The sequence below is a fragment of the Vitis riparia genome, unplaced genomic scaffold (genome assembly GCF_004353265.1).
Source record: "Vitis riparia cultivar Riparia Gloire de Montpellier isolate 1030 unplaced genomic scaffold, EGFV_Vit.rip_1.0 scaffold303_pilon_pilon, whole genome shotgun sequence".
Lineage (NCBI taxonomy): Eukaryota > Viridiplantae > Streptophyta > Magnoliopsida > Vitales > Vitaceae > Vitis > Vitis riparia.
The window spans coordinates 461,436-533,524 of NW_023269666.1; the positions used below are offsets into that span (position 1 = coordinate 461,436).

Sequence of the window (72,089 nt, forward strand, 5' to 3'; positions counted from 1 at the left end):
ACTTTAAAAACATTATACCATATATATATAATAAATTTACGTTATTAGATTTATTTTTAAAAAAATAAACTAAAATATTGCAAATAAAACAACAAAATTTTACACGTATAAAAAGAAGTAAGTTAATCAGTAACGACGACTTGAAGTTTAAGCTTAATAGATGGTGACTACAATTTTGCTCATTTGAAAAAAAATAAAAAATAAAAATTCAAAACCATAGTTACCAACTATGGTTTTGTGACATGGATGCTTACATTATTGAAATGTATTGGATTGGGAAATATTTTACTACTCAACTTAGTTTATGAATTTTTTTTTTTTAAATGGATTATTTTTGTTCAAAACTCTGTATGTATATGCTGAACACTAAATTCCTACATCCCAATATTCTTTTTAACTGTTTTCAATTGTATACAAGTGTATATATATGCATGCCTCTATATGTTTATATATACATATATGATATTTATTTATTTGTTTAGTTATTTAATGCCTAAAAGGGCATCTAACCCTCATAGACGGGTAGTACACAAAGAACATCCATAGAAAAGGAGAAGGAGAGACAAAACAACAAGGAAATGTACCCTATCTTCAAATATAGCTGTAATGTTGCAAACTAGGAAGGTCTTATGAATGTTCAGATGGAACAAAACTAGTTTCTGATAGGTGATATTTGTGTAATAAACTCCCATTTTCATTATTATAGCTAAAATTTCTTTTAAGATCTTGGAAGAATGAGTACCCTTAGTTTTCCCCCTAGCATGAAATGAAGCACCTGCATCGTCATATCTCTTGGCTTTCATAACCAATCCTTACTATTAAACCTAGAGATCTATGAATCAGAGCCTCGTTATTGAGTGTTTCTAACAGGAGAATAATGGTGTATTTCTGGAATTATCTTCTGAATCTGCTATCCTGCAAATCTAAATGTAACCTTGATGCATTGCAATTAGTACTTATATTGTTTTTGATGATAAAACAGAGAAATTTGTGTCTTTAGTCCAGATGTATGCAATTTTGGTAACTGAGCTTAACTAGGAACTTGTAGGCACGAGAAATATGTGACCCAGTACAGGGCCATTTTTGTTGTTAACTGCAATATCAAGAGTGAACAAGTGTTGCCGCAAAGAAGCATAAAACCAAAAAGGGGCAAAAGAGGAAGGGAGTCTGATAAGAGTGAACCTGTTTCTGTTGATGGTGAAACATTCAAGCCAGTACACTGTGGAGTTTGCTCAACGAAGTTGGAGCCATTGACGAAGATGAGGTTTATCATTTCTTCAATATTCTTCCAAGTGAGTCTTGATGTGCTCAGTTTCACTCACAGTTCTCAGGATGGATTATGTAGTTCACTTTTTGTTCTAGAGTTTCTGGATATCTGTGTCACATGCAATTTGTACAACAATTAGATGCCTTTCACCCTAGAGTTCAATGAAATGCCTTTTGACATGGTAGCTTACTTTTTAGTTTAAAGATGTATACTATGTGTATACAGATTTAGTTTGTTATAATATTAGTACACTGACATCACAAGTTTTCTTAGCATGTTATATGAATATATAGACAGCATAACTTCTGTTAATACACTATTCTGGGTTTGAGTTATATCAATTCAGTACCACGGTGATCTGAGTTTCGTTCTATGTGATGGCTTGGCTATAAGATAGAAACTTTGATAACACAAGAGCTAGTCTGTAATCTCTCTCTATCTCTCATCATTTTGGCTCATGTTGGCTTGGTTCGACATTTGCTTCAGCAGCTAGTTGTAAAAAACTCAAAATAGCTAGGTGTGCTGGCAATAGTTGTTAAAAATAAAATAATCAATTTTAAATTAAATCCAAAAAAATAATAAAATAATCAATTTGAAAATAGCAGGGATTTCAAATAAATTTGAGTCCTTAAATGTTCCATTTTGACTCGCACACACTCACACACTCACATAGAGATGTGATAGTTCACTGATGTGCCCGCGTCCATACTTGAAAATTAAGGCATTTTGGTCTCTCCAGATGAATAGAATGGAAAAAAGCAGAATTGGACACTTCACACTCTTCTTGTGTGATGAGTGTAGTGAATGTAGGAGATATTGTGATTCAAAACTTTAACACTACATATGCATGTTTGAGTGACGACAAACTGAAAAGCCAAACCTAATAGCAACTCATGGGTGGAAAATTGTACAACTCACTCAAATATTTCCTGCCATTTCTTGTGTTTTTTTCTTTCTTCCTCTATAGAGTATGATGCAATTTTTTGCTTATCTAGAATGAGCAACCTAAGCTGATTGCTTTTGTATTAATTTTATTTTGATTACAGGCATGTGGGGCCTCTTTTGGAAAGAGAAAAAAAATTTCAGAACTCTGAAAATTATAAAATAAATCTGGTTTTTAAGTTTTCAGACTATCTAAACAATACTAATATATTAAGCATAGTTTTAACAGGCTTTTGCCTTAGGGCTCACCTCATGGAAAGGCTCAAACTTGTGGCTTAAGTTACTTAATGTTCACCTCCAGGGTTCGAGTTTATCATTAGATTATTTTCTTATAAATGTTCATCTTCCAACATAAATGAATCAGTTGTTGAATATGAGTCCTTTTGTACTTTAAGATTTGGAATTCTCAAGAACTTCATAGTAGTATCATATTTGTTAAGCTTATATAGGTTTGATGTTGAAGAAACACTGTTACCAAATGTAAGTTCGATGCTGAAATTGGTGCGGAATTGAAGGACATTTATGTTTTTAAATAGCTCTATCTACACTTCTCATGTATCGTTTTTATTTTCTATATTTTTAATTTTTTTTCTGAACTCAATAAAGATTATGATAATGATACTGATGTCAAATGCCTAAGGTGTACTCATTACCTTATGATAGATAAAATGCTCTGAACCTTGTATGCTTTGTTGTAGTTTTGGTTGTTGAAAGAGAGGAATGCCAGGTTAGATATTTTTGAAGAGATTGGTATAAAGTAATGTGTAATGGCTGAGAGAGGTTGTTTCAGCTAATTATTTTGTGAAGGAAAACTCCCTTCAACCCTAAGTCTTTCTCCTTTATATAATTGTCCAGATAAACATCATGAACTCATTACATAAAACCCCCTAATATGCCATCACTTCATTTTCTGTGACTAATCTGGTTTGCCAAACCAGCCCCTTCCCAAGTCTCTGTCTTTTGTGGAAACTCAGTTACTCCAAGACATGCTGCTCCAAATCACTAAACGATGATTTGGCAGCTTCTGTTCCCCATTCCCATGTGACCATAGCAGCATGCATTCATGCTCTGGAGAAGGTCCAGGAAAGACTAGTTGGTAGGAAACAAGCTAATCAATTGTTTTTAGCTGGTTATCAGTCCAGAAAGGACAAAAAAATAGTTTAGCGAGTATAGGACCAGCCTTATCCAAGGGTTTGCACAGCTGAAAACTTGGTTGTGTGGCTTAACTTGCAACAAGCTAGGATGAAGTTGGTAAGCAATGCCTGTCCTCCGATCAGTTTTGGTCTGGGGCATTGTTTCTAAGCACAGAAGTGCAGGGACCTGAGAATGATTCCTAGCTAATCTAACCTTGCTTGCTAACTGCTCAGGTGGGTTAAAAAAATCTTGAAAGAAGACAACTGCCTTCAGGTCCAAGTTGTTGAAGCATTCTTACTGTGGGACTCCCTACCTTTCAGTTTTATATTTAGGTTAGTAACTGGTCCATATGTGCTGATGCTCGACAAAACTGAAGAGGAAGTCCTCTTAAAGGTTGGTGATACAGAAAACGGAACAAATAATGATGCTTTAGAGTGTATTTGGGTGTGATTTTAGAAATATTAGAAACACTTTCTAATACTTGAAACATACTTTTCTTACAAAAATTGGATGTCTGACAAATTTTCAAACATTTGTTTTATTTATACCTAAACACTAACTGATTTTTTATAGTAGTGTTTCTCGTATAAATGCTTTTATGATAATCTCTCTTAAACCAGTCTAAAATGCGTTCAAAGCGTAAGATTTTCTTGTGGTTGGCCCTTCATGATAGACACTCTTATCCATGTGCTAAGATGAACAAGAAACATGAGTGATGTTAATTCCAACTAAAATGTTTGATTCATATAGGATTCACTTTCCAGATGCCTGAATCCTCAGGAGTGCTTTGCTTCATTCATTTTGACCTCACGTACCCAAGAATTGGGACTCAGAATGGGAAATTCGTTCCATTTCTCATTCATTACTATGTTAGAATTAGTTATTAGAAATAAATAAACGAATAAAATATCTAATTAACCTCCATTCTCATTTCCACTCTTTCTTGTTTCTGCATACCAAACACACCCTTGTAACTTCCTCTTATCTGAATGGGTAAAAGCTGATTTGAATTAGCAAATTGGCCGCCCACTTCTTATGGTCCCTGCTGAGAATTTACCAGGTGCTTGAGTCAAGGATGTTGACATTGGGGTGTTGGTGCCCAAGAATCATTGCTAAAATTTAGGCCATAAGGCAAAACTTCAAAGCTGGCATGAGATGCTGAGATGATTAATTTCATAATTGCAATGGACTTGAGGTATGCCTTCTCACTTCTTAGTAGAAAATTCTTCCTTCTTAGAAATGATTGGAAGTTGGTGGAAGAAGGGTGGATATGGTTTGGGGAAAGGGAAACAGCTGAGGAAACAGGTATCTCAAAATATTTGATTTGCTTGATTAAAGGGATTTGATTTCTCAATGTTGACTCTTGCTTCCTTCATCCATGAAACTTGATAATAAGGGAATACATTATCATTCTTATTTATATTTTAATTTTCATTAGAAGTGCAGGGAGATTTGATGAGTTGGATGTCACAAACTATGAAATTCCACCATTTTTCAAACTCTCCTGTGTTGAATTGAATAATCAACTTAGATGGTTACTTTAGCGGTGAGCAGGGCCTGCCTGCCAAATTTTTTATGCTTACCCAAAGTTGTAGTAGCAGGTTAAGCTATATTTGATTCAATGGAGTACTGCTGTTCAACCAAGAGGGTGAAAAATTGAAAGGCCTGACAAGATTGAAACAATGTAAAAGGGGAGTTTCTAGGCATAGAGATAGAGAGTTTTGAGTTAGCTTGTATTGATGTTCATGCAACAATTCCTAATAAAGAAAATTAGAGAAAAACAAAAAAAAACACATAGATTTAATGTGGTTCGACAAATTGTCTACATCCACGGGAACAGGAAAGAAAGACTTTCACTATATCTCAATTAGGGTTACATAAAATGACATTTATATTAAACCTCAAGTATTGAAATTCCAAAAATACTCATGAACCATACAACTCCACTCCACTCTGGTATTTGCCCATTTTCTCCATATGTCTTTCACTCAATATGAACCACATATTATAACAGCTTGCAACTCAACTTACATGCTTTTTATGGTGGAAAAAATCTCAAGATCACAAGGTTTTCAGATATAGTTGTCTAAAAACAATTTTTAAGAATAATTATTATAAATATTTTTCAGCTATTTTTAAGAACTAAATTTTATTTAGGGATTTAAAAATAGAAAACAGCCTTTTCGATTTATTCTCCATTATGATACTACGCGCTTGTTAACACGCAAAAAATTTAAAAATATTGTTGATATTTTTAAAATAGAAGAAAATATATATGAGGAATTAACTTAGTTTAAAGAATTAAAAAATAATGTGAGATAAGGTCTAGTTTTTTTTCGTGAAGTTGTAAATTATTTTTTAGAATGGTTTTTATGACAAATATTTTATGGAAAGTTTTTTTAAAAAAAAAAAAATCTTCTAAAAATAAATTATTTTATAAAATAATTTGAGATATTTTAGAGTATTTTATAAAAATATTATAAGAAATAATTAAAAAATTCAAGAATGTATTATACATAAATACATAATATTTTTACCAAAAAAAAAAGTCTAAAATATTATTTTTTTATGTTTATATTTCTAAATATGATTTTATTTAGAAATAGTTAACAACAAGATTTTTTGGAACACTTACAAAAATAATAAGAGTGTTTTTGGTAATGTTTCCATTCGAAGTATTTTTTTTAACAAAAGTGGTTTTTGAGGAAGAGATTGTCAAATATTTTTAGAAAATAATATAAATGATTTTTTAATATTATTAAAGATTTTTCAAATTTTTAAAAGTGTTTTCTAAATTTTGTCAAATACTTAATATTTTTTTCAAAAACAATTTTTAGGTTAAAAATGTCTTTCAAAAATACAAAACCGTTCTTAGATCCACTGTCCACGTTCCAAAAACACATTGAATTTGTTGTTGGAAGATTGTGAAAAATAACTACCCATCCGTTTAGATTGACTCATCAAGTAAAAGAAATTTTGGGCCAAGTAAACTCCTCCATGGGCTACTCATAATGGGGTCCAAGCCCACTTAACCCAAATCCAACATCCACCATCCACCATCCAAAATGACCTCCTCTCTCACTTCACTACACCATTTCAGTTTCAGCCAAATTTCTGTGATTACTGATTAGTCTCGTTTATGTAAAACTATGATCTGGGTGACATGTCACACTCCCATTCACCCTGTGGTTTGTGGTGTCTCAGTTTTTAAACAAAATTTGGGCCAAGGAAACCCACCATGCATGGGCCACCAAGATGAGGTTGAAGCCCACATAAGCCCAAATCAAAGTAAATGGAGAAGGTCTCCAATTGGTGGGTGTGGTTGATGGGGTCAGAGTTGGAATAGTGTTGAAGGTGATGAGGGGGTCTGGTCCCTATCATTAATAACTACAAAAACTGGTTAGATGGGCTCCAGCTGTTTGAAATGTTGACAATTTATGGCTTCAGCTATGTAGTATGTACAATCCTCCATGGCTCCATCACCAACTTGCATTTCTGTTTTGTGGCTGTGGCCCCCTCTCATTACCTCTCATCCCCTCATAATTCTCCTTTTTTTTTTTTCTTTTTTTTTTCTTTTTTGTAGAATTTAACTGCAACTGATCTCACCATTTTCTTTTCTTTTCTTTTCTCTTCTTGACCTGTAAAACTGTTTGTTCTCCCTCTTGGAAAAGGGTAAATAAAAAGGCCAAAAGCCCAGTTGCTTTCTAGGTGAAATGCAGTCGCTCTGTGTGGTCTTGCTGTTTGGATAGGGAGAAAAAACCAAGGAAAACTGAGTAGCATGTCATTGATTGTGTGCCTTGGTGGTGAAGCAAGTCAATGCATGTGCATGTGAGTCAATGAGGTCACCATCATTTGGAAATTTATATCTGATCAAAATTTTTGACGATGAAAAGTAGACATGCAGACTTTTTAGGTAGGAGATTTATTTTTGCTTTTCACCGGTAAATTACAAAAAAGCATTCCCCTTCACCAACTTTTTTTTCTTTTTTCTTACCTAATTGACTAGAATAGAAAACGTTTCAACTAAAAATTATCTATTAATATCAATTAATATAACCAAATTAAACATATTGATAATATGTTGATTAATATCAATATGTTATTTTTTATTGAATAAAAAATATTAAATATTTTTATTTTTTCTATTCAATTAAAAAATAAACACCACAGTCTAATTATTAAATATATTGTTTTATTTAGATTTTTCATTAAAATAGATGGACAAATCTTCCAGACATCTATCTTTTATATTAACTTTAAATCTAATTTTTATTTTTTTCATTTTTTTCTTCCATTTAGTTTATTCTTTATTTTCTTTTCCTTACATTTTTTATCAAATTTTCTAAAATTAAACACGGGATTTGCTATACTACCCTTACTCTTCTTTTCTTATTATCATTTGCAAAATCTCCTGTATTTCAACACATCAAACACTAATGATATGTTCGACGATAACCTTTTTTTGAATGATTCTCAAAAAATAGTTTTCAAGTGGATCTTTATTTTTCTAAAACAAAAATTTATTTGAAAATTTAAAATATCAACACATCAAGCACTAAAGACATGTTTGAGAGTACAACCTTTCTTTAAAATGATACTCAAAAAATAGTTTTGAAGTGGATATTTATTTTTCTAAAATAAAATTTTATTTGAAAATTTGAAATATCAACCCATCAAGCACTAAAGACATGTTTGAAAATGTTTTTTAAAATGGTTCTCCAAATATCTTGTTTTCAATATATTCTTTATTTTTAAAAAACAAAAGTTTGTTTAGAAATTTGAAATGTTATCCTTTTATTTTTCTTATTTTTTTATTTCTTAAAAATAACTCTCTGGTGCTTCATGTTCCATCATTTTCTACAATTGTATAATTATTTCTTAAAATAATTTCCCAAAAAAATGTAAAAATAATTAAAAACATATTCTCAAATCTTGTTATGGAAAGAACTAACAACCAATCATATTTTCATGTTTTGTTTTCTAAAAAAAACCATATATATATATATATATATATATATATATATATACACTCTTGGGTATGGTTCGGAACACATCCTAACATTCTAACTCTTGCATTATCCGACTGTTTTTCTATGTAACTAATCATAATCTAAATTGCATTTGTTTGGACTTCAAATTTTTATTTCATAAATTAATAACTAAAATATTTAATATTATAATTATTTATAAAATATTTTAAAATAATATTATTTTATACCGTTATAATTATTAGTTTAATAATAATTATATAGTTTCTTATCCTAATTTAAGATAATTATTCTAACTAATCATTATATAATTATATATTTAGAAAATAATTAAAATTCTAATATACTCATAGAATAATAATGTATATGGATGTTATAATAATATGATTCACATCCAATAATCACGTAGTTAATTTATATTTTATGGTACTACAATTATTATTATTATTATTATTATTATTATTATTATTATTATTATTATTATTATTACTTAAGAGTTAGGACCACAACTTGGATGAGTTGATCCAATTGATGACTAATTTAAACCCAACTCGAATTAAGAAACAATCAATTCAAACTCAACTCAATTCGATTTTTAATCTGAAGCATTCAACTTTTAATTTGAGGCACTCAACTCAAACCCAATTCAATCTTATTTTTTAAAATTTGGGTTGAATTTGGGTTATTAAAGTTAAGTTCTGGTTTTATAATTTAAAATTTATCTATAATTATTTATAAAAAAAAACTTTTTTCTGTTTTATGTGAAAATTTAAATAGTAAATAGAAAAAAGTTTTAAGATAGTAAAAAAAAAAAAAAAACATAAATTTACATATTTTTCTTAAAACAATGCAAAAGGTATAACATAATTTGATTTTTTCTTAAAAATATTTTGAAAATGAATATCATTATATAAGTATTATAAATATTATAAAAATATAAATTAAGCTTAGGTTGTCTGAATTTTGACTCGAGTGCAACCCAAATTCAACTTGAACTTGGGTTAAAAAAACATAATCTAAACGTAACCCAAATTCAATCCAAGTACTGAAAATAATTATTCAAGTCCATCCAAACATCAAATTGAGTCGGGGAAACAACCTGTCCAAGTTAAACCCAAGTACCATTACTATTATTATTATTATTATTATTTAAAAGTATAATATTCAAAATGAGGAAGGTTAACAAATAAGTAAATAAATAAAGTGGAGAAAACTCTAGAGTAAAAAATGATCCAAAAGAACACAATGGCTCATGGAGTTGAAACTCCGAAAATGTGTGTAGGTGGAGCAACACAAGACATGTGCAATGTGTGCAATTATTGAAGATGTGGGTCACTCCCCAAAAATAATTAAATTAAATTCAAACTAAATAAATAAATAATAACAGCTCTAATATTAATGAATTTGTTTATTTAAAAATAAAAAAAATAAAAAAAGGAAAGGCCGTGTCAATGTGACCCTCAAAATCTTGTCCTACAAATTCTGTTGGGTATTACGGTCCGGTTCGTACGAGTAGTTATTATAGTGGCAGTTTTGTCATTATCTAAATGTTTGTTGGGGAGGTTCTTTTACAGCGGTACATGTGGAAGGGCATAAAAGTAAATTAATCATAAAAAGCTAACGTACCAATTCTGCGCCTGCCTCCCAATCTCCAGTACTGAAAAGGGCATGAAAAAAATTAATTTTTGAATCATCGGATGAAAAAAATAAACAACGGTCAAGCTACGTACCAACGTATATAAAACAAAAGGAACCAAATATACATAATAATACAATCCCATTGATTTTAATTTTTTTAATAGATATCTCTTCCACATTGTTATCGGATCTAAATAATTAATATCAAATTGTTTATTACAATCCATACTTTTACGGATCATGATTCATATTGATAGGTCATATTCGTATTATGTTGTGTTATAACATCAATATTCAATCAAATAGATAAATCTAAGTATGACAAAGTTAATGATCCAACATATTAAAAATATTAATACAATTCAATTATTAAATAGATAAGACGATATGATGTATACAACATGTTTAATTATTTGATTGTGCTAAAACTATAAATAGAAATACGATTTGATTATTAAATAGATGATATAATACGACATGTATAAAATTTTTAATACTCCAAAGTTTATTATCTATTTTCAATGGCTTAAATTCAAAGTGCTTTCAACTCTAATTCGATACTTCTATTTTGCGATGATGTTTAAAATAGTAGTTGTTCGTGGAATTATGTTATTTTTAAATGTTGCTAATTTTGACAAATTATTATTATTATTATTTTTTACAAAGAAATTTGTTCAAGTTGATGGTACAATTTTGGTTCAAGTTATCTTCCAATCATAAACTTTTGGGGGGAATTTTGAAAAACTAATGTATTTAAGGTTTATTTTAAAATTTGGGGGTGTTTGATAAAACTTAATGCTTATTCGTTAATAAGTTAAATTAACTTTATGTTAAATTATAATTAAGTTGTTAACTTAAAACTTATTACTTAATTTTTAATTTAATATTGTTTAATAAAATTAACTTAAAAGTTATTATAAATCATCAAATTAATATATTTAATTTCATAAATTATAATTAAGGTAAAGGAGATTGAGTAAGAGTAGAGGTCATAAAATAATAAAAGAGATTGTAGAGATAAATAAGACAAATGAGATAAAAAGGTAAAATGAAATGTGAACTTAAAAATAAGTTAATTATTTTTACTTCTTACTTAAATTTATTTTTAACTATAACTCATACCATTAAGTTTTTTTACCTAACATATTTAATTTATTTAATGACTTAAATTAAGTTATTAAGTTAGTTTACCAAACACTCACTTAGCATAAATATAGTAAGTCACGGATAGTTTCAAATTTCATTGATTAGCACCTCTTTAAATATATTTTACATATAAATTTATTTTGTAGAGGACTATTCTCTAAAAAAAAATAAAATAAAAAATTATGAACCAAATAAATTTATAAAATTGTTAACAAATGAAATTTAAAACCAATGATTGTTAATTGTATTTACATCAAATATTAATAGGCTTAATTAAAATTAACCCATTTATTTAATAATTAAATAATTAAATAATTAAATAATTTTATAATGTGCTTGTTAATTATGCTAAAATAATTTATTCTTGTCAATCAAATTAAGCGAAATGCATTACAAATTATGAATTTAAATTTTATTTACATATCAATAGAAACTTTTTATCCGTACAATTTTTTAAGAAGATGAATTTCTATGAAAGTTAAAATTGCACTTTTTGTTGGGAATGTAGGAATAAAAAGACTCATTTGTAATATATTTTTTGTTTTTGGCTTAATTGAAAGTTAAATTCGTAGTCAAAGTTATGTCGTAAACCAAAAATAAAAAATAAATAAAAACACACAGTTTTGTATTATAAAAATTTTATAACATAAAGTATCTTACCACGTAACTTAAAATAGAAATTTGATGAGGAAGTGACATTTTTCTGTCTTTAATACTAGAATATTTTTTAGGCCATTAGTCAAACAAGTAAAGAATTGTAGTTAAATAAGAGCTTTAAACTTCCTATAAGTCAATATAAGTATGATGGAAATAAGAATGAAATATAAGTACGATGGAAATAAGAATGAAAATGCATTAGTGAGTTCAAATTATTTATTAAAAATGAACGAGTGTTCGATGTCAAAAGTCATTGAGTATTCGATGTCAAAAGTCAATTTTCAGTGCAAATTTAGTAATTATTCTTAAATAAATAAATATAAATATATAAATAAATATAAATATATATTAGAATATTCTATTTTTTTGGCCTTGAATCTCATAGGGTGTATGTTTATCCATCCATAGGCCCTCTAAATCTAATACAGTGAAAAACAATTAATACAAAAACCATTATAAAATATAAACCTAGGGATTAGAAGTTTGATACCTACTATACGGATGTACCCAAATTGAATCCTTGTTAGGATAAAGGCCTTAAAAGCATGACATGATATATTTGGAATTTATTATTTATTTAATTATATTTCAAGTTCAGTTTTATTTATCTTTATTTAATGATACACTTTTATTTATCTTTATTTAGATTAAGTGACCTAAGCCCATGATGAGATTAAGTCACTTAAGCTTAGTAAAAAGCCTATAAATACCCCTCTTAGAGCTTAAGGCTTTAATCTTGCATTCTTTCAGTCTAGAGAGAACCCTAACCTTCAATATTGAGATCTACACCATCTCAGTGCCTAAACTCAAAAAGGAGTTATCAGGTAGAAGACTATTGCATTTACAAGATTTGTTGCAGCTTTGGAGTATTCTACACCAACAGGAATCAATTCGAGAACATTCGGATCGTAGGTATGTGAGTATTTTTTGGATTTATGGTATTATTATTGATTTTGAAAGTCATATATTTCCGCTGTGATAGATCTAGAGAAGCCCTAGGATAGGATTTCATGCACCCTAATGATCTAAGGCTTGAGAATGTAGTAATCCAGGTTTCCTAACAATCCCATCCAATGAAGATGTCGAAATCGTGGTAGCCGTTGTGGAACTTGTCTACCCAAAGGTATTCCACTCAATTTCTCCTTCCATGAATCCTAACACAAGAGAAGGGTGAACCTCTCTCTCCCATGTAGGGTTTCTCTCTAGAGACTCTAAAATATGATAAACAAAAAGTCTAAAACCCTAACACCTAAAGGGTATATATAAGGCTCCTTGTAGGCTTGGGTCATCTAATTCAACTCACTTGCATCTTAATTAATAAATTAGCCTTATTGGGCTCTAATTAATTAACTAGTCTAATATAGAGAAATAAGTCATAAGATTTAGTGCAATCTTGCTTTAACATTTATGCACGCTCATGAACCAGAAACTCAAATCCCTAAAAAAAAAACATGTCACCATGAACTAGGAGGTCAAGTGGGACCATTAGAACTCATAGGAATATATTAACTCCCTCATAATCCAAATATGAAGTTAATTCAAAACTCCACTAAATAAAATCAATTGTACTCCAGTATCTTATGAACTTACAACAAACTAAAGTTCGGGTCTGTGACATATTATTCATTGCATGCAGACTCCCCACAAATTGGTGTCCATAATTTAACATAGTAGTGCTATCAACCCATCAAGATTAGCTCTCCAATCCTTGAGTCATAAATTCTCTTATTATATAATCAACTGAGATACTCTTATTGATTTTAGCATAGACTCAACATCCTTTCAAAGTTGAGAGTCCATACAATATAATAGTTTAGTGAATCATGACAATCCGATTGTTTTACACCATGATTCACTAATGCAACTGGTTATATCCCATATGCAATTGGTCATTCACACTAATGTACTCATCATAAGAAACACATCTTAACAATTAAGAAAAGTCATTCATCCAATTAGGGGTGCATTACAACTTCTACTGGATTGTTCAAATTTGTGAACTGAACATGAACTATTTAACGCATAATTTGTATCTTTTGTCCAACTTCTAATGCACTCAAATCATGTACAATGTAAATAATAAAAGTCTAAATGCTCAAATTTATATCAATGTAAGCGATAGATAGAAAAGTGGAAGCTCATGTCTAACTTTGTTACATTATATCTTATTTTTAAGGACTCATTTGTAACAAACTCCTACTTGTCCTAGAAGCATACTAGGATTGTGTAAAGAATTTGCTCCATAGTCACAACACTTTTTCTAAAAAAATGTTTTTTTAGAACTTTTTTTTTTTTATGTTTTCATTTGATTTCTTTAGGATGTTTTGAACAATAATTTAAAAATAAGAATATTTCAAAAACTTTTGCATTATAACTAATATATAAAACAATTGTCCTATTTGAATTCTCAAATAGAATATTATTCTTGAAAACAATTAAGAACTATTTTTTAAATTATTCTTAAAAAATTATTTTTTTTACGAATCATTTTTAAAAATATTCTCAAATAGACCTTTAGTTTTTTGCTCACATTTCTTTTGCCTACTCCACATAATATAGTAAAAATAAAGGCCATGACATTTTAAAATTGATATTTTTCGAAATCAAACTTGATTGTTGAAATTTAATTATGGAGATTGATTTTAAGGTTTTTGAAGATTCATAAACTTAAAGTGTCAGTGAGTCAAAAGGGAAAATGGAACGAGAATAAAAAGGGATGAATGAAAATAAAGACAAAAAGATAAATAAATAAAATGTAATTTAGACTTAATAAATTTTTTTGGCATATTTCTTATAGTTTATTTCTCTATTTTCAAATTCTATATAAAATATAAAAAAAATTTAAATATATAAATTATAAATTATAAATTTCTTTCGTTATACTTAATTTTCTTTTTGGAAAATTTTATAACGAATCAAATAAAAGATTCTTAGGTTTTTTTTTTTTTTCTAATTTTTTTTCCCTTTCCTTGTAATTTATATCATCTAAATGGACGACGGAATTTTGTATTCTAATAGGCTAAATAAAAAATCAATCCATCATCAAGCAAAAAGGTATTTCATTTTTATTTTGCAATTATTTTTCAAACCCCTTCTATCTTCATCTTAGACTCATTCTATTAGATGCAAGATAACACTAGCATCCAAAAAAACCATATATATATATATATATATATATATATATATATATATAAGAAAGAGGATTATGAGTTTAGGGATGAGTAAGTTCAAAACGATGTTACCCTCATCCTAACCCGTTCCGCTTATTTAAAATAATTCTCATCCCTATTCAATTACAAAAATCAAATGGTGTGAGGTAGGGTGGGCGGGTAGGTATGCAAATTTCTCATTCTCGACTTGCTCCTTTCTCAATTTATTTTTAAAATTTTATAAATAATTAAAATATTATAATTTTTTATAACTTATTTTATTGAAAAGTAATTTTTTATTATTTTATACATATTAAAAATAAATAAAAATAAAAATAAAAAAATTTAATTTTGTATATAATGAGGGGAGACAAGGCAATATTCGAACCCGTATAGGATTTAAAAATAAATAAATCTCAAACCTATCCTCAACTCATTTATTTAAATGTTAAACGCATCTCATTAAGGATGCAACAGAATAGAATGGACACCTGAAAAACCATACCCCATTGTGATGCTATATGAGCCGATAACCAAAATTTAAGAATAAAAGTTAGGTTAAAGATTCCTAAATCTTCCAATGAAACATTTGCATGATTTAAGGCATGATTTGGTTCTCTAACCTCCACATTTGGATATGTCCCCTTCCTATATGCACACCCATTCTTGTTCTACTTCCATATGTTGGGTATTGTTTGTTTTGATTTGCCTCTTGTGTTCCAACTGCCCCTTCTTTTTTTTGTTCTTTTATAATCTTACATACGAAGCAAGCATGAATAGGAAAAATACCCACATGATACAAATAGGAGTCCATTTGGGTGATTGACATATAAAATGATTATCCACTTATAAAATAATTAAGAATAAGATCATGATCTAAGTATTATAAAGGGGGTGGCCAAGGAATGTCCCCATCATCCAATTTAAAATAATATAAACATAAGTACATCAAATCTTGAGCTCTATTTTCAATGACCACCCATTGACTAAATAATTGGTGAGGTATATGACTAGGACTATAGTAGTGGTTACAACAATAATTGAGTAATTACTAATTAGGACCAAAGCTCTACGCATGAGTCGCGTTGTTAGAAGTTAGAACATGGAATATGTGCCCCGTGTGCTTTTTGATTTTCGCGTCCGCGTTGCGACACCCAAGTGGGCCTAATGATTAGAATCTTCCATGTTCTTTTCTTTCTTTCTTTCTTTTTCATTTTTTAAGTATTTATAAAAATAAAAATCGATTAAAATATACAATAATGATCACATTTATGAATTTAATATTTTTATTGAAAAATAATTTATTTTTTATATAAATACTTTTAATTATTTTAAATATTTACATATAGATTTAAAAGAAATAATTGTTTTTATACAGAAAAAAAATGAGGATATTTTAATCAAAATGTGATAAAAAAATATAAAGGATTAAATTTCGTTTTTCAATTACCTTTTTAATCAAATTATTGTAAAAGTAAGTTAGACAGTATTTTAAAATGTTTTCAAAAATAATTCATAAAAAAAAAAAGAATTTGGCAACCGTTAAAAAAAATTCACTACTTTTGTAAATAAAATTTTGTTTGCAAAATTCAATATAAAAGTCCATTTTTTTCTATTTATTTTGAATAAAAATATTGCATAAAAAGTTTTCAAAATATTATTCTTATTTTTAATTGTACATATTTAGGTATGATGAGTACAAGTTTTTGTAAGAAGCAAAAACATCTAGAATTCGCTTTAAAAATATTTTTTTATTTTTAAAAAAATTATTTTTTATTAAAAATTTGTTGAACATGATTTTTTCTTCTAAAAAACATAAAATGGTTTTGAAAAATAATTTTCAAATAGCTCCTAAAATTTATAATAGGTTATATGACTCATGAGGGGCTATGTAGGAAGGCCTCCCGTGAAGAAACAACTTCAATGTTTATTATAATATCAAAAATATGCTTTCTTATATGTCTCATGAGATATGATGAATGGTTGAATAGTTAGACAATTGATATTTATATTATATATTTTTTAATGAAAACTAAAAAAAACATAGTGATTGTAATTTTAAAATCTATGATAATTCAAAAACTATGTCCAAATTTACGATCAATCGAGAGCTATCAAATAAAAAATTATTATAAAAACGATTCAAATGCAATTACATTATATTGAACACGTGACTCATCTTACACATGTATAATTTTAATTTGTCTTTTAAATATACAAATGCACATTTAAATAACGTAAATGATTGATTTTAATTAAAACTCTTATAAATCACTATACATTCGGAAAAGAAAATCGACTAAAAAACTATGCTCAATCAAAGATCATGAATAATCATGAACCAAACAAGCATGGATAGAGAAATATTAATTAATTACCTTAATAAATTTTGGTAATTAGTGTTTGGTTAATTATGATTAATCTTAATCATAAGTCACATGTAGTTTGAAATGGAAGGCCGACATAAAGACATGATTGAAGAAGGTGAAATGAAATCTTTGGAACTGGTATGAGCGTACAAACGGTGTACCAAAGAGGTAGTAGGACCCACATTTTTTTATTTTTTTTTATTTTTAACTCTTAGAATGGAGGATTTGATTGGGTTCACAGTGTCCGTACAAAACACCACATTCCTTTTAGTTGGTTAAGGTGTACTTTTGCCTTGAATGAATATCAATTGAATATACTTCTCTTTTTCTTTTTCTTTTTTTTTTTCCTAAATTATAAAAATTATCAATTGAATATTCCTATGATTGTGTTCATCACTTGAGTTTTTTCATTTATTGCTAATAAAAAAAGGTCTTAATAAAAGTATTTATTTGATATTTGGACTTGATTTATGGGACATTTTTGTAATTTTCTATCATTTAAAAATGATTATAATTTTTTTATTTTTGTTTATTCATCTTTATTTGAAATCAATCCTCATTATTAGTTGTAATTAATTTTCAATTATTCAAAAATACAAATTTTGGAAGTATGATATGTTAAGGCATTATGATTTTTTTTTTTAGTATCTGCAAGGGTTGATATGTAATCAAGTTATGTCACCTTTTCATAATTTTTATTTTTAAAAAAATAATATGAATTAATTAAAATCAAATATATGAAATAATCAAATTAAAATGATTTATTTTTGCCAAACATTATACATAATTAGTTTGCATTAAGCATACAACTTGGGTGGATCGGTTAGGTTTATAACTAACTCAAATCCAACCCAAATTAAAAATAATCAACCTGAACTCTAACCCGAGATACTCAATCCAAACCCAACTCAACCTCGTTTTTTTAAACTCAGGTTGAGTTCGGATTGCTCAAATTAGATTCGGATTGGTTGGATTAGACTTGAATTGATCGGGTTGCATAATTTAAAGATATTATTTTAATGTATTTATATGAAATTTAAATATTAAATAGGATAAATTTTCAAGATGGCAACAAATTAAAGAATTAACATAAATTGAATTTATATATTTTCTAAAAATAATGGAAAACATACTATATGATATAATTTGATTTTTTATCTTAAAAATAGAAAAAGAAAATGAATATTATGGTATATGATGAGATGCATTATAAATATTATAAAAATATTAAATCGGGTTCGGATTAGGTTTAGACTGCCCAAATCTTAGCCCGAGCCCAATCTAAATTGAGTTCAAGTTGAAAAAAATATAACTCAAGTTCAACCCGAGTATTGAAAATGATTGTTTAAATTCACCCAAAAGCTAGATTGAGGTCAGGTTGGATCGAGTTGGTCCGTCCAAGTTTCATCCATAGTTTCCATGTACAAGATTATGAACATTTCAAATTTTTTCTTTTAAGTCACTTTATTTTAATTCCCTTATTTATTTATTTATCACTAGTAATATTTATATTTAATTTTTTTGAAAAAACTATAAATTATATTAACATTAAAAAAACTAAGAATTTTTTCCCTCCTTTATATTAATCCATTATTTAATAGCATAAATGAAAAATGAACAATATTAGCCCTATAATTTTAGTTTGATTGAAAACCAAACATGCTTGTTAAAATAATTAACTATAAAGTTAAATTAGACTAAAGTGAAAAATAAAATTATATATAATCTCCTACTTTTTTTGGAAAAAAATAATTTTTTCTCTTCTTATTTGAATAAAAAATTAAATTTATTATAATATTATTACTAAGAAATTACAGAGTAGTTTCTATGTCCTTCCAATGGTAACAACAACAATATAAGACAATCAAAATATTGAAACCCAAAGAGAAAATCCAAAATAATATTATTTCCAATGAAGTGTTACCCCATCATACTCAATCATTTAATTTTAATATATTTTTTTGTATTGTTTTTATTTTCATAGTAGTATTTTTTAGGTTTTTTATTAATAATTTAATATATTTTCAAAATTATTGTGAAAATTTTCTCCATTTCAAATTTAAAAATTAATCATTGATTAATCAAAGAATAAGAGACCTAAAATTTTTAAAAACATGTACATAACTTTATATAAATTTAGATATAAGATTTAAAAAAGTAATTATGAATATCCAAATAAGACAAATCAATATCTTTGTTTCAAACATATCCATCTCCTAAAAAGTTCAATTATTAGGTAAAGAAGATTTTGATAAAACTTAATATTTATTATTTAATGACTTAAGTTGACTTTAAATTAAATTATACTTAAGTTATTAACTTAAAACTTATTAGTTAGTTCTTACTTTAAGTCTTAAGGTTATTTAATAAAATTAACTTATAACTTATTTTAAATCATCACATTAACATATTTATTGTTATAAATTATAACTAATGCAAAGGAAGTTGAGTAACAGTGGAAGTTGTGGAGTAGCAAAGGAGATTATGAAGGTAATTATGACAAATAGGGTAAAAAGGTAAAATAAAATATGGACTTAAAAATAAATTAATTATTTTTTACTTATTATTTTAAATTGTTTTTTTACTTTTAAGTTATAGTATTAAGTTATTTTATCAAACATTGACTTAGATGATGTTTGTTCTTTTACTTAATTCTAAATAGAATTTAAAATGAAACCGTGTTTTCTTAAGTATTAAGTTGTTTGTTTTTATAATATTTTATTTTTATTAAATATTAAAAAAAATCAACATATTATTTTTTTCATTGAGAAGAAGTCAAATATTTTTTTTTTTCTATTTAGTAAAAAATGTATAATAAGTCATGAAAAATGTAGAAAAATAAATAATGTAAAGTCTGAAAACAAATTACTTTTAGAAAAAAAGTTAAAAAAAATACTCTCTTAAATTAAATTATTAAGTTGGTCTACCAAACACAATATTGTGATTAAAATTAATAACTTAGTGCGATAATGTTAGTCATGTTATAAAAAATTTAGTTCAAATTTAGTTTTTGTTTGAATCATACAAAGCATAGGTTCCATAAGAAAAGAAAGAAGTATTTGATTTCTTTCTAGTTACTAGGAGAATAATGAAGAAAACTCAAATTATGAAAATTAATTATTTAAAAATGTACGTGTTTTAAATTATATATTATTTATATAAAAAAATTATACAAAAGAGAAAAGAAGAAAAATAAATAAATTTAACATTTCTATAAAAAATAATAATTCAAATTAAACATATTTTTATTTTTTCCCCTTTTTTCTTTCTTTTCATTTTTCTATTTTACTTTCCTTTCCACGGAAAGGAACACATTGGATTTAAGGGGAAAAAAGAAAAGAAAAGAAAAGAAAATAACATAAAATGAATATTTTGCAAAGAAAATGGGAGGGAAAAAATAATTTTTATTCTCACTATTAATAATTCTTAAATAGAAAACGAAGAATAAAAATTTGTTTAATTTTTTTACTCATACTTATTATATAAAACAAAAACTTCAAAAATACATAAGGTCTGTTTGATCATATTTTCTGAATCTTATTTTTAAAAATTGTTTTTAAATTAAAGAACAAAAGATAATTTTTAAAACCAAGTTTAAGAAAACATAGTCAAACGAAATCTTTGTTTAAAAAAAAAAGTTAGGTGAAAACAACTTCTACTTGTTTTCTAAAATTTGTTCTCTATTTTATTTTATTTTTAAAAATTATTTTCAAAAAATGACTAAACAATGTTACGAATTTTTTTAAAACAGTTTTTTGTTTTTAAAAATAGTTTTTAAAAACAAGTTTAAAAAAATATGGTCAAACGAACCTATATTTTTTTAAAACTCGGTGAAAATAACTTTTACTTGTTCTTTAAAAATTGTTATATATTTCACTTTATTTTTAAAAATTATTCTTAGAGAACAACATTCAAAGAATGTTATGAATTTTTAAAAATAGTTTTTTGTTTTTAAAAAAGGAAGACTGCTTTTAAGTCACAAAAGTAGACTATAAATTATTCTATAAAATGTATTGAAAATTCTCTTCACATTTCTTTCATCACAATTAAACCTCAAAAATTATGACATTTTTTATCTTCTCAAAAATCAAATTTCAAGAAAAAAATTTGTTTTGCACCAAATTTTAATAAAATGAAAGACAAGAAAAAGATGATGACAAAAAAGAAAAAAAAGTGAGAAATGATTTTTCTATATTGTCTTGATTCCTGGAAAAATACATAAAAAAAAAAAAAAAAAAACCAAATGAGAACTTAAAGGATAATATTATGTTTTTTTTAAGAATAAATTCTTTTAAAAAAATGTTTTTAGTCTAAAATTTACCAAATTTATTTTACAATTTTAAAACTATTTTCTATCTAAAAAATTTAAAATTATTTTTTGAAAATAGTTACTAGTTTTATAAATAAGTACTTATTTACTATATATATAATTATTTATTTAAATCATATTTTTAATCTAAAAACATGTTTGAAACATTATGATAAAGAAATGAACCAAGTGGTCTGATTTTGATTCTTTTCATGTAATTCATTTTCATTTCCCTTTTGTTTTGTTCTCAAATTACCAAAGAGTTATTTTGATTAAAATGTTGATTGAAAACTCGGATTTGGAAATTTAACTTTTTATCATTCTTTTTTGGTCATATTTTGATATATATATATATATGTTGTAAAAATAACATTTATTTTTAAATTATATATACATATTTCAAATGATAAATAGTATTTATGTCAAAAATAATTTATTTTTCAAGTAAAAACTGAGAAGAGTTTGATTTACTTATTTTATCCGTTTTAATCAATTAATTTATTATCAACCTGTGTTTGACACATAAGAATAAAAAATAATAACAGATAATTTATTTTATTTTTCATTATTTATTATATTCTAATTTTGAATTCTTAGTTTCATCCGAACACTATAAATGAAATCACCAAATTCATTTTCATTCAATAAAAAATATGAATAAAAACAAAATATTCATTTTTATCTTCAATCCCATTTACCAAACACCCTGTAGAATTTTGATTTATTTCCTCCTTTTCATATTATAACTCGTCTTTATTTTTGTTTTTACTCTCATTTCTAATTTTACTCATCAAACGCACCCCAAGAGAGAAGGAAATATTATTGGGAAAGTGGTATAAAATCATCCAATATACATATACTTGAAAAAGGAGCTCAACAATAAGAAATCTTCAAGGAAACTTCGTTTTAATAAGACGAAAATCAATCAAATACAAAAAATGAAAGTGGGAATGAGTCATGCGATTTCTCTCTCTCTCTCTCTTCATACCTGCTTATCATTGCTTCTCTAGAAACTTATAACCAATATATTCTGTTATCTACAAAAATCTATGCCATTCATACAAAATGTATTATGTATAACTTATACGAACGTCTCCCTCTCCTATATTCCTTTCAATATTACTCCATTTTTAATGGATTTTCTTAACTTTTGCTTCTTTTAATATCTTCAATATGTTAATATATGACTCAATCTTTAATTGAATTTATTTTTCATTCAGAAATAAAATAAAAGGAAAAATTGGAAAAAAAGAAAAAGAAAAACCAATGAAAATATATATATATAAAGTGAGTATATATATATTTTTAAATAATATTTTAAATCTATTTAACTCTTTAATGATTTGAAAATGCACAATTTTTTAATTTGACTCTTAAGGCATAATGCATTTTTTGCATATGTAGTTTTAGGTTCTGTTTGTGATGATATTTGACCTATCTGATTAGAAGTTGAAGAAAAAATTGAAGTAAATTAAAGTTGTCACAATTATTTTGAGATTAAATTTAAAAAATTATATTTTTACAAATGCTTTTATTAAAGTTGAGGATAATTTTGGTATTGATACAAATTTTAATAAAAAAATTTACTTCAGCATCGAGTTTGAGAAAAATATAAGTATTTCTATTACTTAAAAAAATGAAGCATATGATGGACAACGGTTTTTAAGAATATTTTTTGTTTTCTATAACAAAAAACTAGGAACATATATTTGGTAATAAAAAATTGTTTTTTATTTTTCGTTTTTAAGAATAGAAAACATGATATTTTCAAAAAATATCTTTTAATGGTTTTATGTTGTTTTTACTTATTTTCTAATGATTGTTTTGAAAAATAATTATATAAATATATAAAATAATTAAAAATAAAATAGTAGACATAAAAATTACTTTTAAAACATATTTTAAAATATTATAAACATATTAAAAATATTTTAAGTTTCCAAACAAAGTTTTGTTCTACAAAACATAAAAATAACTATTTTTAAAAACTATTTTTTAAAATAGTTATCAAAATAGATGCTAAGAGTTTTATTCTAATAGTTTTTAAACAATTGACTTTCAAATACCGCTTTTAGTGTTTTAGAGACTTTTCAAAGTAGAATTTTAATAAATTATAGATTTTTGTATCAAGTTTATTTTTGAATTTAATAAGCTTTGAATAATATTTTTGCATTGATATTAAGATTTTACTCACGCTTTAAATGGAAAACCAGAGGTATATTTGAAACTGCTCTTGAAAATGATTTCTATTTTAAAAAGTAGATTGTTTTTTAAAATATATTTGAAATATTTTTTGATGGTTTTTCTAATAGAGTATGTGTAGTCAAAACCGTGGATTAAACTCTTGTTTAAAAGGAAAATGAAAACAAAATGAAAAGAATAAAATAAAAATCTTAGAAATGATTTGATAATGTTCTAAAAAACTGTTTTTAAAAATAATTTTGAAAACAATAATATTTTGCTTACAAGCTCAAATACAAAAAATAATTTTTTTTCAGACTTAGTCTTCATAAGTTGGTACATACTTATGTGTAAGGCAAAAAATTTTAAAGTGCTCTCTATATTTTCGATTATTACTCATTATATTTTTAAAAAGAATCTATAATTTATTCTAAAAAAAATTATATATTTTAAAAAAGGAATTCTTAGAAACCTATTTTCTATCAAAAAGTTTGCTAAACATGATTTTTAGTAAGAATATTATTTTTTGTTCTTTATTGGTTTTCTATCAAGAGTTTGTTAATGAAAATAAAGTTTTTGATTTTTTATAATGAAAATAAAGAAATTTGCTTCCCATATTAGTTTATAAAGTATCTGTTCAAATACATTTCTTAATTATTTTTTTTAGAAATCTCTATATAAAAGTAAAATATTTTGCATAAAAAAATATAAATTTACCTTATATTTTTAAGAAAATTTAAATTTAAGGTTATCTCATTTTTTAAACAAATTTTAAAATAATTACATTTTTAAATAATTTTTAAAACAATTACTTTTCTAATTTAAAATTTCAAAAGTTGTTATACCTTATATAAAATTTACTATTATTTTAGAAAACAAAAATAGTATAAATTGATATTAAGATGTTGTTTGGTTATACTTTGTTTTTTATTTTTACAAAACAAAAAATAGTGTTGACTTTTTATAAGAAATGAAGAAACTCTTAGACTATGTTTGGATGATGAGATATTTACTAAACACCAATAACACGAAAATTAGAATTACTAGTCTTGATTCTATAAACATTAGCAGTCATCGTCATTTCATGAAGTAAATTAATTATTGATATTCACTCATTCGATCTATATTTCATTCATAAAAACTATTACCATCACAACTAACATCTAATTGATAATTTCTTTCTTCTAATTGTACATTTGAAAGAGAGGGTTTTGAATAATAATGTTCTCTACTCGCAAAATTATTAGATATTGCATTAACCGTTGAGGGGGTGTAATATTGAATCCGGAGACATTTTGAATTGTTCTATTCTTGATTTATCTTTTGTTATAATTTGAATTTGATTATTATTTTGATTAATACCATTAATATTAAGTTTATCTAATTTAAGTTATATTTCTTTTAACACTGTTTCAATTGGAGTAGAGAGTTGTATGTTTGATTTTGCAGCATTTATAGGAGTAATGAAAGGTTGGTTCGGGGACTTTGCAAAATATGATGATGATGATAAAGTTGAGAAAAAGGTCAAAGAAAATTTCATTTTTTAAAATAGAAAATATTATAATACAACATCATTTTTATTTTAAACATTAAAAAATAATATATATTTTATTTTATTTTTTTATTCACATTACAAAGTAAATATAAACATAATATAAAAATATCACATTAAATTTAAAAACAACCCCCAACCAAACATAACCTTAATGCTTTACATTAAAAAGATAAAATTTTAAAAAAATTGAGGTATTAGAAAATCTTTATCACCTCAAAATCAAAAAAATTTAAAAATAACTTTTGAGAACATAAATTAAATTACATTTTTTTTTGTATAAAATATTTTATATACTAATTATTATAATAGTTTTCTTTTTAAGAAAAATAGAAAATGTATCCAAAAAATCAACATTTATTTTATTTTGAATAAATAAAAAAATACATGTATATGTATGCGGAAGGAATGACAGTAGCAATAGTTTTGAGTTAGAGTTTGGGGGGCATAGTGTGTAGAATAAAAAGGGGGCAAAAACACGTAATTAAACAGTTGGCCAGGTGTCAATTTCCACCACTCTCTTACTCACTCACTCTCACTTCTTTATATCCTCCTCTCCTTCCCCTTCACGCGCCTCTCCCCTCCCCTCCTCCTCACGCTCCAATGCATTTCACGTTTTTCCCTCCCTTTCTTTCATCATCACCCTTCTCCGGTCTATAGTTTTTTTTTTAAAAAACAATTATCTACTAATTTAAATATCGGGATGATTTTTGTATTTATTTAAAATGGTATTATTTTATTTTTGAAAAAATAAAATAAAAAATTCCTACAAATAATTACTTTAAAAATGATCAGAAATGTAATAAAAAAAAAAAACTTTTTAGTAAATAGAGTAAAAAACAAGGAAATGAAGCACCTAACAAAGGATCCTATTAAGTTAGGGATGATGACGTGGCAAAGGGGATTGGGTAAAGGGGAGTAATTGGACCCAGCTGGAGATGAGCTGAGCCTTCAATTCGAGTACGGAGGGAGGGAGGGCCCACACTGACAACCCCACTTTAAATTCCAGAGTGGACCACAATGAAGCGCGTGAGGGAGCGCGTGGGAAGGAGGGCGGAGAGTGGCCGTGAGCTGTGGGTTTGGGGAGGGGGGCCGCCACCATGTGCCCTCCTCCTGTCTCCACCAGCTCCTGCCGCTCAATGATTAGAGCTCTTCTCTACAAACTTTCTCTCTCTACCAGCTTCATTGCTCATTCTCTCTCTAAACATCTTGTTACCGCAACACCAGCTCATACTCGGAGTCATACTACCAACAAAACAAAAACACCAAACACCGGGCAAAGGGCAAAGGAAGAGAACCAGTTGGTGGAAGAAGAAATTTTTTTTTTGAGGGAATTTCAAAACATATGTCTACCTCAGATGGAGCGGCTAACGGCGTTACTAACGGCGCTATTGTTGACTCCCAGAGGCAGCAGCAGCCCGGTAACGGGGCCTTGGCGGTAAAGAAGCCGCCGGCCAAGGACCGCCACAGCAAGTCGACGGCCGGGGCAGGCGTATCCGGATGCCGATCATCTGCGCCGCCAGGGTTTTCCAGTTGACGCGGGAGCTGGGGCACAAATCTGATGGTCAAACTATCGAGTGGCTGCTGCGGCAGGCGAGCCGTCGATCATAGCGGCCACAGGGACGGGACCACTCCTGCGAGTTTTTCGAGCGTTTCTGTCTCTGTTCGCGGCGGCGGCTCGACGAGCTCGGCGGCACTGGACCAGAAGCCGTCGCAGCCGCTGCTCAGCCCGACGCCGTTTATTCTCGGGAAGCGTCTACGGGGCGACGACGACGTCGACGGCGGGGCCAAAGATGAGGTGGTCGCTGCCGCGGCTGCTGCCGCCGCCGCCGGTGGTTTCTGGGCGGTTCCGGCGAGACCTGATTTCGGGCAGGTGTGGAGCTTCGCCGCGGCCGCAGCTGCTGCACCGCCAGAGATGGTGGTGCAGGCGCCGACGATGGCATCGCAGCCGACGATCTCCGGGAGGTTCATGCAGCAGCCGATGGGAGAGGCGTCGGCGGCTAGAGTTGGGATTATCTTCCGATCGCGCAGGGACATCTGAATTTGCTGGCGTCGTTGTCTGGAGCTCCGGCATCGTCGGGGAGGAGAGACGACGATCCACGTTGATCTTCAATAGGTGTTGATATTTATGTATGTTGTTCTTTTTGTGTGTGTGGAGATGAGAATTTTAGTGAAGCTAGGGTTAGGGGTTTTAGGGTTTGGTTGTTTTTTTGAAGGGGAGGAAAAAAAAAATTTAGGGTTTGTCCTAATTTGAATTATTACTATGATTATATGACTAGGTTATGAACGAATGGGATTCAATTAGCTTTGTTTCATCTGCATTCTCCCCTGTTGAAGATTAGGGTTTTAGCGGTCTACTGTCTAGGTTTTTGGGGTTTTGTTGGAGAGAGAAGAGAGATTGAGAATTGGGGTTCTGATCAATCCCATGATGAAAGGTTCTGCTGGTTCCTCTGCATTCAGATGGTTTACTGCAATTAGTGGCTTGGATTTGACATTGTCAGAAGTTTTCCTGAAAAGAAAAGTGGATAAATTCTTGGTACTTCTATAAGCAAACGCTGGGGTTGAAGACTACCTTTGGGTTGGATATGAATATGAAGAATTTGTTGAATTATGATGGGTTCTGCACGTCCTATTTTGAATAATTGGGTGCAGTTGCAATGATTGAAACGGTTGAAATTCAGAGGCATTATGTGCCATCTAGCTTGGATCAATCTGGGGAAATTCGGTCTCCTTCAAATTGGATGGCACTCTCATGCTTGCGAAGGGTGGTCAAATGGGCAACTTGCTAGAGCAGAATTGCAGTGGTAATGAGATGATATGCGGCTATGGCAGGGGTTGTTTCTTCCTCACTCTTTGGCTTTCACCCTTTACTTTGTTCTTGCTAGGCGATCTCAAAGGAGACTGGTGTGTGTAAGGGAAAAAAAAATGCTCTGGTTCCTCTCTGTAAGACCTCTGTTTTGAATCTTCATTGTATTCTTAGCCATTTCTTAGATTTATCAGCGTGCAAATAATGTGTTTTCCTTGTATGTATGTGGATTGTTTACGGGTGCCTGTGGTGTGAATAAAAACCCATCTGTTTCTTTCATTTCCCCTTTTCTTTGCTTTGCCATTTTTGTTTTGCTCAATGTTGAATTGACTGCTTATTCTGCTTAATTTTGAGTTTGCATATGTGCCCCATTTCTTTCTATCTCCAATTGGTTTGTTCCCTTGATTTCTTATGTGTTTTTTTCTTCACAGATTTGAGATCAAGTAGTTGACATGAAACCGAGAAATAGGTGAAACTCCATAAGCTGATTCTACTTGGCTGGATCACCCAGATAAGTGGTTTGAAAACTGGAATGCTTTCCATTCTGTTTGGTTTCATGGAAACTCATTCTTGTAGAGCCTTATTCTTCCTTGTGGGGCTTTCGGGTTTGCATTAAAATGACTTCTCCTCCACCTCCTCTTCCTTCCTTGACAGGAGAAATGGCCGGGTTTTGAACCCCATCCTGTGTGCATAAAAGGCATATGCTGAGGGGAGGAGAGGAAGAAGATGAACTGGTGATGGAGATGAGTATGAATTAGAAAATCCCAGGGACACGACTTAGTTAAGGCGAACACAGTAGAGACACAGTGAAAGAAGTGGAAAAGGGGAGAAAAGAAAGGTGAATTGAGGGGGGTTGCCCATAATGGTATCTTTGTAGTGGTGGGTGTGTCTTGCCTCCTAGTCTGTGTTTTGTGGTGTTTGTGACTTTGTGGTCGGAGTGTTTTCCTTTGTAGGGCCTTATCTTATAATAATCTTTTCCCATATCAATAAAGTTCTTGCTTATCCTAAGGCAAAAAAAAAAAAAAAAAAAAAAAAAAAAAGAAGATGCTAGTGAGATAGGTGATAATTCTACTAAATTCAGATTCTAGTTCAACTGGGTTATCTTAAATAAGTACAAGAAAGGCAATAATATGGGGAATGATTTGATTTAGCAGAACAATTAATGCCACCTAGAATCTAGTAAAGGGGAGAAAGCTCACAAAACCCAAAACCCAAAACCCCCAATTCATCATTTGACATGTCTTGTACTTTTATACATGTTGATTATTGCAAAACGAGGGATTAATCACTTAGAAAGCAAAAGTGATGGGTCCCCAATGGTTAATAAATGGGCCCCTTTGGAAGACACTTAGCACGGTGAAAAGTGAAAAAGTTGTCATAATATTGTGTTTTGACCATCTTCATTGGGCAAGTTGCAACTGCTTGAGAGCTGCTTGCTGGCCCAGATTTGGAGGGCCTTGGCGATTATAAATGGGCCACATGCTATAACTAAAGTGGTTGTGGGCTCTCGTAGTTGAGTGAGCACCTGTAACTTTGGGCCATTTTCAAGGGTACAGGGTGAGTTTTTATCTTTTTGTTGGACATCAAGACTCAAAAAGCCTAGACATTGACCTGGTTATCCTCCTCCAAAGTAGGTATGTTGCAGCCGAGGAAGCTTTAATGCCCATTTATGTGTAATGACATAATTATAAAGAAAACATATACAAGCTTCTTGTAAGTTTCAATCCTTTTGTTGGATTTCAAGACTCAAAAAGCTTACGTATGATTATCCTGTATGGGTCGATGCGAGAGTACTTATTGTAAAAGCGCTTTTTAACTTGTAGTGTTTGACAATGTTTTTTTATTATGAAATACATAAAAAAATAAATAAATTGGGAGAATCACTTAGGGTAGGTTGGAAAGAATAATTATTAGAAAGATTCACTCATCTCAAGGATTTTTAGAGGATAATTTTACCCTTAAATATGTTTTATATATTATTTATAAATAAATTTGAGATTGTCAATGATGTGGGGTCCATATATGATGGTAAGTACAGGTTGATAGGTAATCAATAGTATATTTCTCAACCCGAAAAAATTGTTGTTCACTTTTAAGCAATCAAGTGATTGTTCAAAAATTTGTTTTTTTTTTTTCTCAAAAAAATTGAGATTTTTTAAAGAACCTTGTAAAAAAAATAATTTTCAATATCTCATAAATAAAAACTATATCTTAAAGTTATTATCGTTTTATATATGGAACATACAATTAAAACTTTGTTATCATAATATAATGAATAATTATTTTTTACGAGCACTCATCAATTGAATAATACATAAATATTCAATAGACTAACACACACCTATTAAATGGAATAACTCACAATTATTCATTGGTAATATAAGCACGTAAAAAATTAAATAAAAATAATTAAATTATGTTGTAATATATTATAATGATAGTGTATTTATATTGTAAATATAATGCATTTATGTCGTACCTATATTTCATTATAAAAGTAATAATTCTAAAAATGTTTATTCATATCTTATTGGTATTAACACATTGTATCAATATATTAACGACATTTATATAGTGTATTGAAATTATTTAATAATTTTTGTATATATATATAAACTACGAGTCTCGTGAATTCAAATTAGTATTTCATTTGGTTTCAGAAATTATTTATGATATAGGTATGTTGTGAAATATACTATGATCATACAAAATTATCATTTTTATAAAAAAAATTCAAAAATTTCCTAATTAGGTTTTAGTGTAATGTATTGTAATATAAGTGTATTTATATTGTAATTATAAGATATTTTTGTTGTACTTATATTTTATAATAAAAGTAATAATCTTGAGGATCACTTTTTATATCTTATTAATATTCAACATATCAAATATATTAAACATCATCCACTCGATGATGCCATTGAGAAAAAAAAGTTTATATATGAAAATTAAAAAAAACACTATGCAAAGGAAAAAAAATCATATAAATTTAAAAAATTATTTTATTATAAAAATAAAAATGATTAAACCTTCTCCATCATTTTCTTATTCTTTTTAGATAATCTGAGTGAAAAATTAAACACTTTATCTTCTTTGAATTTAATACAAAAACATAATTTATCAATTTAAAATTATTATATATATGAAAAAATCATCATTTTTATAATTATAAAACTTATTTTTCTTAATAAAATTAAAAATTAGAAAAAAACACAAGAAATAATATTTTAAAAATATTTTTAAAAGTATTTTTGTTTTAAATAGTAAATTTAAATAACAAATTATATATAATTGTAAGGTTAAACCCAAAATTTTGATTTAAAATTTGAATATTAATAATTACAATAAATATGGGACCCACACACCATAAATGTCTTGACAAATCAAATGAAGTACTTTAAATGCTTTGAATTTTAAAAGTTTTAGTTGAAGGTCAATTTTGGTATTTAAACCTATTAAAGTTCTTCCCAAGAATTATTAGAAAAGCCACTCTTTCTAGTAATTGTTCCGGCCCAACCCACCCTATTGGGTAATTCTCCCTAAAAAATTTGGACGAAGTACAGTGTTTTTATAAAACATTTTTAGTATTAAAAGTGTTTTTGGAGAAAAACACAGGTTTGATAAAATTTAAAAAATACTTTTAAAATGGGAAGAACATTGTATTGTTTTTTGGAGAGCACTTGGAATGTGATGAATGTGATTGTTGTTAAAAATGCTTTTAGAGAAAACACTACCATTGAAAAAAAAAATTTGAATAAAATATTATCAATGGATTATGATTATGATTATGATTATAATGGATTCCATTACCAACACTCTTAAGGATAATCATTTAGTATTTGAATTAAAACAAAAGCACTTTGATAGTGTTTTCGGTAATGTGTTATATAATAAAAAAATGATATCGATTTTTATAAATATATCAATAGTTGATTTTTATGGATATATTAGGGTATATAAAAAAATATTAATGAAAATTTTTATAAAAAATTATTTATTTGACTAAAATTGACCAAAAAAAAAAAATCAATAATTTTACTAGTTTTTTTCAATATTTTTATGACTTTTTTCTATCAATTTTCGTCCAAATCATTTTATTATATATATATATATATATATATATATATATGCATTTATAACAACAAAACACATTTGGTTTATGGTAGGGACTATCCATTTCATTCTCAAAGTCTTGAGTTCTATTTAGCTTTGAAAAAACAATCTTACCATAGAAACGGAAAAGACAACAGTGTCACATTTAATATGTTGATGCCCCGAATATTGTCACAAATGATATCAAGTGTGTTTGATAGTGATTTTTAAAAGCGTTTCTAGTCTTTTTAATACTTGAAAAGTAAAAATTCTTAATTGTTAAAAATGTTAAAAACATTTTCTAAAATAATTACCAAGCAAATTCTAAATATCGGTGCAAAAGTATTAATATTTAAAATATTTTTAATTAAAGTATTTTTTGATGCTCTAAAAATATTTTTAGAAAAATCATCTATCAAATATTTCTCTATAAAGTATTGTTAGCCCAAGGGTTCTCCTAATCAGGTTTTGATGATAACAAACCATGGTTAAGTGACTAATTGTTTTAAACTGTTAAGAATCTCAGGCTTAATCTCAAAAATTCATCAAGGACCAAACGAATACGGGATCGAGATCATTTGGAAGACTTGTAATCATAGGAAATGAATGTAAGATGATAGCATGAGTGCACTTAGGATGTTCATACCTTTTCATGCATCTTAGAAAACTCGGTTTATTCTCTAAAACTTGATTTTCTTTAAAACCCGAGTTTTATCAAATATACCTTAGGCAAATTGATTCAAAATTGGCATATTAACTCACCTAAAGACCTTGCCTAAGTATTGGAAAAGAAAGAAATAAAAAAGGATAGGTTTTCGGGGCCAAAAGGCTCAACCGGTCGAGGCTATGGCCAACCGGCTCAACCGGTTGGGGAACCGGTCGACCGGTTACCCTTGTCCGGTCGAGGTCCGGTCGAGGGAGAGAAAAATTTTCTCTCTCTCCCAGTAGCTTGTTCTTCCCGGTCGAGCCTCACCCTTTGTCCGGTCGAGGTCCGGTCGAGGTCCGGTCGATGTCCGGTCGAGGCAACGGTAACCTGCCATGCATTAATTGCACCAACGGCTAGTGATCCGGTCGACCCTTTGCTCGTCCGGTCGAGGCTACTTTTCTGCTGTTTTTGTCTCCCGAGCTTAGAAACCTATAAATTGAGAGCTCCTCTTCATTTATGACTAAGAGAACTATTGCATTCAAAGCCTACCTACCTGTTCTTGATCAAAAAGCTCTCCATTTCTTTCTAAGTGCATCAAACCATCAATTGCATATTCTTAGTGCACTCTTACAATTCATCCTAGCTTTCTCTTGTAACTTGAGCCATCCTTAAGCTAGGTTGAGAGTTTCATCCTTGTGTAAACTAAGTGTGAAAGCCTTCAAGTGGTTCAAATCTTGAAGTGATTGTGTAAGAGCCCATTGGAGCCGGAATCCAAGTGTAAGACGATTGAAAGCTTGATTGAAGCATCAAGTTAGTGGAACCCTCACTCGGTTAGGAGGTTGAGGAGAGTGGACGTAGGCAAGGAAGGGCCGAACCACTATAAACCCGAGTTTGAATTCTCTAACCTTATCTCTTTCCTTTATTTGTTTTGTGCATATATTGTGTGGAAAAAGATTTTGAAAAACCCAATTCACCCCCCCTTTTGGGTATTTTCCTTAATTAATTCATAGCCTTTGTTTTATCAATTGGTATCAGAGCTAGACCTCTTGCTTAAGACTTAATCGTCTAAGAGGAAAATGGCTATTCCATCAAGCTCAACTCAACCTGAAAATTGTTCAAAACATAGAGCTCCATTCTTTACGGGAACCGACTATCCCTATTGGAAATCTAGAATGACTTGGTTCTTACAATCAACTGATTTAGATGTATGGGATGTCATTGAAGATGGCTCAACTCTTCCCACTAAATTAGTTGATGGAGTTTTGGTTCCAAAACCCAAGAAAGAATGGAATGAGCTTGATAGAAGAAATTTTCAATTAAATGCTAAAGCCGTTTATACTTTGCAATGTGCTATGGATAGGAATGAATACAATAGAATATGCCAATGTAAATCTGCTAAGGAAATTTGGAGATTGCTTGAAATAACTCATGAAGGAACTAATCAAGTGAAAGAGTCAAAAATTAATATACTTGTCCATAACTATGAATTGTTTTCAATGAAAGAAACTGAAACTATTGTTGAGATGATTACTAGGTTCACTGAAATTGTCAATGGCCTTGAAGCATTGGGAAGGGTCATAAATGAATCCGAAAAGGTGATGAAGATATTGAGGTCTCTCCCCTCAAAGTGGCATACAAAGGTCACCGCTATTCAAGAAGCTAAAGATTTGACCAAGCTACCTATGGAAGAACTCTTAGGGTCATTAATGACCTATGAAATCAGTTTGACAAAGCAACTACAAGAAAGTGAAGACAAAAAGAAGAAAAGCATAGCTCTCAAGGCTACAACCAAGGAAGAAGAAGATGTTGAAGAAGAAAAACCAAGTGAAGAAGATGATGATTTAGCTCTCATCACAAGAAAGCTAAACAAGTACATGAGAGGTGAAAGGTTTAGAGGGAAAAAGTTTATCTCTAGAAGAAATCCCTCAAGAAGAGAATCCTCATCACATGGTGACAAGGAAAAATGGGAAGAGAAAGGAGATTTGATATGCTTCAAATGCAAAAAACCGGGACACATTAAATATGATTGTCCTCTCTACAAACTTGAAGCCAAGAGAAGAATGAAGAAGGCAATGATGGCTACTTGGAGTGAGAGTGAAGAATCTTCCGAGGAAGAAAAGGAAAAAGAAGTGGCAAACATGTGCTTCATGGCAATAGATGATCTTGATGAGGTAAACTCTTACTCTAGTGATGAAGATATGCATGCTTTTGAAGAACTATATGATGATTTTGAAAAACTTAGTTTGAAAAATAATTCTCTTAAAAAGAGAATTCAAGAACTTGAAAAAGAACTTGAGGAAGTGAAAGAAAAGTTTTCGATTGATGAAATCTCTAAAACTCATTGAAAAAGAGAATGATTTTAAGAAATGAAAATGAAATTTTGAAAAAGAAAAATGAATGGTTGACCTCCTCTCTTTCAATTTTCTCTTGTGGACAAAAGTCCTTTGAAATGATCTTAGCAAGCCAAAAATGTGTTTTTGACAAACAAGGACTAGGATTCAAATCTTCAAAGAACCAAAAGTATTTTAAAAACTATTTTGTAAAAGAATCCTCAAGTAAATGTCCTTCCACTATTTGTAACTTTTGTGGAAGAGGAGGGCACATTAGTAGTACATGTCCCTTAAGAAATGGTGCTCAAAAGAATTCAAATGCTAAGGTTAAAAAGGTTTGGGTTGAAAAATCCAAAGTCACTAACCCTCAAGGACCCAAAAAGACATGGGTACCTAAATCAACTTGAATTCTATTTTGTAGGGCTCAAAGGAGGATAAATGGTTCTTGGATAGTGGGTGCTCAAGACACATGACCGGTGATGAATCCAAGTTTGCCTTCCTTACAAAGAGAAAAGGAGGATATGTCACCTTTGGAGACAATGCAAAAGGAAGAATCATTGGTCAAGGTAACATAGGTAATGGTACATCCTCCCTTATTGAAAGTGTTTTATTAGTAGATGGTTTAAAACACAATCTTTTGAGCATTAGTCAACTTTGTGACAAAGGTTTTAAAGTAATTTTTGAAGCATCTCATTGTATCATCAAGGATATTCAAAATGACAAAACCATCTCATGGGCCATAGATGTGAAAATGTATATGCTATAAATATTTCAAAATATGATGGCCATGATAGATTTTTCAAGCATGCATGATCAAAGTGGTTGTGGCATAGGAGGTTGGGACATGCTAACATGGACCTCATTTCCCACTCAACAAAGATGAACTCGTTAGAGGCCTTCCCAAAATTATTTCAAAAGACAAAATTTGTGAAGCTGTCAAATGGGAAAGCAAATCAAAACTCTTTAAAAACAAAAATTTCATCTCAACATCTAGACCTTTGAATGCTACACATGGATTTATTTGGTCCTTCTAGGACACCTAGTCTAGGAGGAAAATCTTATGCTTAGTCATTGTGGATGATTTCTCTAGATACACATGGGTCTTGTTTTTAAGTCAAAAAGTGAAGCTTTTATGAGTTTTCAAATTTTGTAACAAGGTTCAAATGAAAAGGCTTTTCTATTACTTGCATTAGAAGTGATCATGGGGAGAGAATTTGAAAATTTCGACTTTGAGGAATATTGCAATAAGCATGGTATCAATCACAATTTTTCGGCTCCTAGAACTCCTCAACAAATGGTAGTTGAAAGGAAAATAGAACTCTTCAAGAAATGGCTAGAACCATGCTAAATGAAAAACAATTTGCCAAGTATTTTTGGCCGAAGCGGTAAACACTTTCTTGCTATGTTTTAAATAGAATATTGTTGAGGCCCATTCTTAAGAAAACTCCCTATGACTTTGGAAAAACAAGAACCCAACATTAGCTATTTCAAAGTCTTTGGTGCAAATGTTTTATATTAACACCAAAGATAATCTTGGAAAATTTGATGCAAAATCCGATGTTGGAATTTTTCTTGGCTACTCAATTTCAAGTAAAGCTTTAGAGTTTTCAATAAAAGAACCATGGTTGTAGAAGAGTCCATCCATGTCATTTTTGATGAATCTAACAATTCTCTTCAAGAAAGAGAAAGTTTTGATGATGATTTAGGATTGGAGACCTCCATGGGAAAATTGCAAATTGAAGACAAAAGACAACAAGAAGAAAGTGAAGAGGATCCCAAGAAAGAAGAATCACCTTTGGCACTACCTCCTCCTCAACAAGTGCAAGGTGAATCAAGCCAAGACCTTCCAAAAGATTGGAAGTTTGTCATCAATCATCCACAAGATCAAATCATTGGTAATCCATCAAGTGGGGTAAGAACAGATCATCCCTTAGAAATATTTTAATAATCTTGCATTCATCTCTCAAATCGAACTAAAACATAAAAGAGCTATAGTTGATGAAAATTGGATGATTGCTATGCAAGAAGAATTAAATCAATTTGAAAGAAGTGAAGTATGGGAACTAGTGCCAAGAACCTCAAATCAAAGTGTCATTGGAACCAAATGGGTCTTTAGAAACAAAATGGATGAAATGGCATCATAGTAAGAAATAAGGCAAGATTGGTAGCCAAGGGTATAATCAAGAAGAAGGAATAGACTATGAAGAGACTTTTGCCCCGTAGCTAGAATGGAAGCAATTAGAAGTTGCTTGCTTTTGCATGTTTCAAAAACTTTATTCTATATCAAATGGATGTGAAAAGTGCTTTTCTAAATGGTTTCATAAATGAGGAAGTATATGTTGAGCAACCACCCGGTTTTCAAAGCTTTAACTTTCCAAACCATGTTTTTAAACTCAAAAAGGCACTTTATGGTTTGAAACAAGCACCTAGAGCTTGGTATGAAAGGCTTAGTAAATTTCTTTTGAAAAAGGGTTTAAAATGGGAAAAATTGATACAACTCTTTTCATAAAAACCAAAGAAAAGGATATGCTCCTAGTTCAAATATATGTTGATGATATTATTTTTGGAGCTACTAATGACTCTCTTTGTGAAGATTTTTCTAAGTGTATGCATAGTGAATTTGAAATGAGCATGATGGGAGAACTCAATTTCTTCCTTGGACTTCAAATCAAGCAACTAAAGGAAGGAACCTTCATCAATCAAGCAAAGTATATAAAGGATCTTCTCAAGAGGTTCAACATGGAAGAAGCCAAGGTGATGAAAACTCCAATGAGCTCATCCATCAAGCTTGACATGGATGAAAAAGGTAAATCTATTGACTCAACTATGTATAGAGGCATGATAGGATCTTTGCTTTATTTGACCGCTAGTAGACCCGATATCATGTATAGTGTATGCTTGTGTGCTAGATTTCAATCTTGTCCTAAAGAATCTCACTTAAGTGTCGTTAAAAGAATTCTTAGATATTTGAAGGGGACAATGAATATCGGTTTGTGGTATCCTAAGGGTGATAATTTTGAATTGATTGGTTTCTCGGATGCCGATTTTGCCGGTTGTAGAGTTGAAAGAAAAAGCACTAGTGGCACTTGTCATTTCTTAGGACACTCACTTGTCTCATGGCATAGTAAGAAGCAAAATTCGGTAGCTTTGTCAACGGCTGAAGCCGAGTACATAGCAGCGGTTTGTGTTGTGCACAAATCCTTTGGATGAAACAAACACTTAGTGATTTTAACTTGTCTTTTGAGCATGTTTCTATCAAATGTGATAACACTAGTGCCATAAATATTTCAAAAAATCCCGTGCAACACTCTAGGACCAAGCATATAGAAATTAGACATCATTTTCTTAGAGATCATGCACAAAAGGGTGACATTACACTTGAATTTGTAAGCACAAAAAGATCAACTTGCCGATATTTTTACAAAACCTCTAAGTGAAGAACAATTTTCAGATATTAGAAGACAACTAGGGGTTATTTCTCTTTGATCTGATGTTTGTTTAATGAATTCTTGTTGGAAATACATTAGGATTGCATAAATTTCATCTCATACGCATCATATAGCAATCCCTTAGGAAAAAGGTCAATTTTTGACCAAAAATACAAATTCCCGTGGCATTGGACATCAAAATTGGGGATTTCAACTGAAAAGGGCAGGGGAGGATCACAAGACAAGAAAATGCAAGAAAAATTGGAAAATGAGAACGTTGACCGTTGACCAAGCGGTCGACCGGTTGAGGAACCGGTCGACCGGTTCGTCGGGGCTGGGAATTTAAAAGGCCCCCGCGCGACAGTTTTTTTCACTGTTCTCTGGAATTCCTTGAAGCCTCTTCATCTTCCCGCCTTCAAAGACCTGTTTGGACTATTTCTTGGACCGATTTCAGGGCTTGGAGTGATTTTTGACGAGATTTTTGAGGCTAGGGTTTCATCTCTGACGGCTTTGGACTTCGGATCTGGACGGGTTCCTCTTTGTTTGCGCGCCATCTTCTGGTTTTGCTCCTTTCCCGCGCGCCTAGGGGTTATTCAGGTTGGACTTTTCTCTTTGATTGCTTCATTTCTCCGTGATTATTTCATTTCTGGTTTCGGATGGCTCCTCGAAAGGAGACGGGGACTTCCAGGGCTCAGGGCAAGCGCCCTGCTGAGCCCTCTCGGCAGCCTGAGCAGACCGAGGCTCGCCGAAAGGCGAGGTACGACACCGCCCTCTTCGGCTCAGTTGAGGACTATCAAAGGTACAAGGCGCATTTCGCCAAAGAAAGGTGGTTCCAGGGAGAAACATCAATTTCTCCCAACTTCAGAGCCTCGGGTTTGAGGGACTTTTCGCCAGGATGGGATGGCTACCAGTTGTGATGATTTCCGAGCCTATTTATCCGACCTTAGTGCGTGCATTCTACTCCAGGATGACTTATGGACTTGGAGGACCGATTAGGACCATTGTCCGAGGAGTTGAGATTGAGCTGAGCCCGGATAGCATCTACCGCATCCTTGACATTCCTCCTGTTGGTCTCCCAGTATATGAGGCCAAGGCATGGCCTACTATCCCAGGGTTCGAGCCTAGCGAGGCCATTCAGAGACTGTGCGGACTTGCAGTTGCCCCATGGGACGGGCAAACCTTCAGCACACAGTCTGACCGTGCCTAGTCGTGTCCTTCACCATATGATATGCTCCATCTTATTGCCACGTGGAGGACATCGGGATGAGGTATCCTACTATGAGGCCTTTCTTGTTGACTCACTTCTTACCGGGAGGCGGATACACGTAGGATATGTGATGATGAGGCATATGATGGCCTGCTGTGAGAGTACCACACGTGTGCTTCCTTACGGCCGCTTCCTCACTCGTGTCTTCAAGGATGCTGGGGTAGACTTGAGTAGAGAGACAGAGTTTGAGGCACCCAGCATATATGACACTTATGACGAGCATTCTTTGGGACGCATGAAGCTTGAGAAGGCCCCCGATGGGTCATGGGTTAGGAAAGCCGAGCGACAGGCCCGAGGACATCCCGGAGTAGAGGAGGAGGATGAGATCAGAGAGATGGAGGATGGGTTGGACCCTCAGAGGGGCTTTGAGCAGACAGGACCCGAGCTTGACATTCCGCCTCCACATCAGTCAGAGGGCATCCATGTTGAGGCTATCTTCTCCGAGCCTATGATGACTGAGCCATCCTTCGCCGCAGGCCACTCATCTCAGCCATCATTTACCGAGCTACCATCACAGGCTCCTCCGACTCCTGATCATCCACCTTGGATGGATTTGTCGGCACAGATCAGCTCTCTCGGGTCTCGTATGGAGGAGTTAGCAGTGGTTCATGATACTCGCTTTTATTCCATGGAGGATCGCATCGATCAGTATCAGGCCGGCTTTACTTCTCAGTTTGAGCATCTTGTACAGAGGATTGAGCGTCTTGAGAGCCGCCAGGAGAGTCAGCACGAGGAGATGATGGCTTACCTCCGCTCTGTGTTTCCACCACCACCTCCTCAGCCTTGATTCTGTTTGGGATCCCCCTTCGTTTCTTTTTGATGTTGCCAAAGGGGGAGATATGTTAGGATAGGGACATTAGGAGACTTTTTCATTTCCATGCATATCATACTTATGCTTTCATGTACTGTTGCTCATGCTTATATATGATATGACACTCTTATTGATTCACATTGTCTTCTCGCTTTAAATTTCCTAAATTTTGTGTTGATTATTCCATGATTGGTTTGAGGGGGAGATTTCTTTGTCTCCTAGATAACCAAGGTTTGTCATCATCAAAAAGGGGGAGATTGTTAGCCCAAGGGTTCTCCTAATCAGGTTTTGATGATAACAAACCATGGTTAAGTGACTAATTGTTTTAAACTGTTAAGAATCTCAGGCTTAATCTCAAAAATTCATCAAGGACCAAACGAATACGGGATCGAGATCATTTGGAAGACTTGTAATCATAGGAAATGAATGTAAGATGATAGCATGAGTGCACTTAGGATGTTCATACCTTTTCATGCATCTTAGAAAACTCGGTTTATTCTCTAAAACTTGATTTTCTTTAAAACCCGAGTTTTATCAAATATACCTTAGGCAAATTGATTCAAAATTGGCATATTAACTCACCTAAAGACCTTGCCTAAGTATTGGAAAAGAAAGAAATCAAAAAGGATAGGTTTTCGGGGCCAAAAGGCTCAACCGGTCGAGGCTATGGCCAACCGGCTCAACCGGTTGGGGAACCGGTCGACCGGTTACCCTTGTCCGGTCGAGGTCCGGTCGAGGGAGGAGAAAAATTTTCTCTCTCTCCCAGTAGCTTGTTCTTCCCGGTCGAGCCTCACCTTCGTCCGGTCGAGGTCCGGTCGAGGTCCGGTCGATGTCCGGTCGAGGCAACGGTAACCTGCCATGCATTAATTGCACCAACGGCTAGTGATCCGGTCGACCCTTTGCTCGTCCGGTCGAGGCTACTTTTCTGCTGTTTTTGTCTCCCGAGCTTAGAAACCTATAAATTGAGAGCTCCTCTTCATTTATGACTAAGAGAACTATTGCATTCAAAGCCTACCTACCTGTTCTTGATCAAAAAGCTCTCCATTTCTTTCTAAGTGCATCAATCCATCAATTGCATATTCTTAGTGCACTCTTACAATTCATCCTAGCTTTCTCTTGTAACTTGAGCCATCCTTAAGCTAGGTTGAGAGTTTCATCCTTGTATAAACTAAGTGTGAAAGCCTTCAAGTGGTTCAAATCTTGAAGTGATTGTGTAAGAGCCCATTGGAGCCGGAATCCAAGTGTAAGACGATTGAAAGCTTGATTGAAGCATCAAGTTAGTGGAACCCTCACTCGGTTAGGAGGTTGAGGAGAGTGGACGTAGGCAAGGAAGGGCCGAACCACTATAAACCCGAGTTTGAATTCTCTAACCTTATCTCTTTCCTTTATTTGTTTTGTGCATATATTGTTGTGTGGAAAAAGATTTTGAAAAACCCAATTCACCCCCCCTTTTGGGTATTTTCCTTAATTAATTCATAGCCTTTGTTTTATCAAGTATTATAATTAATTTTCATATTTTAATGGTGCTTTTTAAATTTTGCAAAAAATTTTATATTAGAAATGTTTTTTTAAGAAACTGTCAAATAGAATCTAAGAATCACTTAAAAGTGATTCTTTAAATTGATTATTATTAGGGAGTGCTTCCAACTTCCAAGTATTATAAAGTGTTTTTCAAAAGAGCTCAAACGGGCTCTAAGTTGTAGTTTGAAAATCATTTCCAATGATTCTTTAGTCTTTAAAAATTGTTTAGATTTTTGCTAAATGTTTAATTTTTCTAAGCAAAGTATTTATAATCTTATAAGAATTACTTCTAAAATGTTAAGTAGTGGAAATTTTAAGAAGACATAAATTTTGAGTTGTGAAAACAATCCCATGTGGGCCTAATTTTCAAAATGCAAGGCTTAGATTGAGAGGGTTGAATTGAATTTGAGTTAGGGCAGTTGAACCCAAATCTCCATCTTGTGAATTTCTATTATATTTTTATTTATATGATCATATTTTTAAAGTTTTTGTTTTATATTCTAAAAAACGCTTGAAGTTGTAGTGGATACATGTAAGATTTATATCTAAGATTTATCACATACATGAACTAAAAAAAGGTAAAATAATTAAAGGGAGAATTATTTGAAAGTATTTAACACATGGAATCCTTCCTTCCACTTTCATATTAGGGTTCTTCTAAGAGCCCTTTTATAATACTAAACTCTTTATTTTACGCTTTTTTCACATATTTTATAAATTTATTTATCTTATTAAATATATTTTTTATTTATTATACTTTATCCCTCAATCTATAGCGTATTTTTCACATTGTCCCTTCAAATTTAAAATTGAGCAATATACTTTATAAATGTATATTTGTTGTGTGACCCTTTAATGAAGGTCATGTGTTGCGTGGACTGATTAAGTGAGGACAAATTTGTAATTTCATACTGCATGTTTCTCGTAAACCAAATAGAGCTCATATTCTTTCTGAGTTTTAATTTTTTTTTTTCCCCTAATGAAAGAATAGGATTATAGTAAATACCCAAATAACATCTTCAATTTTCCTGCATTTTTCTCAGAAACCAAACAGAGCCCATAAACCCTCACCACATCCACTGTTATCAAAACCCAAATAAAAACTTTGGCAATTACAAAATTACTTACTGGCACTCCTAATAGAACTCCAAATCTGGGAGAAGGCCCTAAACACTTGAGGCAACGTGGAGGTGATTTCAATGGAAGTAACCCCGAGGGCTAGGGTTTCGGGGTATCCGGGCTTGGAGTCAAGCTTCATCTCGAGAATGGCGAGGTGGGCGTTGGCTGTGTCGAGCTTCCCTGACGCATCCACTATGAACTGGTCCTTCTTGCCGCAACTGAAGGCGATGACTCGAAAGAGGGCGGCTTGGAGGTCGTCAATGACTTTGAGGGAGGTTTCTTGGGGTTCCATTCCTTGGGATTCGTAGTGGACAATGAGCTTTTTTGGGTTCTAGGCCATGGAAAAAGATCTTTGAAAAAATTACAGAAGATGATGGAAGGAGGTTTAGGGTTTTGGGGTTTTTTATTTTAAATTACAAATTTGCCCTCACTTAATCACTTGGCGTGTTGAACACAATCAAAATATAATGACAATAATAAATGTTTTTATTTTCCAACATAATAAAAATTTTCCTATGTTTTTAAGGTTTTTTTAAAAATTTCAAAATAAAGAGGATTTTACAGTCATTTATATTTAAAGTAATTTTTGAAGACTTCGAATTTGAAACATTTGTAATGAGAATGACGTGGAATATATATTTCCAACTCCTACAACATTACAATTGAACTCTTCCGGTGGTTGAGGGAAGACTCCTCACTTTGGGTCATTTTCAAGGCTATAGGGAAAAAGGGCATAAAGGAGAAAAAAAAAGGGGGAAATGCTTGCTATATATATAAAGTTATGTAAAGGTATGTAAAGTTTTAATATGATTTGGATAAATTAAAACTATGCTTAAAGATAAGAGAGAATCAGTAAATAATAATGGGTTTACTTTGCTGAAAGTGAGGAATGTCATTCCCATTCCTTGAAACGGAATTAAACCTACATTTACTATAAATTTAAATGTTTAAATATTAAAAAATAAATAATTATAACAAATCCATATTTATATAATATTAAATTGGAGCTATTTTTTTTTTTTAAATATGTACAATAAAATCGATTTTTTTTAATATAAGATCATTATAGCAAATGCATACATTTCGATTCCTTACCAATTGTAAAGCCCAAGAGGAATTATTTTTATTTCATTTTCATTTCGTTTCTTAACAATTTTATAAACACCTTATGTAACGTTAGATTTGGACTCGAACACAACATCCTCATTATGTCCCTTAGGATTACAGGGCTAAATAGACAAATACTCCTCATAAAACCAAACATATCCCCACACTAGGGTTAAGGATGAACTCGATACCATTTGTAATAACTTATATCTAACCGTATAAATATTATTTGCTTTAATCCAAAGGGATCCTCACGGATTTAAAACACATCTACATGATTAAAAGGAACCCATACTTATACAGTATCAGAAATTTTCTCTCCAATCTCATATGAGATATCATACTTTAATGAAATTTTCAAGTATAATTTAGTTTTCCTATCATTATGATTTCCTTCCTTTTCCTCATAATTACGTAAACATGTCATAAATGTAATCTATCAAGACTCCCATTGATTTCATTCTTAGCACTAAAGTAAACACGACATTAGTTATAAGCATATATTTATATGATTAAAATCTTATAAACAAGGTTTAGTATAAATTATTTTCAATGACCATGGTAATAAAAACACTTCTAGAAGTGATTTTATTATTATTTAAAAACAACAGTTAAAAACATATTTTAACAATTTTCAAAACCCATTTTAAAAAATGTATTACTAAAATGGGTTTATTACATTTTACCCCCCAATCTATAATGTGTTTTGCATATTACCCCATCGAGTTCAAAATCGAGCACTGTACCATTCATCCTTTATAATTACATGCAATGTGCATTTCTTGAAAGGTGCCGTTATTTTTTTGGACAGAAAGGTACGTGTTCTCCGTCTGACCAAGGGCAAAATGGTCAATTTAAAAAAACCCTAACCAACCCTCCTCTTCCTTCATTTTTCTTCTTCTCTCTTCATTGTTTCTCTCTCCTCCCTAATCCTCAATCCTCTCTTTGATGAAAAAGCCCAATTGGGATGATTGCATTTCTTGAAATTTCAACTTGAAACCTCAATTATGGTAAGTATTTAGAGATAGGCTTTGAAGAAGGATGTGATAAAAATAACAAAAAACCCAAATTCCATTTTATTCGAACCGATAACTCTCACAATTCAACAAAATCAAGTCTATGGCTATAAGGAGTTGAAATTCCTTCGATTCACAACCAAAGATCTACAAAAATCAAGCTTTTTGGAAAAACCCAAATCAAGAATTTGGAAATTCTAGCAATTCTGCAAATTTTGAGAAAAACTTAACAAAACCAAAACTTTTCGTTAGTGGGTATCTTTTGATAGGTGAAAAAGAGATGCCCAATTACTTATCTAGCATCGATCACAGTGGAAAGGGGGAGGAGAGAGAGAGTGAAGAGAAAAGTAGAAGAAGAAGAATGAAGGAAGAGGGGTTGGTTAGGGCTTAAATTTTTTTTTTACCCTTTTGCCCTCGATCATGCGGAGAGCACATGCTTTTCTGTCCAAAAAAAATAACTTCGTCTCTCAAAAACTTACATATTACATGCTATTATAAAAGATAAGAGGGTACATTGCTCAATTTTGAACTTCAGGGGGCAATGTGCAAAACACGTTATAGGTTGAGAGGTAAAGTGTAATAAACCCTACTAAAATTAATGGTGTAATTTCTACAAATTAGCCCAACCCAACCCGAAATTAAGTCTTTGCAACCCTAACTGAAACTCCATGGATTCTTCAATTTTTTTTTGACATTTTCGGAAACAAAAAAATAATTTTCATTTCTCCTACCAATTCCTGCTACCAAAGAAGCCCTATTCACCTAATACTATTTCTGATCGGTTGAGGGCACCAGGAGCACAAAAATCCAGTTAGCAATTGGCATAAAAAGCCCAATGAAACTAAAAAAAAGAAAAATCAAACTTAAAAACTTTTAACTGAAACATTCAAGGAGAAAATCTGAAAATTTCTGCCATTTCCTGGGAAATAAGGAAAAGGCAAAAGGGAAGAGCCAAAGTCTCTAGTTGAGGGGAATGATTTACTGAATGGACACAAAGCTACAAACTCACTCTTTGACATCAAATATGAAACAGGAAGAAATTGAATGGTTCTGGCCGATTTTTCCATAAAAAATACAAAACATGAACAAAGGAAAATGAAATAAGATTGCCTGTTTTGTAGTTTCACATACCAGTTCCATATCAAAAGGATTTGAAATTCAATTAAATATTACCGGGATTATGAATTCCCTATGTTGCTGCACCTAGCTGCTTCAGCTTTGCTTGTAAAAGTACCCCAGCTTCATCTGCTATGCTTTTCTTTTTAGTTGCCACCTGCATTTTGAGATTTTTACACTTCTCTTCTTGAAGATATACAAAAATTAGATTGGGCAGCATACAAACACCAAATTTGATGAAATTTTGTCTTTCCACGCCCCAACCCAGCAATTCTGGATACAATTTCAAGATAATGCTAGTACTGGATATTTCATCTGGATACAATTTAAAGCATTTGTATGCAGTTATAACTTCTTACTGTAGTGCTTCTTGCCCCTATCTTTACTGAAAAGCGTTTTTAGTCTGAAATTTCTTGTACTTTAAAGTGTTTTATTGCATAACCGAACACCTAAAGCAATTTAACAGAAAAAAGAACTTCTAGGCTAAAAAAGCTGTGCTAATGGGATTTTAAAGGCTAATGCAAGGATTTATGCAAAATATACCTCAACAAGTTGGTCATAATTAGACCTCAGCAAGTTGATCTTACGCTCACAATAATCTTTGCCTTCAGCCATTGTTTTCTGATTCAAACAAGAGAAACAAATCAAGCAGAAATATCCATCAGAAGAATAAAAACGAAATTAAATTAAAAGTAAAAAAGGAACACAAAACAAAACAAGGCTGGGGTAGAAAAGCATTCAGAAGAAAGGTAAACAGGCATGAACTAATATATTTTGTATAGAAGTGTCAGCTGAAGATGCATTTTCATATTTTGCTCCTCTTGATTTTTTTTTTCTTTTTTCCCAATTTAGTCAAATGCCTGCTATTGTACTGGAATTATCCACACAATTCACCAATTTGCAAAGGAATTCTGACTCTTGTAATGCCATCCTATTCAAGTTCTTTAGAAGGTTATTTTGTTGCTGAGACAAAAAAAAAGACATGTGTTCATGAATCTTGACATAACCAAGCAAGACATTTCACTCTCCGCAAGGCATAAAACTATGGGGGCAAGATAACAACTGTGGAGGTAAAATGACTTACAGTTATGCAACTAAATCAGGCCTAAAACCTTACAACTACCAAAAATATCTACCACCCTAATTGGCATTGATTAAGGTGTTCCAAATCCAAAATGCAACCTTATAGAGCAACCATAGTCTTAATAATTAGTTATTCCTTCATTTTTGTTGCTTAATTTCTGCCAAAGCCAGTACATGCATAATAAGAACCAAAACATGAAAAAAGGATTCAAGTAATGAACCCTGAGCGGTTAAGGACTGATGGTTAGTTGTGCTGAGCTGAGCTGAGTGGAGTAGTGGTTCAGAAGACTAGCTGGAAAAAATACTTACCAAAAAAAAAAAGACTAGCTGGAAAAAATAAGCAATAAATGACAAATTACAAGCAGACAAAGCATTTTTCTAGTAAATCGATATGTATAACCAATGTGCATCTTAAGATTTGTGATACATGAATTCACCATGTACATTAGGTGCACACTTGACTATTTTGTAACAGCTTAAAGAAAATCCAATTTAAACAATTCTTTCCTAAAAAAACTAGCACTCTTAAGAGGTACTTTAAAGTTAACATTAAACTATAGAAGCTCTCTTTTGTGTCTTTGCCACCAAATAAAAAACAAATTAAGCTTGGTAATATTACGGAAACCAATCTTCTATCAAATTAAAAATAATAATTATGGACGCTATGGGAATTGCGATTATGAAGATTCAAATCAGACAAAATCAACAGCAGCCTAAAATGGCATAAATTCCCATAGCCTGACATTACAATTCCTTCCTTTTGTTATAATCTCCAATAGAATCCATTTGACTCCATGGCAAGAAATTGGAAATAGGAGATAAGAGAGAGAAAACTATCTAAGGTACCATTGGATACACTTCTGATTTAAAAGAAAACATAAATATTTTTTTTTTCAAATATGTTCCTAATTTTTATGACTAATAAAAACAAAAATATGTTTGGTAATTATATAAAAAGAAGGAAGAAAGCCTTTATTGGTGATTTTCCAACAATCTGTCAATGATTTTTAATTATTTTCCTACGTTCACAAGTGAGGCATTGGTGTTGTTTGCTTGGTGGAAAGAATGAAATGCGAGTGAGTCAGGAATGTTAATTTAACATTTTAAAATTTGTTTAAACAAATTCGGAATACCTTTATTTTTTTAATATTATTTTTTCCATCAAAATTTTTAAAAACAAAAAGCCAAGACTTGTTGCCAAACATAATTTCAAAATTTTTTGTTTTAGAAACAAAAATGGAGAAGTCTATCAACATGCATCAAATGGGTAATGCTACCAGAATATAAAAAGCTTATATGCAAAGATGCAGCTTCCTATGAAACGAAATTTCAGAATTCCACGGTTGTTTTTCCCAAGAAACTCCCAGTTTTCTTTCAAGGTTCGATATCATAAAAGAAAGTCTTAGACAATATCTCTTTTTCTACATGGGAAGGTAAAAGTGTAACAACCATAAAGTGAATGATGATTACTCCAACCGATAAAAATAACACATACCTATCAAATAAATAAAAAGAAAAGACATAGTTAATAATATCCTAGAACATGTATGTGCATTATACATACAAAAAAATTTGATCCTCAGATTTATGCAAATTTCGTAAATATATCTTTCGCCTTTGTTTTTATCATCAAGCATCCAACCTTAAACCTAAAGCCCAAAATACATGTTATACATCACAAAAGAAAACAATTAGAAAGTTTGAGTAAGCTTTGAACCAAGCCTAATAAATTTATTTTCATAAAAACCAACCCTTCCTTTACCCGCATTTTCTCGGTAACAAACAGTTTGTAAACTAATCCAGTCCCTAGCTCAGACCAAAATACCCAATCATTAGCAACAAACAACAGTAGGGAACAAATAAATACAAATATTGAACATGCCAACCACAAAAACCGAAAGAGCATAAAACTTCAAGAATTCAAAAACTTTTAATCCTTTCTTTTCACACATTTTATCAACAATGTTGTACCTAGACTATTCCAATTCCTGGAAAATACCAAAATGTATCCAATGCTTAGGAACAACTGGGTGCTAGAAAGGAAACAAAATATGTTTTGAAGCATTGAAACCTAGTGAACCAAATCTGCACCAGTCCAAAAACCAAAACAACATAATTGCACAAAATATCCAAAAAAATAAATAAATAAAAAACCAACCCCTTCTTTTCCCCACATCTTCCTGGCAACCAAACGGTACCTATACTAATCCAATTCCTGGCTACTACTAAAAAACCCAATCATCAGAGGAAAACAATAATAGAAAATAAATAACTTAAAAAGGGTCAAGGGAATAGGATTTAGGGTGTAAAGTTAATACTTCATAGGAAGCCTAACAACCTAGTCAGCTGTACGATCCCAAACGATATGGAACATGAAAATCCAAAATTTTAACTCCTTTCCTTCCCGGCATTTACTAGGCAACTGAACTTTACTTGGAACTATCCAATTTGTAGCTCAAACTTAACAAAAGAAAAAAAAAAAAAAGGATCTTGGTTCAAAGACTAACAAATCTACCAGTCATGCAATCCCAAAAATAAAAAAACATAAAAGTTCAAAAAATTTCCTTCATTTCCCTCATTTTCTCGGAAAGGAAACAGTACCCAAAACTAGCAATTAAGCACCTCACAGAAAATAAGAACCGAATCAACAGCAACAAGCACAAAAATCCACCAACTGACCTCAATGAAATATCCAGTGCCAACATCGACCAGCACTTTATCGGCGTCATCGAGCTTTCCAGGCACATAAAGAGACGCCGTGAGAGGCACCAACATCTTCTTCCCTAACATGAAGAGCGCCCACATCAACAATCAGATCACAAGAAATTGAAGAATGGAACAAAAACGAGAAGCGTTTAGGGTCTTGGTGAGAGATGCCTTGAGGGCGGAGAGAGAGGTCGTTGAGGGCGGCGGAGGCGATTTCGAGGCGGGAGGTGGCGGTGCGGATGTTGTTGAGGCTGTCCTGGAGGAGATTGACCTCGAGATCTGTCTGCTCTTTGAGGCCTTGAGGTGCTCTATGCTCATCTTCTCCATCTCTGGAACCCTAATCCCTGCTTTCGACGCCATGGCTCTTACTCCAGGTGCTGCTACTACCCGACGTCGTTTAGCTTTTGCCTCGGAACTTCAAAGGAGATCGAAACGACGACGTTCGGTTTCTGCCAGTCGCAGCGGCAAAATGTTAGAGCACATATGAAACGACGTCGTTTTGAAGCGTGCCATTTTTCTTTAAGTCCCTAGGCAGGTTGGTGCAATTTTATAAAATATATATATATATATATATATATATATATCAAAAATTGGTGTACTAAAAATATTTATTTCTCAGCAAAGAGCTTCTAGCATCAACAGATGTATAAATAAAGAATGGTCATGGGTGGAAAGTTAATTTAAAAAGAGGCTAAGATACTTTGTCCAAAATTTACTGAACTTTTGATCTTCATAAGTGGTTGTTAGGATAGCCATTTGACAACAATAAGGTCGATTAAAATAGGTGTAAGTAAAAAATGAAATTGGGATACTTAGGACGGTTAATCAAAGGACACTGATATTGTTTGAACTGCTAAAAATTGTTACTCATGGTTAATATATGCTCTTTGTTGAGATATATTATGCTTTTGTGAGACTGACCAAAATGTAACATGAGCAATATGAAAAGTGTTGAAAACAATTAAAATGCAATTTTATGTTACCTTATAAGAAAACTGAGTGAGAAAAAGCGTGCATGGAGGTAAGAAGCATACCAGAAAAGGCGTAATATTGTCTCTAAGTATCCACACACAGCGTACAGCCCCTATAGCTCAGTGGTAGAGCGTCAGTCTTGTAAACTGAAGGTCTGTAGTTCGATCCTGCATGGGGGCAATTTATTTTCAGAATTTTCGGTAGTTATTTTTTATATTTTATGTGAAGGATTAACACCTAGCATTCTAATAATCCAATATTTCTCAGCATTCTAACAATCTTTTTATCTCTTTCCATTAATGGATATAAAATATAAAATATAAAAATATGGTATCTCTGTTTATAAAATAAATAATAATAATAATAATTTCAATATAAAAAAATACAAGAACTTTGAAACGATTCATCTTAAAAGAAAACTAGCTTTTATAAATTGTTTTAAAAATTGACGTATCCACAAATATCTAATTTAAATTTTTAAAAGGGATTTCTAAGAATATAAATAAGTATATATATATTTTTTTATATAAGAGTTGTTCCGTTTTATGTATAAGTTATTATTATATTTTATTTTATTTTTAAAAATAGAAAGTGTATTGAAATGAAACTACTAATCATGTAAATATAAATAGTTTCATGCTCTCTTTATGTGCTCTTAGGGTAAGTCTCACTTTGAAATTCCCTCCCCAAATTTATGGAGAGTGTTGCCGGACAAAGACTGGATTGACGAATTCCCAAAACATATATGCCAACCCGATCCAATACACCATAAGTGATTTCCATTATCACACACGAGAATTCTAATCGAGAAAATTGACATAATGTAAAATGAGAAAATTGATAAGAATTTATTAAAGAAAATCAAATTAAAAAAAAAAAAAAACTGGAGGGAGGGGGGGGTGGGGAAGAGGGATTTTTTATAAGAGTACGACAGTTTTAAAAAATAATTCTTAAATTATCGTAGTGGGAAAAATAATTCCAAATCTACTGTAGTTTTTGCTGGGTAGGAAAGAGAGAATTTTTTTATTTTTTAAATCGTCTATTCAAAAGACGATATTTATGGCCTTTTTAAAAAAAAATCTTCTTTCCAAGACACGATTTCTAAAATTTCATTTTTATATGAGAAATCGTCTCTTGAACAGACGATTTTCACATAAAAAAAAGTGAGAAATCGTCTCTTCAAGAGACGATTTAAAAAAAAAAAAAATTAAGAAGTGAGAAATTGTCTCTTGAAGAAACGATTTACAAAAAAAGAAAACAACATTTAAGAGATGAGAAATCGTCTCTTGAAGAGACAATTTTCAACAAAAAAAAAAAACCCTTCAAAAATCCAGTTTTCCATTTCCTATTATACTCATACAATAATACAATTATTGTAAATATGTATTATAAAATTAATTAATTTTATTATAAATATATATTATACAAGAGAATAAGGGAAAGAGATAGACACACCATGAATGATTTCGATTATCATATACGAGAATTCTAATCGAGAAAATTGACATAATGTAAAATGAGAAAATTGATAAGAATTTATTAAAGAAAATCAACTTAAAAAAAAAAAACTGGGGGTAAAGAGGGATTTTTGATAAGAGTACGATAGTCTTAAAAAATAATTCTTAAATTACCGTAGTGGGAAAAATAATTCCAAATCTACCATAATTTTTGTTGGGTAGGAAAGAGGGAATTTTTTATTTTTTATTATTTTTTAAATCGTCTCTTCAAAAGACAATTATGACCTTTTAAAAAAAATCGTCATTCCAATACACGATTTCTAAAATTTCATTTTTTATATGAGAAATCGTCTCTTGAACAAACGATTTTCACAACAAAAAAAAAAGTGAGAAATCGTCTCTTTAAGAGACAATTTAAAAAAATAAATAAATTAAGAAGTGAGAAATTGTCTCTTGAAGAGACGATTTCAAAAAAAAAAAAAAAAGTGAGAAATCGTCTCTTCAAGAGATGATTTTCAAAAAAATAAAAAATAAAATTCAAGAGATGAGAAATTGTCTCTTGAAGACATGATTTCAAAAAAAAAAAAAAGTGAGAAATCGTCTCTTGAAGAGACGATTTTCAACAAAAAAAAAAAAAAAACCTTCAAAAATCCAGTTTTCCATTCCTTATTATACTCATACAATAATACAATTATTATAAATATATATTATAAAATTAATTAATTTTATTTACTAAATTGAATATATAAATAATATACTAAATTTAATATAAGATAAATAATATTTATCTATTATTTTTTCTTTCATTTTGGAATTAAAAAAAAAATTGTTATCAATTTTATGTGAAAACTGAGTTTAAAAAAAAAAAAATGACCCTCAAAATCTCCTTAGAATTGTGTCACCTTTTATGTACAAAGTGTTGTTGAAATAGAGAGAGGTGCACCTAGATTAGTTATTAATTATAAACCTTTAAATAAAGTATTATAATGGATAAGATACCCTACAAGACTTACTCAAAAGACTTCATAATATTGTGGTTTATTCAAAATTTGATATGGCAAGTCCAAATTAAAGAGCAAGATAGATACAAAACTGCTTTTACAGTCCCTTTTGATCATTATGAATGGAATGTCATGCCTTTTGGTCTTAAAAATGTCCCTTCTGACTTTCAAAATATTATGAATGATATTTTTAACTCCCATTTTCAATTCATTATTGTATATATTGATGAATGTTCTAGTATTCTCTGATTCATTAGAAGAACATTTTTTGCATTTAAAAAAGTTCTTCAAAGTAATCAAAGCAAATTGAATGGCATGTTTCGCTCCAAAAATGAAATTATTCCAAACAAAGATTAGATTTTTAGGACATGAGATTTATCAAGGTAAAACAAAACCAGTTCAAAGGTCAATAGAGTTTGCTGACAAGTTTCTTGATGAAATAAAAGACAAGAAACAATTGCAAAGATTTTTAGGTTGCTTAAATTATGTTTCTAATAATTTCAAAGATTTAAGAATCATTTGCAAACCTTTATATAAAAGGCTTAGGAAAAATGTATTTGCATGGACTGAGAATCATATTAAGTTAGTTCAAGAAATTAAAAAAAAAGTCAAACATTTACCATGCATTAACATCCCTCATCTCAATGCATTACTCATTGTAGAATTAAATGCATCTAATTTAGATTATGGAGGCATATTAAAGCAAGAATACAATAATCAAGTGCATATAGTTAGATATCATTTAGGGATCTGGTTGGGCGTACATATAAACTATTCAACTATCAAAAAAGAAGTTTTATCAATAGTTTTATGTATTTCAAACTTTCAAAGTATTTTAATAAAAAAAATTCTTTTAAAAATTGATTGCAAAGCTGTAAAAGATATTTTACAAAATGATGTCAAAAAATTGGTTTCAAAATAAATTTTTGCAAGCTAACAAGCTTTACTTTCAAACTTTGATTTTGAAATTGAATTTATTAAATGAGAGTTAAATTCCCTTCCTGACTTCCTTACTCGGGAGTTTTTGCAGGATAAGGATCCTTCTCCATCCTAATGGGTACTCTCATTAGGCCTCAACTTCTTTCATCATCTAAGAAAACCAAAGCTTCATATGCTATGACTTCAAATGTTCCAAATATCTGTCTTTCATTTCCAATACAAACATCAAATTCCTTTCAAGTCCTAAGCCTAGACTTTCCTCCTCTTCAACATTCCAAAAGTTTTATTCAAGCTTCTAAATTAACTTCTAAAAGTCTTCTTATTTAGAGTCAATCCAGTTCTAGTACCATTCCTTCTTCATTTTCTTTTCCAAACAATCAATATGTGAAAAAAAAAAAACCCAAAACATTAGAAATTGCTTTCATTGAGTTCGAGTTGAATTTTGAAGAAATCCCAAGAATCCTTCCTTACATCTTTCCTCAGGGAGTCAATTTCAATTCAAATGATCCTTTGAAACCTCATCAATTTTATGTGTTTATCTTAGCTGATACTGATTCAGTTGAGATTACTCATAATATTGATAAAAATAATCCTCAAAGGATTGCATTTTCCAAGTATCAAATTCTTAGAGTCATGACCATTGTTAATTGGAATAAAAAAAAAACCCCTTCACTTTCAAAACATTTAGTCAACCTTTCCATTTGACTTATAACTACATAGACTATATGGATGTTTGGTACAATATGTTTTATTTACAAAGTTACAAACATTCATGGTTTATTCAATTTTCAAGAGGTTGTAATGTCAAATTCCTGTTTAGTTTAAAAAATGGTGGACTTTCTTCGGTTTACTAGAATTCATATTTTCTCATGAGATTCAAGAAAAATTTAACTTCTACAAGAGTAAGACTTCAATGCAGTCTATCAGTCAACCGAGTCTCCTGACGTTATGTTCCAAACTAAGAATTCCATGGATTCTTACATGGAATATTATAAAGAAACAAGAACAACCTCTTCATTTTTTCCACTTTCTCTTTCCATAGAATTCAACATCAAATGGTGGGATAAATTCAATCAAGAGTTCATGTGTCAACAAAAAGATTTTGCAAATAGTTTCAAGGCTAGGAACAACAAATTCAAAAGATTCAGCAAGCTCTTCTCAAGGGTCAACTCAAGCAGAATTCCTAACTTTGAAAAACAAATGTCAAGCTTCATTAGTAGCTGCTATAGATTTAGAATAAATAATTTATGGTTGACTTATGGGTCAACCTAGATAAATATCTCTTTAAACTTTTGTATATATCTAAAAAAAAATTTGAAAAAGTGTGAATAATAGAAATATGATAAGACTGGTAGAAGAAGACAAAAACAAGTCTTTTCAAGACTGATCAAGATAAACTTCAAGATGAGAATTTCAACATGTTTCAAGACAGTGGATTTCACCAAGCTTCAATTCTACAGATTTCAATCAGATTCAAGTATGTCAAAGTTTCTCTATAAATAGAGACATCAAGATCATCACATGACAGAGCGGAGAAAGCGAAGATCAAAGCCTTCAAGAGTGTTCTTTCAAAATTTCCTCATAGCTTTTGTAATTCATTTCCTTCCAAAAATCTCCTCCTTTGTATTCATCCTTCTGTTGTCAACAAGCTAGTTTGTAAACATCAACTCTCTTGTACTTAAGGTATAATTTTTAATACAAAAGTTTATTTCAATATCAATTTATGTGTTTTTGTATTCAATTTCTGTGTTAAATTAGACATAATTAGACATTAAATTTCTATTTTTCTGCTTTGATTCATAGATAGAATGTTAAAATTTAATTTAAATTTAAATTTTTAATAATTATTAATGAGTTGTATCTAATTCTTTCATATTTGTGTCACATTTAAAATATCTCATCATCAAATAAAACATAACCCAACACTAGTAAAATATTAAATATTTAAATAAATTTTAGTTTTATTAAAAATTAAGTATAATTATTCATAAATTAGTAACTGCATGATTAAACATAACAATTCAAATCTAGATATTTAAAATCTCAAAATCAAACCAAAGATAACTCACTACTAAAAAAGATATTTAATAAAATGTCAAATACAATTTTTTTTAAATCATTTTATTAAAATTACTTTTATAACATTAAATAAAATTAAAAATAAAGGCAAAAAATATTTTATAAAATCTATTTACCGTCCATACTTATCTAATTTTTTTATTCAATTTATTCTTTTTCACACACAAAATTAGTTTTATAGGGTTGCACTTTTTTTTTAATTCTTAAATAAATAAATTATTGTTTTTAAAATTTGATATTAAGTTATATCATGGCAAATGATCTATTTTTGAGATTTTTAAAATATATGCCTAATTGCTTTGAAAAATGTTACCACGACTATTTATTTTTCTACCATTTTTTTTTCACTATTGTTAATTTGAAAGGAAAAGACAACGGATAATGGAACATAATTTAAAATTAAATGAAAGAAGAAAAGATATTAACAAAAAGCATATTGATGAAGGAAGGTAAAATAATAATCATTGTGAAATAGAGGAATGAATCAATGTCAAAAAGGAATGAATGGTGTGAGCTGTAAAATCATCTGCAAATGAATTGGTCTCAAACTACACATATATAGTTTGAAAACAACATTTATGGAAAATTCATATATTTATAAACTATTTAATTTTTATGTAAAAAATAAGTGAAATAAGTTTGAATAATCATCTAAAAGTAATTCATTAATTTTAGTGATTAATGAATATCATAGTGACTAATTTATGATAAGATGCTATCGAGTTAAAGTTACTAAATCATAGCAAAAAAATTATTATTTCCAACATCAATTAAAGAATACATATCAATTATTATAATATGAAAAAATGTAAATAAAAAAGTTTAGTCACTTTGACTAAAAAAGAAAAAAAACTATTTCCAACTTATAATTGATTGGATTTATATAATACATATCAATATGAAAGAATAATCATGAACTAACACTTGATAATCCAAATCATTCCTTATCATATGGGTATGCATTTGTTTTCTCCATTTAGTTCTGCAATGGGAGAATATTTGGAATTATAGTAAGCAAATCAATTTTAACCCCATATCTTCTTATTTGGATTAAATGTCCCACAAATTCTTAAGGGTAGCTATTTTGAAAATATGTTGATTATGGGACCCTCTTTGCAAGACTGTCTAAAAACCATTCGTGCTTGTGGCCGTTTGAGGAATGCACTTGCAGTCGTCTGCCAAAAAGGCCTTAAGGCCATGTGACTGGTTCGTTTGTCCCAAAACTAATGTAGATGGGCAATCCTTAAATGAAAATAGCAAGCTTGGCATCCGATTGACCTCTAAGCATTTACTAACCTTCAAAGCACAGATTGTGCACTAGGCACGCTCCATAATAAATGCAACCATTACAAGGAGACATTCCATTATTGGCGGCTCATCAAGACAAGGTAAGACGGTTGTTATGCATCGGTAGTCAATGCCATAATATCGCATAATCAAGTACAATTAAGGTGTTATTAAGACATCTAAAAAGGTGTTACACTTGAACAAGTATAAATAGCCATGTAGAAACCAAAAAAAGTATGCGTTTTCTTTCTAAAAAAGACCATTTGCTTGCCCAAACCAATTACTGACTTAGGCATCAAATAAGCGTGCTTGGACAATCTGTCCGGACATCATTTTGTGCAGGGAGCACAACCGTCCGTATCTCAAGCGAGTTAGACAGAGAGACTATTGACCGTTAGACCAACCAGCCCTTAAGAGCTAGACGAGAACTTTCATTTGACTCGTGCAACAACATTGACGCCATATGTGGAAAACGACACAAAAAGCAAAGAAACACGATGACCAACACTTCTCCTACATCCCAGTCAGCCGCTACGGTTGAGCGATTCCAGGCTTGGCAAGTGAGAATGAAAAGAAAGCAAAAAGAGAATGATTGTCGCATGTAGTCCCTACTTTAATAGGCCAAACCGTTGAGGCAGGAGAACCAAGAATTGCGAGCTCAAATGGTTGAGACGCATCGCTTGCAGAGTTGTTGTTCTCCTACTCAGCAGACCAATACAAAACAGACTTGTAGTTAGGTGGCACGCTCATCCCGATGTCATGCTGAGTCGTCTCAGCATGTGAATGAAGATGACTTGTCCTCCGGTAGTTCTCCTACCTGGCCTGAACCAGCTTATCCATCAACAAACCAGTCTTAGCCCAATGAAGCCACTAATTCCACCATAGGAAAGCGAAAAATGGGGCAACAATAGGGCTTTTGTTTGTTTGACGCCATAAAGGCCCATCTGGGGCCCCAAAACCAAAGGACATAGGCATTCCCACACATCTCCTACGCCTTGAGGGCTTGGTTAGGTCAACCCAAACAGGAGGCATCACCAAACTACTTGCCACTGCATGCAGAGTTACCAGCAGTGCCGATCGCACAACTAAGGCCCCACTCGACACTATCAACCAGAGGTTAGATGATATGCTCTCCATGCCATTCGACCCTCATCTTATGCACTATAGACAACTAATGATGTTAGACATCGACAACAATGTGCTGTTGTGCAAAGTCTTTCTGGCCACCCTACATGGTCTGACACTCTTGTGGTTCCACCAACTCCCTTAAAACTAGATCAACTTTTTTCGTGATGTCTTTGAGGCGTTCATTGGTCACTACCTATGTTCCATGCACTAGAAGCATAACATAAACACCTTATAGAACATAAAAATGTAAGAAAACAAATCGTTAAGGGACTTCATGAAGTGATTCGACCAGGCAGTGCTCCAAGTCGAGTCCTATAGTATGGATGCTATTCTTCAGATCTTCAAACTGAGCATTAGCCTAGGCACTCCATTCTTCAAATCCCTTGCCAAGAAGTCACCCGCTTCAATGAATGACTTGTTCAGACGGACGAATAAATATGTTATGCTCAAAGATGATGTTCGAACAATTTCCCAGCAGATTCTAGTCACGAATCGACCTGCAAAGAACAATAAAGCTAGAAACTCAAATCCCCTGAACAACCAGTCCAGATAAGGGGGATGAAGGCAGTAGCAACCCCTAAGGTTCACCCTACTGACCATCTCTTATGAAAAACTCCTCCTCTTAATTTGAGAGTTATCCGAATTCAAATGGCTAGAGCCAATAAAAAATGATTCAACCTAGAGACACCAAAAACGACAATACTCCTACCATAAAGAGCATGGAAATACCACGGAGTGGTGCAAGAATCTATACTACTTTATGGAAAAACTCATCAAGGTTGAACCCCTCAAGCAGTACGTTTGTATCTTAAACGGACAAGATGAAGTAGAGACAACAGAATGGGTCCCTCCGTCTCTTGCGGTGCCTAGGGCAGTGATCAATTATATCCACGATGGACTCGTGGATGATAAGTATCAATCTAGAAGGCAGAGATGAAGGCTAGTTCACACAGCTTCTGTAAGGGAACGAGTGAACATCATTCAATGTACGTTTACTAACGAAAGTGTCTGATCGATCAATGGTCCTATTACCTTTCCTCCTATTGACTCCAACTGGGTGATCCTATCACATGAGGACCCTAGTCTTAATATTAGAAGTCAACAAATTTGACGTGTGCAAAATCCTGATTGATCCAAGCAGCTTCATCAACCTCTTGTAGATATCATCAGTCTATAAGCAAATGGGGTATTCTTCGTCTACTTTAGAAAATTCATGCCGCATCCTGATCGATTTCAATGGAGCCTCAACAGTCTCCCTAGGTAATTTTGTTCTACCTGTCCAAGCCGGCTTGGTTATCTTGAATGTCCGTTTCTCAGTGGTAGAAGACTTATCACCATACAATGCTTTTATGGGATGGGTATGACTGTACAAAATGAAAGTCATCCCTTCTACATATTATCAAATGGTAAACTACCTCACTGAGGCTGGGCAAGTGGATTTACACGGTAGCCAACTGGCCACCAGGCAATACTACCAGGTGACTGTAGAAACCGGGCAGAAGGACCCGACTGAAGATGAGTCCAAGTGGTCATACGTGAGGGACCGTTAGCAATTACAACAGTAAATGAAGAGATATATTCCGATAGTTGACCCCTTGCAACCCTTGCCTTTTATGAAACAATGCAAATTAGGTGACGAGCGCTAGTTCTTTGCTAACTAAGGATGAACTCACTCACTCGGAAGGCATGCTCCCGCAGAACGCGAATATCTTCACTTGGACTCACTCAAACATATCAGGGATTGACCCCTCTATGGCTGCTCACAAGTTGAATATTCTCCCTCATGCATGACCCGTACGACAAAAAGTGTGATGCTTCCACTAGGATTGACCATTCAAACTGAAATTGATAAGTTGTCAGCAATTAGCTTTATCCTAAAGGTCGCCCATTCAAACTAGTTGGCCAATGTTGTGGGAGTCCCAAAGAAATGAGGAACATGGCGAGTATGTGTGGATTACATAGAATTAAACGATGTCTACCCAAAAGATAGCTTCTCTTTGCCCCGAATTGAACAAATAGTTGATTCAACATCCGGGCACTAGATGTTTTTCTTCCTAGATATCTTCTCTGGGTACCACCAAATTCCTATGTTCCAGCTGGATAAAGAGAAAACAACCTTCATCACACCCTAGGGACTAAACTACTACAACGTCATGTCTTTTGGGCTTAAAAATGTAGGAGCAACGTACTAGAGACTGATGATGAAAATTTTTAAACCATTGATAGACCGAACTGTGGAGGTATATATTGATTACATAGTCATCAAAAGCAAAACCCGCATAAAACACATACAACATTTGGAAAAGTAGTTTGGGTTGATGTGAAAATATAACTTGAAACTTAACCCACTCAAATGTGTATTTGGCGTTAACGCGGGGAAATTTCTTGGCTTTATGATGACTCAAAGATGGATTGAAGTAAACCCGACCCAAGTAAAAGCCGTGTTCGAGACTCCTGCTCATTCCCAAAAGAAGGAAATGCAGCGACTCACTAGCCGTCTAGTAGCATTGGGTCAATTCATAGCAAGCTTCACCGGTAAACTCTATCCTTTTTTCACCACTTTAAGTAGAGTATGTACGTTTGGTTAGACGAATGAGTGTAAATGCGTCTTCGACGCCATCGGTCACTACCTCACCGAATCTCCCATTTTGAGTAGTCCTGAGGTCGGTGAATAACTATACATGTATCTCGTTGTGTCAGAATACGCAGTTAGCTTGTCATGTTCTGAAATGCCTAGAATAGCTTATAAAAACCCGTTTTCTATGTGAGTAAAGCTTTGGTAGGCATCGAAACTTGGTATTCTCAAGTGGAACAGATGGCGCTGGCGTTGCGCATTGCTGTTAAAAAGCTCTGTCCATATTTTCAAGCTCATCAAGTAACAATTCTAACAAGTCAACCACTAAGGATCACATTACACAAGCCGGATTCATCCAAACAGATGTGAAATGGACTATTGAATAGTATAGAATACAATATAAACCTCGATTGTCCCTAAAATGGTAGGTTCTCACTAATTTCATAGGTGAATTACCTCAAAAACAAATACAGACTGATACACACGAACAATGGTGAATCCTTCATGTAGACAAAGCCTTAAGAACATCAGAAGTTGGAGTAGGGCTCATGTTATACTCCTTTACTAGGGAGTAGATTGAGCAATTTGTTTGTCTTAACTTTCCAACATCTAATAATGAGGCTGAGTATGAAGCAATGATAGATGGCCTCAACCTCGCATTAGTGCTTGCAACAACAAAAGTGGAAATCATAGGCGATTCCTAGTTGGTGGTTGGATAGATTCAATATGAATACGGAGCCAAAGATGAGTGTATGGCTCACTACCTCGCTATGGTGCAAACCCTTTTGAGTATGCTAGACAAATGAAGCATTACACATATTCCACGAGAAGAGAACAGGAAGACAAATGCACTTGCCGGAGTAACTGCCGTTTTGCCAATAAATGAGTCCATAATACTGCTAGTCTATGTTAAGGCCACATTTTCTATTGCACCAAAACAGGTAAACGACATCATCCAAATGGATTTAGGATGGATGCAAAGTATCATAGACTAGCTACACACTGGTGAAGTCCTTGAGGATAGAAAACAAACCCACAAGCTTTGCATCCAAGCTGCCCGTTTCACATTGATCAATAATCAACTTTATAGACGATCATTCGGGGGACCTTATCTGAAATGTTTGACCGATTTGGAAGCTCAATATGTTTTAGTTGAGTTGCATGAAGGCGTATGCGACAACCACCTAGGAGGATGAATGTTAACACATCGAGCTTATTCTCAAGGCTACTACTGGCCTGTTATGAAAAACGATGCGAAAAGTTACGTCAAAAAATGTGATCAGTGTTAGAAACATGTACCAATTCCCCGTCTGCCCTCCAACTGCCTCAGCTTGGTTACTAGTCCATGGTCGTTTGCCCAATGGGGAATGACTATGGATATAGTCGGCCTATTACCAATCTGTGCGACTCAAAAAAAGCTTGGGCTCGTAGCTACTGATTATTTCAGTAAATGGGTGGAGGTTGAGGCTTATGTTAGCATCAAAGAAAATGACATAACAAAATTCGTTTGGAAAAATATTGTGTGCCGATTTGGAATTCCTTATGTCATCATCATGGACAGTGGGCCGCAATTCAATAGCAGTGTCTTTCGAGCATTTTATTCGAAATTCAATATCACAAACCTCTATTCGACATCTCAATATCCACAGGGTAATGGACAAGAAGAGACGACAAACAAGACATTGTTGACTTCTCTAAAGAAACGATTGGAAGTGACAAAAGGGAAATAGGTAGACAAACTGTTCGACATCCTATAAGCTTACCAAACGACCAACAAGAGTTGCCCCATTTGCTTTAGTGTACGACATGGAGATCGTTATCCCGACTAAAATAGGAATGCCTATCATCAAAACGCTCATACAAAAAGCAGAGATTAATGGTGTAGACCTAAAAATGCATCTGGATTAGGCAGATGAAGAACACGAGGCCGCAACTATTCGAATGGCTTGGTACTATCAGAAAACAATGGCTTAGTTTAACAAGAAAGCATGACCACAATTGTTTCGCCCAAGAGATTTGGTCCTAAAACGGGTCTTCAAGAACATAGTCGAAATAGGAGACGGAAAACTCCAGCCTAATTGGAAATGCCCATAAGTTGTAAGCAAGGTAAGAGAGTTAGGGGCATACTATTTACAGACAATGGAAGACACACACTGCTCCACCCTTGGAATATGGCAAATCTAAAAAAATATTATCAATAAATAAGTTATGTATACCTTTTTTGCAAATGGCCATAAGTCAAACTAAATGTAATTCTTAAACGGCTACAAGCCAGTTCATACCCTATAAGAGGGAGCCAAATGACAATATCTTTATGACATAGCCAATATGGCATAAGCCACAAATCCAGTCGACATAAGGACATAGCCAAAGTAGCATTAGTGCAGCCAAGTAATAAGCTCCTATGGGAGAAAGCCCAAACGACTTAAGCCAACTAGTGCAACTTAAGGCCAAATATGAAGAAGATCAAAACAATATACTTGAAACACATAGCATGAAGCAAGGTGAATATACACTACCACTAGAGCATAAAAGTTCCAGTTTGTATAAAATTGCCAAAAGAAACATAAGTCAAAACAAAGCAAAAAACGACCAACATCTTTACAATTAAAAACCAAAACGGCCAAAAGTAAGACAAATATCAGTCTCAAAGGGTCTCTAAAACATCATCGGTGGCTGCTACGAAGCCTTCTTTCATGGTCGAAACATCATTTGCCCGGCTCCTTCACCTAGCATAGCTTCGTCTTCATCGTTTGACGGAATATTGAGAATGTCATCATTAATGTCATGTCTTTTCATACAACAATGATAGTTGTAGAAGAACATGTCATCAACTTGTTGTTGGTAGGCCACCTCCAACTCATTTTTCTCTTTGGCGAAGCAAACCCTAGTTTGATCAAGCTCCAGTTTCAACCGAGTGCTTGCTTCCTTTGTCTTTGCCTTGGAAGTCTCTAGGGCAGTATTGTCTGATTTTAGCCGTCGAATCTTAGCTTGGAGGGCTTCGTTTTCTAGCTTGGATTTTCTCAACACACTTGTCTACTCTTTGGCCATTTTTCGGGTGGCAGCTTTGGCTACTTTAGTGGCCTCTAGGTGGGCCTGCAACTCCTATTGGTCGTCCACATTTTGGGTCGTGTATGCTCTGATATTCTCAACCGTCCGCAATCACTAAAAGAGATGAGCATGTTGTCTTATCAGATTGTAGACCCCAGCCACGATCTTCTACCCGAACCAATGAGGAATCATGAGGACAAACTAAAAGAAATGAAAGGAGTTGAGAGTGACAAGATTCATACCACTTTTGTCATTTGCATGGTCGTGCAGTCCTTCTAGCGCATGACAACCTCGATGGTTGCATCTGTAATCCCGTGTGGGACACAAACCATAAATTTTTATGAGTGGTCAGTAGTTACATCCACTAGGATCCTCTCTAGAACCAGGAAGAGCTCATTCATGTGGGAAGCTGGAGGCTCCATATCGATGAATGTGGGGAAATATTCCAACAAGACGTCTAGCTCTTCCGGTTTGGCACATCAGCAGGAGCAATTGACGGAGATTGTGCGCTAGGCGTGGAATAATCACCTAATATACTGATTGTCTTCCCCAGCCCATGAAATAGGATACTTTCCACAACTACTACCTTGGGCACAAGTGGAAACAAATGAATCGGCGTTGTAGGAGGTATGACAACGAGTTTGGAAGACAAGCCTTTTTCACGGCTCGTCTTCTGTTTTTTAGTTGAGGGTCTAACTTCGATGACCTTGGACAATTTTTTTTGTTGCTTCTCACAAAAATCAACTTGTAGGTTAGTGGTCATCTCGTCTTCTTCTTCATCCGTCTCTTCAATGATAGGCGACACGACTGATTTGAATGTATCACTTTGCTTGGCCCCCTTCGCTCCAAGGGTTTTATTCAGACTAACTATAGTTTCTTGTGTTTGTAGATGGGTAGCGTTACGTGTCTTTGCTGGTTGGGGATAAGGCTTGACGCTAGTCGGGAAGATGAGCCCGGAGCTTGATGCAAGTTCCCTTCTTGACGCTTCTTCTCTTAAGTGTCCAAACGGGCTTGTCGCGCCTCAACGCTTGCAAGTTGAGCAACCTCGTTAAAGGACAATTCTTTAAGCACGAAGTGCTTGCCCGACACTGGAGTCGACGGTGCAAGCCGAGGAAAGACTGGGATCACAAACAGTTTTAGATGTGCAAGAACCATCTTCAAGTTCTTCTCAATAAGCAGTACGTTGTGATTCTATTATGCCTGATCAATCTTGAACAACTTGTTGAGACGAGTGAATGATGATTTCTCCACCCACTCGACCAAGTGGCCTCGTCTCTCATTGCCTGCACATATAAAGTAACTATTAATTCAACCTACAAAAAGCCCAAGTATATACAATTCATGAACGGTTAATACTTGGAATCTCAAGGGATCGAGTAGGTTTGAAAAACTTGTCTGGACCCTCAATTGATCCACTCCATGGGCTGGACACTAAGACGTGTCCTTTTGATAGCCTTTTCTAGAGTCAGATAGTCCGATTACGAACTGCAAGGATGGGATGTGAGCCCATAAGATAAAACGCTCTTTGGGGCTCATCTTGATTATATAGACAAACGACACCTCTAGTAAAGAAAGGTCTAGCTGGTATGGAGCATCCAAGACACTGCATCCCATTAGGATCTGAACGATGTTGGGATGAATAAAAGCAGGTGGAATCTTAGAAAAGTGTAGAAGTTGTTTCACTTAAGACAAGATAGGCAATCGGAGTCCCACTGCAAATTGTTCCTTAGTAAAGTAAACCATGTTATGAGGAAGTCTGTCTATAGATGAAGCCTCTCTGTCTGCTAATTGAATGAAGATTGAGTCAGAGATATAGAAGCAGGCACAAAATTCTTGTTCAGACAACTTGCCAATCGGGCACTTCCTCTTAGAACAACTAAATCGAGACGACTTAGACTCGCCACGTTGAGACCTGCCGCTTGTGGATATGACTCCACTCCTATCCATTATTGCAAATGGAACAAAAGGTCGAATGAACACCTGCACAACAAAAAGCTAATTAATCGACACAATGATGACCTAAAGGGACACCCAACTAAGGACTATGTTCATTGCGTATGAAGCGATGCGTCTCCTACCCTATACGACCCAACCATAAGACTTGCTACTCAAGTCATGTTTAGATTGAGCCAATACCTCAGGCAATATCCTCGCATGAGCTTGAGAACGCTACAAGATTCAACGGAATGCTTACAAAACATGAAAATAAACTCCTACACCACAATGAAGTTGACACAAAATAGATCTAGACAAACAGATGATGGGAACATCGACTGTGTTCACAGTGCCAACAAGGTCGCACAACGTTTTACAATGAAGAAAATTACAAAGTAGAGAGCAAAAGAGCAACATATACCTAAAAAGCAACGTTGTAGCAAATCGTCAGAGATGGTGACTGTGAAAAGCCAAAGCATTGTCGATGGTGAGGAGAAGAGTAGAACAAAAAAAAAGCAATAAATGGCAAAAGAATGGGTTATCTCCCAAAAAGTAACCAATCTATATAAAGTATGGCTGCTAGGATTGAGGCGCCTCAATGGGTGCACTACTTGACACAATGCCTCGATTGATGTGACCCCACAATGAATGAGAATTGAACAAGTGGAGCTTGGCGCCAAAGTTTTCAAATTCTCAGAAAATACAACTCTTCTATTTGGTTGTTTACTTCCTACCCAGGCTCAGCTACAAGACTTATGGGGCATTGTGGGGCCCTCTCTGCAAGGTCGTCCAGAAACCATTCATGCTTGCGTCCGTCCGGGGAATGCCTTGTAGTCATCTATTAGAAAGGCCCTAAGGCCTTGTGACTAATCCATCTATCTCAAAACTATGATACAGATGGGCAATCCTTAAACAGAAATAGTAAATCTGGAGCATGATTGACCTCCAAGCATAAACTCACCTTCAAAGCACATATTGTGCACCAGGCACACTTCATAATAAATGTAGTTGTTACAAGAAAAAATTCCATTATTAGTGGCTCATCAAGGCAAGATAGTCGTTATGCATAGGCAGTCAATGTCATAATATCGCATAATTAAGCACAATTAAGGTGTTATTAAGGCGTCTGAAAATGCATTACATTGGAAAAAACATAAATAGCCACGTAGAAAGCAAGAAATGTATGCACTTTCTTTTTGAAAAAGAACATTTGCTTGCCCAAATCAATTACTAACTTACATATCAAAAGAGTGTGTCTAGACAATACGTTCAGACATCCTTTTGTATAAGGAGCACAGTCATCCGCATCTCGAGTGGGTTAGACGAAGAGACACTATTGACAGTTTTGGCCAACCAACCTGATCGCTCGTATTTTTGTCGTTTATTGGATCAAAACAAAATTTATAACCTAATTCACTATTCTATAACAATTTGTACCCGATCAAAAAGTGGTTTTAGTACAAACTACTGTAGTATTGTGGTTTTTAGGTATCGTCCACAAGGATGGATTATTCTTGGTAATTAAGGCTTGAATGAGATGATAAGAAATTATTGTGATCAAATGAAATTGATTTGAAAATACATGATAAAATTTCAAAATAAATGTGATTTCAAATTGAGAGGAAAATGAAATGTAAAATAGAAGAAAATTAATAAGAGGTGAAATTCTCGGAGTTAGGATTTTCTAGAAAGCAATTTCCATGGTGAATAGATGTTGAGATCTAATTTTCATCAAGTTAGATTGAAAACCTAAATTTTCATCTAAACCGATTTTTGATTTAGCTTTAGGTCTAGATCTAATTTCTCTTCAAATTAGGTAATCTAATCCAAGAGATCAATTCAAATTATATATTCAATTCATCTTAAATTATCTTCCAATGATTCACACAATGCAACTATTCAATCTCATCAAATCTAGCATTAAGAATTTGATGAATCTACCTAGCTTGCATTGTAGTAATCATCCAAGACAATTTGAAGAGAAAAATCCTCAAATTTCAATTAATCAATCAATTGGATCAAATTACCTTTGCAATTCAAGCTCAATTCTCTAATTCACCATATATCTTGCCTCTAGATCCTCCCTATTCCGAGAAAAACGAGATTTAGCCACTCATGCTTGGAGATTTGATCTCACAAGACATGTTTGGATACCGAGAAAATGAAGGAAATTAGAGAATTATATAGAGAGAAGAAGTCTGAAAAGTTCTACAATTAGGAAAAATCAAAAGTTTTTAAATGAGTCAATCACGTTTCTATTTATAGGCCAAGGCCAAGTGGCTACTTGGCATCATCAAAGAGGTCTTCCGGAGGCTTCTTCAATAAGGAATCTGGAAAAAATTACAGTTTCGCACGAGCTCCAACAAATTCACACGATGGTGCGAAGTGGAGAATCCATCAGCTTCATTTTCGTCTTCCTGGAGCGTTTCGCATGACTATGCGAAATTGTTTTTCACTTTTTCCTTAGTATGCTGCAGCCAACACCCATTCTGTTTCATTTCGCATGATCATGCGAAATCGAAAAACATGCTTTTTCGACTTCTCTTTGCAATTTCTCCCATTTCTTCATTTTTAATCCACCTCCACCACCTTCAATTCAGCTCCAAAGCTTGGTCCAAACCAATTACATTACTTCTTTCATTGTGTATTTGGATCATCATCAACTTTATTTGTTCTCTTCAATTTGATTAATCTCTTTTGGCACAAATTTATCAAAATCATACCTTGAAATGACTCCAAAACTTTATAAAACTTGTTAGTAACTCTTGCAAGGGCAAAAATATGTTAATTGAGTGTTTTAGGCATAATTACTACTCAAAAGATGTAAAACTCATGAGAATTATTATCTAAAATATGCTCTTTTAAGTAGTAATCACAACCCTTGAGAGCTAGACGGGAACTTCCATTTGACCCATGCAACAACATTGATACCATTATATGTCACACAACACAATCTCTTTCAAGCATTTTCTCAAACAACAATTAATAATTTTTATTTTATTTTTTTTGTTTATGGTTTAGTTTAAAAAAAAATATGTGCATCGATAATAAAATATAATTTTTGAAATATTTTATAAAATATAATACGAAAAATTGTAAGTAAAAGAGTTTACAAGTAAATTTTGAATTAATAAATTCATATTAAAGATATCTTTAATAATAAATAAATAAATTTGTATATATTTGAAATTAAAATGTTAAAAAATATAAGTTGAATCTCACTTGTTTATATAATATTAAAACTTACTATCTTGTTATATTCATGCATTTTTTATCATAAATAATTCTCCAAATTCTTGTTTATATAATATTAGTATTTATTATCTTGTTATATTCATGTATTTTTTTAATAAACAATTCTTCGCATTCTCTCATCTATTTATATAACATTAATATTTAATATTATTATATTTGTTTATATTATTTGCATTTTCTCATTTGCTTTTCGTAATATTAATACTTCATATGAATAAATTAACAATAAATTCATATTCATGTATATTTTATAATAAATTATTTATTATTTTTTATAATAAATACACATTTATTACATAATATTAATACTTGTTGAATATAAAGGAGAATAAAATTTATCATAAGGGTTTTTTAAGTATAAAATGTTTGATGACCCTCATTTGAAATATTTGACGATAAATAAATTAATAATATTTCATATTCATCTTTCAATAATTTCCTATGGATATTAAAGGGTTAAAAAATATAAGCTCAATTTTAAATTTATGACTTTAATACTTTTAGATAATATTAGCATTTATTATTCTTTCATCTCATATCTTTAATAATAAATTAATATTTATATATTTTTTAAAAAGGTTAAAAATAGATTTTATTTTAAATTAATGAATCTAAAATTTGAAAGAAAAAAATTTATTATAGTATTAATAAATTTGTATTCATCTATTATTGACAATAAATTAATTAATAATAAATCATCTTTGATAATAAATCAATAATAATAAATTATTATGCAAGTAAGATTTCTTTGCCGCAATATTTCCTAAATGCAAATATTTTTGAATGATCTGACGATATGACCATCATTGTTTGTTTGACAGATATCCATGGAATAATAATAACATTACAATTAAACACATACCCTATTTGTGACCTAACTTTATATGGATCTGAAATATATCCTCCATCTATATATCCAAGCAATTAATTCTTTTTAAAGTTTTTTCTCCCATCTTATCAGAAGATACTATAATTTTCAATAAAATTAAAGATTAAATTAAGAAAAAAAAATGTTAATAAAAATGATTTTCTCATGTTTGATTTATTATAAAATATAAAAAGAAAATCAAATGTAACTAAAATTAATCATTTTAAATTCTTTTTATAATAAATTAGATGTAATTAAAATTATAATAAAAATGATTTTGTCATGTTTAATTTATTATAAAAAAATAAAAATAAAATCTTTTTATTTTAAAATTAATAAAATATTAAATTAATGAAATTCTTATCATTTTTATTTACTTTTCTTTCATTTTTTTCCTCATATTTTATTTTAAATTTTATAAAAATAAAATAAAATAAAGTATCTATGATCTAATCAATATCAAATCTATTTTTATTTTTATTTACTTTTCTTTCATATTTTTATTTACTATACTTCAACAATATTAATTTTCATTCTAATATACCCTTAAATTCTATTGGTGATTCTAAAAGTTGTCTCCTCATAGGGTTTATTTGTGTTGGGATTGTACAAATGATAATTGAGGTAATAGATGTTGAGGACGCAGGCACATGGGGAGGTAATATAGCGAAAATCTTTATTGACATCATGCTAAATGAAGTTAATAAAGACAACATGGATAGTGGTACATTTAGTACCAACACATGAAGAAGGATCTTACTTAAGGTCAATAGTTAAGGGAAAATAAATTTCAATTTGAAGCAGCTTAAACAAAAGTTTCATAGACTACGCGCAATGCATCATGAGTTCTATGATCTTTTAAAGCATATTGGATTTGGCTAGGATATTGAAACTAACACAGTGCATGCTCTAAAGGAAACCTGACAAAATTACATTCGAGTAAAAATAACTTATAAACTAATCATTTTTTAATTTAAATATTTGGTATACACTAAGAGTGGGTTTTTTTCTCTATTAGGCACACCCAAATGCAAAAAGATTTCACTCAAAGGGATGCCTAAACTACAATTTGTTAGGATTGATCTTTAATCTGTCAACAACAATTGATGCCCTCCACTACTCTTCCACCCAATATCCACCAAACACTAATGATGAGGATGAG

At 31.8% G+C, this 72,089-nt stretch overlaps 2 protein-coding genes, 1 non-coding gene and 2 pseudogenes across 3 annotated transcripts in view; 3 read left to right on the plus strand and 2 right to left on the minus strand.

Moving 5' to 3' along the window:
- Positions 1–2,649, plus strand: part of LOC117909730 (E2F-associated phosphoprotein-like) — a 6,872-nt gene extending 4,223 nt beyond the window's left edge. The window contains 3 exon segments of the mRNA XM_034823792.1: positions 1,049–1,233; positions 1,236–1,292; positions 2,439–2,649. Coding sequence (XP_034679683.1) covers positions 1,049–1,233; positions 1,236–1,292; positions 2,439–2,488 — 292 coding nt within the window. The 3' untranslated portion in view covers positions 2,489–2,649.
- Positions 2,650–26,487: 23,838 nt separating this feature from the next.
- Positions 26,488–27,621, plus strand: LOC117909744 (annotated as a pseudogene).
- Positions 27,622–43,226: 15,605 nt separating this feature from the next.
- LOC117909736 lies at positions 43,227–43,644 on the minus strand. The gene is made up of 2 exons (XM_034823798.1): positions 43,362–43,644; positions 43,227–43,261 (listed from the first exon to the last, which is right to left on the minus strand). The coding sequence occupies exons 1-2, from the start codon at positions 43,642–43,644 to the stop codon at positions 43,227–43,229; spliced, it is 318 nt and encodes a 105-aa protein (XP_034679689.1).
- A 2,780-nt stretch (positions 43,645–46,424) lies between these two features.
- LOC117909738 lies at positions 46,425–50,833 on the minus strand (annotated as a pseudogene).
- A 627-nt stretch (positions 50,834–51,460) lies between these two features.
- On the plus strand, positions 51,461–51,532 carry TRNAT-UGU. The gene has a single exon. It is a non-coding gene; the product is annotated as a tRNA-Thr (tRNA).
- The last annotated feature ends 20,557 nt before the right edge of the window (positions 51,533–72,089 follow it).

Excerpts from the sequence above, each read along its gene's own strand:
- LOC117909736 (XM_034823798.1), bottom strand. The coding sequence starts at position 43,644 with ATGGAACCCCAAGAAACCTCCCTCAAAGTCATTGACGACCTCCAAGCC. Across the intron at positions 43,262-43,361 it reads GAGTTCTATTAGGAGTGCCA|GAAAATTGAAGATGTTATTT; the intron begins GTAAGTAATTTT and ends AGAAAAATGCAG.